This window comes from Zingiber officinale, chromosome 5B (assembly GCF_018446385.1).
Source record: "Zingiber officinale cultivar Zhangliang chromosome 5B, Zo_v1.1, whole genome shotgun sequence".
Taxonomy (NCBI): domain Eukaryota; kingdom Viridiplantae; phylum Streptophyta; class Magnoliopsida; order Zingiberales; family Zingiberaceae; genus Zingiber; species Zingiber officinale.
Genome location: NC_055995.1, coordinates 37,321,399 through 37,393,487, shown reverse-complemented (window position 1 = coordinate 37,393,487; position 72,089 = coordinate 37,321,399). Strand labels below are relative to the sequence as shown.

Below are 72,089 nucleotides of genomic sequence, written 5' to 3'. Positions count from 1 at the left end.
GGACAATATTAATGCGTTGAGACTAGCATATAGGTCAACGGATGACTTGATCTCACAAGTCATGGATATGAGATATCAAGTTGACACATAAGTATATATTAGAGAATATATACTGAATGACCCGTCATGAGAATGTTTTATGCATCGTTATATGAGTGTCATAAACATTCTCATGTGACTATTGGTATGAATAGTCCTTTGACCTGAAGTCACTACGGTTCCCTACATAAGAAGTTGTGTACTTTGGTATCGGCAGACGTCATCTATAATAAGGTGGACAATAAAGTCGATCACTGGGTATGCAATAAATTATGCGAAGGGATATGAGTGATGTAGATGGGATCTATCTCTTCCATATGATGGAAGCGATATCTATGGGCCCCTTGATTAGTAGGACACAAGAAAGCATGGTCATGCGTAAATGAGTCAATATGAGATATTGAGCTTATTTTATTAAGTGTGTCTACTTAGAGATCAAGAAACACAAAGGTTGATAAGAGGATGTCACGGTCTATACCTCATTGATCAACCTAGATATCAAGAATAGAGGGACCAAGTCATACAAGATAATAGCCACGGACAAGTTAGGTCGGATCTTGACCTTCTCGTCACTTGGGTAGCAATGATGTCTTGCTAGATGTCACTCATTGCTTATGTATCTAAATGGTTTTAGATACATTACCAACGTTACGAGAGCCTATTGGGTCACACACAAAGAACACGTTGACTTGGAGATGGATTATGGGGTTAAGTTTAATCCGAATTATACACATTGAGTTAGACTCGAATGAATTCGGATTAGACTTATTGAGTAATGGGTTAGACTCATTGGTTTATTGAGTTAATGGCTTATTGGGTTAATGGTTAATCCAATATTCTAAATCCAACCCATTAAGATTAATGAATATTAATAGATATTAATATATCATTAATCAAAAGGAAGATCAAGAGACAAAAGTATTTCATATTCATTGGATGAATACAAAAGTCATTTGTAAAAGTAACCTTTAGGTGAAGTAACCTTTTTGGTAAAGTAACATTTTTGGTGAAGTAACCTATTTGGTAAAGTAACCCTTTTGTGAAGTCACCTTATATAGATGAAGTGACCTTTTGGGTGAGTGTGCTTTTCTTGGTTTTGCTCTTCTTCCTTTTCTTCTCTTGGCCAAAAACAACCTTGTAGAGTTGCTAGCACAACGAAGGTTGTTTCTTCTCCAAGTTGTGAGTTTGTGAGACGGACGGAGAACGTGTTCGTGTGGATACCGTAGAGGCGTGGACATACTGATCGCGCTGAGATCCGCATTTAAAGAAACATTGCTGTCGGGATTACGAAGGGCATGCAACAAAGGTATAACTTTCTCATGTAGAAGAATTAGTACTTAGTATATGGTTTCCTTTCGCATGGATCTTCTGGAAAGGAACTAGATGTTTTCTGATGTGCTTTGGCGTGTTTAGCGCCCTAGTTCCTAACAGATAGTAGGTTGTTACTATCTTATATCATTGTATTTTGTATGCATTACTTCTTACCGAGGTTTTCAGGAAGAAGAATCTTAGTGGATTGCTCATCGGTGCGGTCAAGGACCGCGGGCCTTTGAGTAGGAGTCGACCTAGACTCCAAACGAAGTAAACAAACTTGTCTATTTACTTTCCGCTGTGCACAACTCTGATTTCAAAGCAAAAGAGAAGTTTTAAAAAAGGCACGATATTCACCCCCCCCCCCTCTATCGCACTCATTCGATCTATCAATTAGTATCAGAGCCTCGTAAGCTCTGAAATAACTTAACCGTTTTTCAAAGCATTTTTTTTGAACTTTTTCTTTTCTTTTAGAATTTTTTTTCTCATATCTATTTTTCAAGTACTACTAATTCCAAGACGAAAGTCTTGGAAATATTTTTTCTTTAATTCTTTTCTTACAAGGATGTCGAACTCGTATCAAGAAGGTTACAGTACTGTCCGGCCTCCACTATTCAAATGAGAAAATTTCAATTATTAGAAGAATAGAATGGAGTGTTACTTGAAATCCGATATCGAGCTATGGTTCACGATCTTGAAAGGCTACACTCCTCCGATGAAAGATGGAATACTATTAGAACCAGAAGAATGGACTCCCCCAATGATCAAGAAGGCACAACTGAACTATAAGGTGATCAATACCATTCAGTGCGGGCTCACAATGGAGGAGTTGAACCGAGTCGGTCCCTACGACAACGCTAAAGAACTGTGGGACTCTCTAGTCAAACTACACGAAGGGACTGATGAATCTAAGGTAAATAAAAGAGATTTACTTTTAAATAACTTGTTTAACATTAAAATGTTTCCCGGAGAGACGGCATCGCAACTACACGCCCGACCGAAGGACATCCTAAATGGCCTACATCTGATCGGACACAACTTGGAAAATCGTGACACAATAAGGTACACGCTGAACGCCTTTCCAAGGAATACTTTGTGAACATCAATTGTAGATGCTTACAAAGTTTCTAAGGATCTTTCAATTCTAAAGTTATATGAATTATTTTATGAATTGGAATTACACGAACAATCTAACGTAAGCCATGTCGAGAAAGGAGTTGCTTTATATTCAGGTCCAAGTAAGGAAATAAAATCAAAAACAAAGATCGAGTCAGAAAGTGTGTCAGACTCTGACTCGACAAATGAAGAAGAACTAGTCAACATGGTCCGGAGACTTCTGGCGAAGAAGAAATTCAGAAGAACTGCCAAAAAGACACCTCTTAACCAGACCCAAAATAAATCTGAAATGATTAGTTACTGATGCAACAAGAAGGGGCATTTCAAAAATGAATGCCCAAATCAGAAGGAAGAAAGACCTAAATCAACAAGACGAAAGAAGGCTCTTCAAGCGACATGGGGCGAGACTTCTTCCGACGAATCCGACACGAAGCAAACAAAGCATTCAAGCCATCTTTCTTTTATGGAAAGAAACAAAGATTCCAACTCCGAGTCTGATGAAGAGTACGAGTCCGAGATAGACATTGATTCTGAGGGAAGCCATGAATCGGAAGATCCAAATATGGTAACGATTTATTCTAAGTCTAACTTGCTGAAAGTAGTTAAATGTTTGTTTAGAAAATTGTCAAAATCTAAAAAATAAAATAACTTGTTACTTAAGGAAATAGACCACCTTAAGCAACAAGTTAACTTGAGTGATTCGACTTACCAAGTTCAAGTCGGAACCTCAACTCAAGTTGAAAAACTTGAAGAAGAGAATTCTAACTTGAAGGGTCAAGTCGAGCGACTCAAGAAAACGTTGGAAAGGTTCGAACTGGGATCTAAGTGTCTAAATATGGAACAACAAATCAGGACTTGGTTACAACCCTAAACAAACAAAAAAAATCATATTTATCATTAATTAGCCAAAATATTAGAAGTCAAGTCCAAGCATGGGTCCAAACAAAACATTTAACGAAACTAATTAAAACAAACATCTACTTGGTCCTTAAGAGTCAAATTCATTACTTAGATAGACATTATCTAAGCTATAACTCAGGGGGAGCAACTAGAAAGACAATTCAACCAACATGATTAACCAAACTCATACACTTAGGATTAAGTTTGCTTTATGCTTAGAACGGTTAGATAAAAAAGGTTTATCAAACCTTACAACATAGCATCGGAATGGATTGGGATAATAGTACGTCAAGGAAACTTTGTCGAAGACATGTCTAGGCTGAATCTTGTGTATTCTACTTGGTGCACTAGACTTAGTGGATTTTGAGTGATTTGACTTACCAAGTTCAAGTCGGAACCTCAACTCAAGTTGAAAAACTTGAGGAAGAGAATTCTAACTTGAAGGGTCAAGTCGAGCGACTCAAGAAAACGTTGGAAAGGTTCGAACTGGGATCCAAGTGTCTAAATATGGAACAACAAATCAGGACTTGGTTACAACCCTAAACAAACAAACAAATCATATTTATCATTAATTAGCCAAAATATTAGAAGTCAAGTTCAAGCATGGGTCCAAACAAAACATTTAACGAAACTAATTAAAACAAACATCTACTTGGTCCCTAAGAGTCAAATTCATTACTTAGATAGACATTATCTAAGCTATAACTCAGGGGGAGCAACTAGAAAGACAACTCAACCAACATGATTAACCAAACTCATACACTTAGGATTAAGTTTGCTTTATGCTTAGAACGGTTAGATAAAAAAGGTTTACCAAACCCTACAACATAGCATTGGAATGGATTGGGATGATAGTACGTCAAGGAAACTTTGTCGAAGACATGTCTAGGCTGAATCTTGTGCATTCTACCTGGTGCACTAGACTTAGTGGATTTGACCGAAGCTATCCCAGTCAAACATGGGCTAGTTAGACCAACATTTAGTATTAAGTTTTTTGAGCGGGAACAGTTTAAAAAGTTTTTAGCAAGTGGCCCACCATTGATACACAAGAAGGCCATAAGCTTCGCCACTGAACTGAAAACATATCCTTAGGAAGCCTGCTTGATTAACCCAAAGTTAAATTTGAATCTAACATGTTCAACAACCTTTTTCAATAATTCAATAATAAGATAATTTAAAATTATTTTAAACTTAACTTAAATTATTTTAAAACTTATTTAAAATTATTTTAAAACTTAACTTAAAATTATTTTAAAACTTAATTAAAATTATTTTAAAACTTAACTTAAATTATTTTAAAACTTAATCAAATTTTTTTAAAACTTAATTAAAATTATTTTAAAACTTAACTTAAATTATTTTAAAACTTATTTAAAATTATTTTAAAACTTAATCAAATTTTTTTTAAAAACTTAATTAAAATTATGTTAAAACTTAACTTAAATTATTTTAAAATTTATTTAAAACTTAACTTAAAATTATTTTAAAACTTAACTTAAATTATTTTAAAACTTAATTAAAATAGCTAATTAAAAATTATTTTAAAACTTAATTAAAACTATTTTTAAAAATTAATTAAAATTATTTTAAAACTCAATCAAATTTTTTTAAAACTTAATCAATTTTTTAAAAAAACTTTAAAACTGAATTAAAACTATTTTAAAAAATTAATTAAAATTATTAATTAAAATTATTTTAAAACTAAATTAAAACTATTTAAAAAAATGATCGGTCGACCGATCATATTTACCGGTCGACCGAACATATTTACCGGTCGACCGAACAGACGTTGTTTTGAACCAGTCAATTTTCTTTTTTAAAACGGATAAACAATAAATTCATCGGTTGATCGATCATCATTTTCGGTCGACCGAATACTATATGATCAACCGTTCACTCTGTGTTGGTGCACGAAAAATCGTGCATCTTTAAGTTATCGGTCGACTGAACCTCTTGGATCGGTCGACCGAACATCCAACACTCGGATTCGGATGACAACAAATTTATTGGATCGGTCGATCGAACCGCTTATCGATCGACCAAACCGCTTATCGGTCGACCGATCGCGGTCTATATTGTTGGATATTGGGGCCTAAATGGACCAATACGATTTTGAGGAGGAAAAATCGGAAGCCATCAATTGTTGAAAGTCGTAATTGACTTCAAAATTGAAATCTACGTTTCGCGTAGATAGATTTAGACTATTAATTTGCTCAAAACCGATTAAGGGTGAATGAGAAATTAATGTTCAAAGTCGGCCCAAAATAACGTTGGTTATTCATTAAGGAAATGCAAGGGAGAATAGTCCCACATCGGAAATTTTCGATGTGCATTCCTTACTTATTAATGATGTTGAGTTATTGGAGTTAACTCAGAAAAGTACCAGGTACTCTCTGCTCAAGGGCGAGCAGGTGCTCGCACCTGTGAGCCCGCCACCCGCCACGTGCGCAATGGGCGCTTTGTAGGCGCACTTTGCACTTTGCACTTCGCGAGGAGCATTGAGGAGCTTAAATTTATGCTCCATGTGACATTGCAGTGCCTACATGGCACTCGGGTGACGTGTTAGGCTAGTACCTGACATGGCAGTGCCTATGTGGCATCCTCGTGGGCAAAGGGAGATGACTGGACAGTTGGTTGGGCGAACGGATGGCAGCCGTTGATCAACGTTGATCAAAGAAGTATGGTGGATCGCTTGTGATGCAATCTAGAGCGTTGGATCACAATGAGTCACGATCTGACGGCTTGGGATGAGACATGATCTGAAGCATCGGATCAATGGATCCAGATCCGATGACTGATAGATCTGAGGGTCACAACTCTTAGATCTGATGGATGAGATTAAAGGGGCTATGTGAAGGGTTATAACTCTTCAGTCCGGACGGCCCAGATTAATCCACCCAAAGGTCACACCCCTCCCTAAAGCCTCTTCCTTCTGTATAAATAGAACCCTCCAGATTGGAATCAAATCACTCAACTTAATCTTCTCTTCCTCAAGTATTCACTCACTCATCTTGTGCATTCAAGAGTCCAAGAAGCCTACGAGAAGGTTCGCTGGTCTCGGAAGTCGGAGTGCTACGATTCCGAGACGATTGTCGTCGTTGTATCTTGGGAACGAATTGCAACAATCCGTTAAGCACCGTAGCGGAGCAATATCGTTTACGGAGATAGTGTCGAACACTAGCCTCGACGATCAGTTTGCATACTCCGGAATTTACCGGAATCAACAGTCGTAAACGATATTCCGTACAAACTGATATGGCTGCCAACGACGTTCCAACCGCCATTCCGACCGCTGTTCCGACGGCCGTTCCGACCGCCGTTCCGACATCCATTCCGCACGGAGAAAAGCCGGAGAAATTCACCGGAGCCGACTTCAAAAGATGGCAGCAGAAGATGCTGTTCTACTTAACAACGCTAAACCTTGTACGGTTTTTGCGTGAAGACCCGCCAGTCGCTACGGACGGTAGCAAGGCTGCTTGCGATACATGGACGCACGGAGATTTTCTGTGTCGCAACTACATTCTCAACGCCTTGGACAACACGTTGTATAACGTGTATTGTTCATTGGAGACAGCGAAATCTTTGTGGGAATCGCTTGAGAAGAAATACAAGACCGAAAATGCCGGACTCAAGAAATTCAGTCGGTTTCTGGATTTCAAGATGGTGGACTCAAAGAGCGTCTCATCTCAAGTCCAAGATATGCAATTAATACTGCATGATCTGGACGCCGAAGGAATGAAGCTGAACGAGTCATTCGCAGTTGCTGCGGTAATTGAGAAGCTCCCTCCGTCATGGAAGGATTTCAAGAATTACCTAAAGCACAAGCAAAAGGAGATAGGGCTGCAAGACCTGATCCTGAGGCTACGAATAGAGGAGGATAATCGAAAGTTATCCGACTGCAGAGGAACCAAGCGGACTATAGACGATATGTCCAACCTGGTCGAGCCGAACGCTAAAAAGCCGAAACAGTTCAAGAAGAAGGCACAAGCAAAGAAGTTCAAGGGATCCTGCTACAACTGTGGAAAGGCAGGACACCTGTCCAAGGACTGCAGACGCCCGAAGAAGCCAACCAAGGGGCCAAAGGATGCTGCGAACCACGTCGCAACCTCTCTTGAGGACTTGGATCTCACTGCGGTTGTATTTGAAGCCAACTTGGTGGATACCAACCCGAAGCAGTGGTTCATTGATACTGGAGCAACTCGTCATATCTGTTCCGATAAGGCGATGTTCTCCAAGTATACTCCGATAAATGGCAGGAAGCTCTATATGGGTAATTCCACGACGTCGCCAATTGTCGGACTCGGAAAAGTTGTTCTGAAGATGACGTCCGGAAAGGAGCTAACACTCATTGATGTACTCCATGTTCCCGACATCAGTAAGAACCTAGTTTCTGGAGCGGCACTAGTTAAGGCCGGATTTAGGCTAGTGTTCCAGTCAGACAACTTTGTACTTACGAAGAATAATATCTTCGTAGGAAAAGGGTACCTAGAAAAGGGTCTATTCAAAATGGTTGTAATGCCTGTACTCCGAAATATTGATGGTAATAAAATAAATGCTTCCAGCTATGTTGTTGAGTGTTTTAATTTGTGGCATGATCGACTCGGACATGTGCATAATAATACTCTTAAACGTCTCGTCAAATTAAATTTATTACCAAACGTCAATGTTGACGGAACACACAAATGTGAAGTGTGCGTGGAAGCAAAAATGACGAAACTACCTTTTCATTCGGTGGAAAGGTCAACGACTCCTCTAGAGTTAATACATAGTGATCTATGCGACTTGAAATTTGTGCAAACTAGAGGAGGTAAAAAGTATTTTATTACTTTTATCGATGATTGCACAAAGTTCTGTTATGTCTTTCTTTTAAGAAGTAAAGACGAAGCCCTAGAGGCATTTAGAACTTATAAAACAGAAGTTGAAAATCAACTTGACAAACGAATTAAAATAATTCGTAGCGATAGAGGTGGAGAATATGGTGCACCGTTTAATGAATTTTGTTCAGAATCTGGCATTATTCATCAAACAACGGCACCTTACTCACCTCAATCGAACGGTGTTGCCGAACGTAAAAATCGGACACTAAAAGAGATGATGAATGCCTTGTTGATAAATTCAGGCTTACCTCAAAACTTGTGGGGGGAAGCAATATTATCGGCAAATCACATTCTCAACAAAATCCCTCATAAGAAAAGTGATAAAACTCCTTATGAACTATGGAAAGGCCGCGAGCCATCGTACAAATACCTGAAAGTGTGGGGGTGCTTGGCAAAGGTCGAAGTACCTAAACCAAAGCAAGTAAAGATCGGACCTAAAACGTTCGATGCGGTATTTGTTGGATATGCCCATAATAGTAGTGCATATCGTTTCCTAGTTCACAAATCAGACATTCCTGATATTCATGTGGGAACAACCATAGAATCTCGGAATGCAATATTCTTTGAAAACGTATTCCCAAATAAGAAGGGAAATGTTGAAAATGATAACAACGGAAGTTCAAACGAGAATGTCGTTACCGAACTTAGCTGTTATAAAAGAACTATTGACGATCAAAACAAAGAGCCACGTCGTAGCAAACGGGCTAGAGTTGAGAAATCGTTCGGGCCAGATTTCATGACTTTCATGTCAGAAATGGAACCAAGAACATTAAGTGAGGCTCTCTCTAGTCCCGATGCTCCAATGTGGAAAGAAGTTGTCAATAGTGAGATTGAGTCTATCATGAATAATCATACTTGGGAATTAGTAGACCTTCCTTCTGGTAATAAACCATTAGGTTGTAAGTGGATACTAAAACGCAAGTATAAAGTTGATGGATCAATTGACAAGTATAAGGCCAGACTTGTAGCCAAAGGGTACAAGCAAGAGGAAGGCCTTAATTACTTCGACACCTACTCACCGGTGACAAGGATTACGTCCATACGAGTGCTAATAGCCATTGCAACACTGTATGACCTTGAAATACATCAAATGGATGTTAAGACTGCGTTCTTAAATGGTGAGTTGGAAGAAGAAATTTATATGGAGCAACCCGAAGGGTTCATAGCTCCAAGAAATGAGAAAAAGGTGTGTCGACTTGTTAAGTCGTTATACGGACTTAAGCAAGCGCCTAAACAATGGCACGAAAAATTTGACAAAGTAATGCTGTCAAACGAATTCAGAATAAATGAATGTGACAAATGCATTTATGTCAAAGACACACCCAAAGGCTATATAATCGTCTGTCTGTACGTAGACGACATGCTAATAATGGGCAGTAATCATGATGTAATCATGACTACAAAGAAAATGTTGACCAAAAATTTCGATATGAAAGATATGGGTCAAGCAGATGTTATATTGGGAATTAAAATTCTCAGGACATCAGAGGGGATAGTTCTAACACAATCCCATTATGTAGAATCAGTATTGAAAAGATTCAATGCGTACGATCTTTCTACTGTAAAAACACCTATGGATCTAAGTCAACACTTAGCGAAAACCATGGTGAGACCATATCGCAGTTGGAATACTCTCGGATAATAGGCAGTTTGATGTATCTTACAAACTGCACACGTCCGGATATTGCCTGTACGGTCAACAAGCTGAGTCGTTTCACCAGTAATCCAAACGACGCCCATTGGAAGGCATTGATGCGAGTTCTTAGATATTTGAAATATACTATGAACTATGGATTACATTATGGAAAATATCCCGCTGTGTTGGAGGGATATTGTGATGCTAATTGGATATCAGATACAAAAGACTCCAAATCCACTAGTGGATATGTATTCACGATCGGTGGGGGAGCAGTATCTTGGAAATCCACTAAGCAGACGTGCATTGCTCGGTCAACTATGGAATCCGAGTTTATAGCACTAGACAAAGCAGCTGAGGAAGCTGAATGACTGCGGAACTTCTTGGAAGATATTCCGAGCTGGGAAAAACCTGTACCTGCCGTACTGATCCATTGTGATAGTCAATCGGCGATTGGAAGGGCACAGAGTAGTATGTGTATAATGGGAAGTCAAGACATATACGTCGTAGACATAATACCATTAGGCAGTTGATCTCGAATGGAGTGATTACAATCGACTATGTTAAGTCCAAAGATAATTTGGCAGATCCTCTTACGAAAGGGTTGAGTCGAGATCAAGTATACTGCTCATCAAGAGGAATGGGATTAAAAAATCTACAACTGAAAACGACTGAAGTGGAAAACCCAACCTTGTTGACTGGAGATCCCAAGATCTTGGTTCAATGGGACAACAAAGTTTCAGAAGTTGTGGTTCAGCACAGGAGATAGTTTATCTCTATCCCAATCCTAGGATGAATTTGTGCTGTCCTACCTCATGTAGTGAGGTTAAGCTTATGCTTTTAGTGACTTCTATACCTTATAAGGTGGAGTATGGTAGGATACTCTTGATAGAAGTGTCACCTATGTGAGTGTGAAGACAGGCCACTTCAATGAAACACTCATGAATCCAAGATGGTGTCCATGGCCAAAACGGAACCAACCATGAGAACCTAAAGTAGGTGAGATAGGTCTCTGTGTGGGTGTTATTGTCTTAGTATACACAAACAGCTGAGCAGTTCAAGACATCACGTTCACTGCGCAGCCTAGTATACTCGATAGCATTCCACTACGGAAGGTTCAAAGCCACAAGCTACCTCTCCCGATGCAGTGACTTATCGATTGGACTCTTGTAAAGTGTCAGCATGCATACACGCATTACATTAATTTCCATTCATGTGGGGGATTGTTGGATATTGGGGCCTAAATGGACCAATACAATTTTGAGGAGGAAAAATCGGAAGCCATCAATTGTTGAAAGTCGTAATTGACTTCAAAATTGAAATCTACGTTTCGCGTAGATAGATTTAGACTATTAATTTGCTCAAAACCGATTAAGGGTGAATGAGAAATTAATGTTCAAAGTCGGCCCAAAATAACGTTGGTTATTCATTAAGGAAATGCAAGGGAGAATAGTCCCACATCGAAAATTTCCGATGTGCATTCCTTACTTATTAATGATGTTGAGTTATTGGAGTTAACTCAGAAAAGTACCAGGTACTCTCTGCTCAGGGGCGAGCAGGTGCTCGCACCTGTGAGCCCGCCACCCGCCACGTGCGCAATGGGCGCTTTGGGCGCTTTGTAGGCGCACTTTGCACTTCGCATCGTCGCGAGGAGCTTAAATTTATGCTCCAGGTGACATTGCAGTGCCTACATGGCACTCGGGTGACGTGTCAGGCTAGTACCTGACATGGCAGTGCCTATGTGGCATCCTCGTGGGCAAAGGGAGATGACTGGACAGTTGGTTGGGCGAACGGATGGCAGCCGTTGATCAACGTTGATCAAAGAAGTATGGTGGATCGCTTGTGATGCGATCTAGAGCGTTGGATCACAATGAGTCACGATCTGACGGCTTGGGATGAGACATGATCTGAAGCATCGGATCAATGGATCCAGATCCGATGGCTGATAGATCTGAGGGTCACAACTCTTAGATCTGATGGATGAGATTAAAGGGGCTATGTGAAGGGTTATAACTCTTCAGTCCGGACGGCCCAGATTAATCCACCCAAAGGTCACACCCCTCCCTAAAGCCTCTTCCTTCTGTATAAATAGAACCCTCCAGATTGGAATCAAATCACTCAACTTAATCTTCTCTTCCTCAAGTATTCACTCACTCATCTTGTGCATTCAAGAGTCCAAGAAGCCTACGAGAAGGTTCGCTGGTCTCGGAAGTCGGAGTGCTACGATTCCGAGACGATTGTCGTCGTTGTATCTTGGGAACGAATTGCAACAATCCGTTAAGCACCGTAGCGGAGCAATATCGTTTACGGAGATAGTGTCGAACACTAGCCTCGACGATCAGTTTGCATACTCCGGAATTTACCGGAATCAACATATATAACACCCACAGAACCGAAATCTATCATACACCTCTCCTTTCCTATTTCTCCACATCTATCCGGTGATTTTTCGAGTTTCTGCGTTCACAAGCCATGCCTCGGTATGAATTGGAGTTTAGTTCTTTCTTCTCGTACATTTACTTATTTTTTATCCTCTTTTTAAGTGAAAAGCTGCGTAAACTTGCCCAAAAGGGGGCTAGCTCCTCAAATCCCAGCCATGACCCTAGGTTCTCCATAGAAGACTGCATCAATCTTTTTCCAACAAGACTTTTTTAGTTGTGGGTACTAGATGCCTTGATCTACCATTTTATCAAACTTACTGTCCTGAAATAGTCGATATTATACACCATTACTCATTAGACAGTCTGGTTCTCTGTAGGCATGCATATAATCCCACACTTTACATTGAATTTTATCATAATTTATGTGAGATTGATGCATATCATTTTAAAACTAGAGTTGCTTCGAGGGATATGTTGTTTGATTTTAATATATTTTCTCGCTTCTTACGCATGCGTCCCTCAACTACCCGGATCTTTCCTTATCCATCGTATCCTGACATTTTGCCCGATCCATTTTCCCATCTCACACTAGACCTCATGTATGCTGATTTCTTCCAAGGTCCTCGACCAAGGAAGATGTCTTCCATCCCACTAAGCCCAAATGACAATGCATTATACAAAATGGTCGTCTCATGCATTCATCCTCTTTCATCCAGAGATCAAGCAGTTCTCCGTCAGTTCTCCGTCGATTAATCATTCTGTTCAATTGACCGAACACCAGATCGGAGACGCATATTTAGTGCAACGGGCAAGCGAGCGAAGTTTTTTTTGGGGGGGGGGGGATCGATCGATTGATAAAAATATTTGGTCGACCAAACGATGAATTATCCGAACAGAAGCCGAATCTGGATGCAAAGCCGGGCAAGCTCAAGAGATTCGATCGACCTATCAAAAGGATCAGTCGATTGATAAACTATGGATCACGATAACTGATCCCAAATGGTCAGTTCGACCAAGAGAGCTATAAATAGAGCCGTGAACCTCGAGTTAAAAAAACACTTGTGTACAACACTCATTTCTATTGTTTACTGCTCTCCAGTTTTTTGTACTTTATTGTTATAAGAGGCTACTCTACTAGAAGGAGATTTTTAGTAGAATTTTCAAAGTTTTGGACTAACAACCTCCTGGTTATAATCAAGTAAATCGTTCTTGCCTCTTATTATTATTTTATGTTTTTTATTTCTAATTAATTAATGTGTGTTGTCTTTGCTAAAAAGAAAGCAAAAGATAGTTGATTCTTACTTGCAGGAGGATATTCACCCTCCCTTTAGTCACCCTAACGTGGACCTACACATATTTCCTTAATTTTATTTACTTTCTCTTTAATTGCCTTATCGACTTCAGACAATTGAGGATTTTTTTTTACTATTTTTATATTTTTGATATTTAAGATATTTTAGTCTTACAATTAGGATTTTGGATTTATATAAACATCTTATTTATTTGTTTTGAGACAATTTTAATTAATATTATTTTTTTGCTGCCGTTTCCTCTTTGGAAATGTTGAGTTTTTCTTATTTTTAAATATTTCTATTTGAATCAATAGGTTATAGAAGATTACTTTCGGTACTCATGTGGAAATCAATAGATATAATAGCTTACGCTGTGTCAATCATCCTACCGAATGCCAAAGGTAATACTATTGGTAAGCATCATAAGTCTAAATGACACAATCCTCTTCTTTGAATTGGAGTCCATTTTCGGTGTTCAAGTTTCATTTACAGAATCTTTCCGGAGCTTTGTTTCAACAAAAATGTAATGCATTCCGTGCTAACTCATTTTGACGGTAAACTTCATTGCCTTTTTAAGAGAAGTAGAATTAGATCTTATTTACACTTTCCTCTAGCATTTCAGTCCATCATTGATATGTACTTGTAGTTCATGCTCGCTTGAGGGGAAGTGATTTTCGACTATAGCTCCTAAAAATAAACTTAATAAAAAATATATTAGAATTACATTTGAATGTGTTTTAACCTGGGTTCGAACCACCTTTTCTAGTTTTTTTTTATAAAAAAACTAACTCAAAATCCAACTTTTGAACTTGCAAAGCTCAACTTAGTCCTACACAAACTATTACCCACTAATCACTTATAGTCTTCTTAGCCATGTGAATCTAGTCTTCCTATGTGGCAGCCTCCCTTTGTGGACCAGGTTGATTGAATGCATGTCATATTATATTTTGCACCCTTTTTAAAATTGGGCCTTGAATGAGATTTGGGCCTTCGATTCTATCTAGTTAATGTGCTTCGAGTCCCGGACCATTTCACTTTTGGAGGGAATTAAAGAGAGTGTGGGTGTGCGAAAGAGGCGGTGTTGAGACGGGGAAGCGACATGCCGCCCAAGCCCGACAGCGCTGAAGGTAACGCTCTTCTTCCTTTCGATTTACCTTCTTCAACAGTTTGAATCAGATTGATTTGCCATTATGTGTTATCGTCATCCTTTATAGGTTTTTTTTTGGTGTTTTTTCTTCATTTTTTCGCAGGCATTGTTCTCAGTTTCGTCGATGAGGTAAGAAAAATGTTACCTCATGATCTAGTCGGAGCTATTTTGTTCTCGTTACTCTAGTATTTCTTATCTTTTGCTGATGGGTTTAGTTCGATGGGATGGTTTTATCTGGTTGAAGGGTTTCCTTTCTCTGTTCGCTTTATTTTCGGCCTGCTTCGCCAGTTTTCCTTCAGGCTTATCAATTGTTATTTTCTTCTAATCCACTTTATCTCTGAATTGCCACTGTAAAGTTTCGATGAGTAATTCACTCTATTTTGGCTGGAGCTTCTATTTGATGAGCATTATATGTTCTGTTGTTTTTGCAAGTCAATAGGTGTGACTATGTGTGGCTTATTATTTGATGTTCTCTATACCTATTTGAAATTTCATTCATTTTTGTGAAATTTTATGCTTTCTAACCTTCTGAAATGGTCCATTAATGTTGACACACCAAGCCGTAATTTGAGGGGCTTGGGACACTACTGCTCTTCATCATTTCACTCTATCCTTGTTTTACCTCACAAAATTCATTCTCGTTGGGCATTTATCTATTGCCTTTCTTTTCTAGAATCATGCAGGTGTCAATCAGACCAACCACCAAACAACAACATGCTATATAAAAGTTCTTGTGAAGTGTTTGTTTGTGTTGAAAAAGTGTGTTGTGAATTGACCTATAGTAGTGAACTATGGCATGGCGAAACCAATGATGATGAATTGGATTCAACATTTGTGACCAGGTCAATTCTGAGACACCATCTCCCTCCTTACTTCCTCATTTGGCTTCATCAAGTTTAAGGAAGATTTTTTAAATGGAGAACAATTGGAAAAGAAAGAAACCAGTGAGGATAAGAGAAAAATTGAGGATGATAAATTGTCATGAGAAGTTAAGAGAAGATGGCTGTAGTTGGACGGGGATGAATCATGGTGTTTGTGGTGGCTTCAAGATCAGGAAGCTACATGATTCCTTATGTCATGACGTACAGAATGTGGAAAATAGTTTCTTCCACCCTTGCCACAACATTGTTGCCAACACAGTGAGATTCCTATAACTTGTCATGAGTTGAGTTTTCTTTGGTGGGAGAGAGACGGGGAAAAACTAGAAATTTTAGAATTAGGAATTTTAATCTATCAAGCTTTAAATTTTATCGGTTTTCAAAAGTTGATAAATTTTATTTTGGTTAAGTGATAGCAAACTAGATAATTATTGTTATTTTTTTGCAATATATGTTTAGATTGGGGATAGGTTATTTATTTACCAAGTTTGTAGGAAATAGAGAATTTGTTTTCAAATTAGGTTAGGGTTAGACCATTAAAAGAAGTTGCAGTCTTTCTTGTTATTTTGTCTTTCAAATTCATTTTATAATCATCATCATCATTATCAAATTGTGTTTTCCAACTATTTGATGTCTATTAAGTATTTTTTTCCCTTCATTGAATCTCATGACATCTATCACCAAGAAAAGTTAAGAAAGTTATGAAAGGTAAGTTAGATGTCAAGTTACTAAACAATAATAACAATCAAACTTATCCCATTAGGTGAGTCGGCTATATGGATCCTCCTATACCATTAGTCTCCATCCTCTACTATATCATTATTTATATTTAAATAAAATTTATATTATTTTATTGTTGCTAACCAAGTCTTCTTTGGTCTTCCTCATTTAATGTGCGTATTTATCATAGTTTCACATCGTCTAACTGAAGCATTAATTGATCGTCTAAATACATGTCTATACTATTTTAAATGTCTCTTGAAGTTTTTTCTCAATAGATGCAACCTCGACCCCACCTAGTGAGATAAGACTTGGTTATTGCTATTGTATATGTTCATCTTCGTATGTCCGTACATCACTCTCATCTTCTGTTCCTGTGCTCGAGTTATAACCTAACATTCAGTTCCATATAACATAGTATATCTAACCGTCGTTTAAAACTTTCCTTTAAATTTTATTCGTATTTTACGATCATAAAGAATACCTAATATCCTCCTTTATTTCCACCATGTTGCTTATATTCTATGTACGACATTTCTTTCAACTTTTCCTATCCTTTTATAAAAATGATACTAAATACTTAAGCCCTTAGCTATAAGTAGCTTGTTATCTCCTATTTTAACAATTGCCTTACCATGTCTAATATTGCTAAATGTAGATTTCATGTATTCTGTTTTTATTTTAATAAGTCTAAAACCAATGTTCTAAATGGCAGTTGAGGTAGCCGCTTAGGCGGGAGGTGGGTCTCAACCACACTGCATTTGCGAAAGGTGGTGGTTTAGGTGGTGACACAAACGAAAAACCTAACTCTTAGTTTCATGTTTCGGCTTCAAACACGTCGTCGGGCCCGGACGACTTGTCTGTGTAGGATCGAAAAGAGCTAGGGGGGGGGGGGTGAATAACGCTCGTGACTTTCATTTTCGTTTTGAAATAATCGATCAAAGATACACAGCGGAATAATAAAAATCAAACACAAACACCAAGATTTTACTTGGTTCGGAGCCTGTAGCGACTCCTATTCCAAGGCCAGCACGTAAGAGTGTTTTTGATGGGCAATCACTATAGCTTCGGAAATTTACAAATCAAAGTACACTTTAAATGCAATAAATAAAAGTATATTGACAAATAAGAAAAGAGAATTTAAAGCTTCCGGTTGTCGGAGTCGAGTTACGGCTTTGTCGGATCGTCCTTTGAGCAGTGCGCAGTAGAAAGATTACTGAAATCAAGTCTTGTTTAGCCTCTGCTCGAGACTGCCTTAAGTAGCCCATTGAGGGCGTCTCCAACCTCCATAGGAGGCGTCTCCAGGACTTTTATTCGAATTCATAGCGTCGATAAACTCCGCAGCTCCCGCTACTTATCCACCCGAAGGCGCCTTTAAGCTCCACGGAGGGCACCCTCCATCCAGCGTCCAAGGTGCCTCCAGCAGCCTTGGAGGGCGCCTTTTGCCCTGCTATGCGGAGTCTTCGACTAATGCACCCGAGGCGCTTCTAAACTCCATGGAGGGCGCCTCGGGGATTGTTTATTCGAGGTTTTAAGCCCTTTTCACTCATTGCAAGATGCGTTAGTCCAAAATACCAAATATATCCTGCAGAATAAAGTTAGCACAATAAAATATGAAATAGTAAGTTATTTTGACAGTCTTTGGACTTTTCGGTTCTGACTTTGGATTTCACCTCCGGAAATCCTAGGTCGAATCGACGCCTGCTGTTCTCTCACCGGGGAACGTGCCCTCATTTACTCCTCTCAGGAGAGTTTACCTGTTGCTAGACCGGTTCTCTAGACCGACTGGACTTTTACTTAGCGCCCGAAGCTTCCGGTCTTCATGTTGGACGCCCGCTCCACGACCCGTCCAGATTTCCACCCGGTCCGCGACCACCAGGATTTCAACCTAGAGTCCTCGACTCTAGGATTTTGCTCGAAGCGCTCGACCCGCCAAGACTTTCCGCCTAGGGTTACCACTCCTAGGAGCTAGGGTTACCACCCCCTAGGGTTTTCCACCTGCTTAACCGCAGTTAGGGCTTTTGCCTAAGAACACTTAGGACTGTCCTGCAATCTCATTCAAACTTGTCAGACAACAAATAACCTTAACTTTGAACCTTTTTACATAATCAAAATACAGGTTCGATCGTCTGGTGCTTTTCGCACCAATAGTCCGGGCTTGTCGTCAGGCTTGGGCAATGCTTCTGGGCCCGTCGCCAGGCTCGGGCGACGCTTCCGGGTTAGACGATGAGTCCGAATGCGTTGCTCGAGTTTGGCGATGTGTTGCCTTGGTTTGGCGACACGTTGCATTGAAGCCGAATGCTTTTTTTTTGTTTGAGCTTAGAATTTAATCGAAACTTTAGATTAATAATTTTAATCAACTCTCATTTATGATTGAGATAATTTAAATAGGCTTAATTAAAGCCTAATAGAATTATCCTATTAATTTGATATATATTTAAAAAAATATTATATATATATATATTTTAAAAATATTTAGATTAACTTTTTTTTAGTTAATATATTTTATATTTAGTTTTTAATATGGTTATTAGTTTTTATTAATATTATGTATAAAATAGTAAAAAAATTCAATTGTCTAGGTGTTCGAGGGAGTAGGCGATCACTACCATTCCCCACTGCCTACCGCCATTTACAACACTATCTAAAATCTTTCATTTATAATGTTTGCTACCAAGATTTGAGCGTAATATATACTCCTTCATATGTCTTATCTATCAAAATAATATTATTTGTAGACAATATGTACTATGACATCATGTCTTAGATGTGTCCCGTGAGTTCATCCATCATTAGTGTAATAAGATAGAGATTTAGAATTGATTCTTGATGTAATCTTATTTGTATAGAAAACACTTCTATTAATCCGTCTAGAACCTTGACTCTTGTCATTATATCCTCACATATGTCCTTAATTATTTCAATATACGTTACGCTAATACCTTTCTTTTCTAGAATTTTTCGCATAATTTCCCTCATGATTTTGTCATAAGTTTTTTTAGGTCGATGAATGCTATGTGTAAGTCTTATTTCTTTTTTTTAGAAAATTGTCAATTAGTTGTTTGAGAAGATATACAACTTTTATTGTCGATCTTCTAGGCATGGATTTAATTTGATTTTCTATCACTGTGGTCTCCTTAGTTTTTTTTATCATTTTTTTCTAAAATTTAATGGTATGATTCATTAGCTTAATACTCTTATAATTCATACAATTTTGCATATCTCCTTTGTTTGTACATCAATAGAGTATTTACTCTCTACCGATGAAATATCTTTTTCATTTTCAATATTAGATTGAATAATTTGCGTATCCTCTACTAATTAAATGTTTTTTCATTTTCAATATTAGATCGAATAACTTCGTAATTTATGTAATACTCTGCTTCCCTAGTCACTTTCAATACCTTTATTGGAGACGAGTACTTTCATACCTCTATCGGAATATTATCTAATCCAACCACTTTTTTATTTTGCATCTCATTTGAAGTCTGTTTTCCTTTTGAATTTCTGTACTCCTCTAACCTATTTAAATAACTTAAGTTAAATTGATCATCTAAACTTTTATTAAAATGTTAATGAAAATACCTCTTTTATTTCCTCATCATTATATTCATCTTTAATACATCTTATTTGGGTAAGAACTTGTGTCTTCCTCCCTCTCGCTTTAATTATTTTATAGATGTCTTTTTCTTTTTTTTTTTGTATCTAGGTGTTGATATAAGCATTTCAAAGTTATATTCTTGGCTTCACTCATCGCTTTTTTGGCCTCTTTCTTAGTTATTGCACATTTTTTAAAGTTTTCTTGGCCGCTTTAAGTTACAAGTGTATAATAACTTATAGTCTGTTTTTTTTCCTTTACTTTCTCTTGTATTTTCTCGTTCCATCACTGAGATTTTTTACTTGGTGGTCCATATTCTTTTGACTCTCCAAGTATACTCTTGGTTACAATTTTCAAATTTAAGTTCTTTTGATACAAAATATTAATTTTTCTTCTAATCATTATATCTACTATCTTCATTGAGCGAACATTCTTATGTTCTATGTTCTAAATCTAAGACTATTAAAGATGCAAATTACTAAAAAGGATAAATAAATTATCAAATACTAATATTGGTTTGTTTGTCCATTCACCACCTTGATCCTTCAATATCGAGCTGTACCTGGGGACACGTGGTGCTTCTTGGGCAACCTTGTTACTTCGCAAAGTTTACCCTACATACATTGACCACCATCTAAAACAAGGTCCCATATTGATCCTTATTCTCACACTTGGATCACACCACCATCTACGCCATCTGTCGTAGATTTGGCAATAGTTGGGTTTGAAGGTTAATATCCTTATATTAGTCACTACTCTTCATATTGCAATTTACTAGAATTTTTGTAAAATTTGATATGAAATCCAGCACCCCATCTCCACTTTTTACTTTTCCTCAGCAAAATTCCCCACTAGCTCTTTTCCTCTTTCCTAAAAATTTTCTTTTTCTATAAATTTAGGTGCCTTTAAATATAGAAGAGGATATAGTAAGAGATTGAGTCCAACGACGTAGGAGAATTCATATAGCCGACCCCACTTAGTGGGTTAAAGGCTTAGTAGTAGTTGTTGTTGTTGTATAAATAAAGGTGCATGGGGTTCAAAAAATTACTTTTTCTTTAATGCTCCCTAACCTCTCCAAACCACTCTGCTCCTAGTTCAGTTTACTCTGATTGTCATAGGTGTCGCTTCTTACTCTTCGTGTTTTGAGTTTTAATTTTTGTTTTTCTAATCATATTGCAGTTGTTCTTTCCTCTTGACCACTACGTACCTTAAGATTCCCTTTTTCTGTAGTTTAATCAAGGCTTTTCACAGATCAGTCAAGTTGCCCTCTTATCACCTACCTAGCTCAAATTAAAGTCATGTTGACCCACTTTGGTAGAACTGTAGGATTTGCAGCTCCCTTTGATTAAACTGTGGACTACCAAGACAGACTCCTTGAATCTTGAGAGGTGAACATAACTAGTATAAGGACTATCTCAAAACCTTCCACTGTTAACGAGGTCAAACTTGCTAAAAGATTCTCTCTAAAATTACTTTATCCTAGAGTAGTTTCCTAATAGATTCTTTCAATCAAGACAGAGCTTACAGTCTTCCCCTAACTGTCTTACTTTCTTCCGAGAGTTTCTTGATGCGGTACTTCTTTCCCCTCCTTGCATTAGGAATGCCATCCTGTGGCGTTACTTGCTAAATGCTATATATTCTGTGGAGACAATATCACAAGGTGACATTTCTTGCTAAATGGAATTTCTTCTATGAGGACAATATTTTCACTTGTTCTGTCCCATGGATTTTCAATTTTGGTAGGGACCTAAGATTCATACTCTCACCACGCTCTGTCTTAATAGCTCATTCTTTTACCAGTTAAGATTGTTTCCCCATTTATCTTTTACAGTTTAATAGCTTATCCTCTTTCATGTTTGGTAGGTACCTAAGAACGCTCTTTGACTTTCCCATTACAACTTAATAGCTCATCCCCCCCTTTTTTTTAAAATTTGGTAGGGACATATGAGAGACTCTCCATTTGCCATTTTAATCTAGTCAATGCATAAAATCAGATCGTTTGAACTCAGTACCATATTTTCATCTCAACTAGATTGGTCAACTTGTTTGCTCAAGTCATTTGATAGCTTATTATCACATGCTTCAAGGATTTCTTTTATGATACATAAAGATGAATACTTCAAATGGTAAACAGCCTTAATTCAAAGCTTCTCTTGATTAGATGACTGAGTCCAAATGTCTATCCAAACCTAAAATAATATTCTAAAATTTACAAAATTTAAGCATACAACTTTATCAGTTTTGTTATATTCCAGGTCCGTGATAATTTTTTCCCTCCAGTGCTTAGCCTGTATGTTTTTGGATACACCTCAATAATGACCATATATAAGCAGTCCCAATTGGATGCTATCTTCTCTTGTTTCATTAATTAATTGACGTCTTCATTTCTTAGTGCCAATCACGATTAATCACAGTCAACATGCACTAGAAGTAATTCTCAAGGCTTTATGACTCATACAATTCACTATTCAAAAGTAAATGCCTCATATAACATTTTGATTATTCTCAGCCTAGTTTTGATTAATTTGCCCCTGGGTTTGTTTCCAGATTGACTCTCACAAAACTAGGTTTAGTTTGCGGATTCCATTTCTTTTTGATCAAAGTTTGCAGTCTTGAAAGAAGTCTGTAGAATGGTCCTATTTGACTATAGGATGGAAGCACCTCCCCCTTGTTAGTTCTAAAGCCCACAAGTCTATTCTTTATAACCTCCAACATAATTCGGTGGTTGCTTTTGTTTGCACATGTTCTATGAATGAATAAAACTATGCCATATTCCATAGAATTCTTGAACTTGAACTTATTGGATTTTTCATCATTAATCATGACAATTATCCTAGGAAACTCATTTAGAGTGTTAGTGTTTCTTCATAAGAAATTGTTTCTTGAGATTGTTTTAATTGATTAAGCTTTAACCCACTTTGAGAAGTGGTCCATTCGTATAATTAGAAATATATATTTTTTTAATTATTTCCCATTCTTAAATGAACTTAAAATATCAACACCTCATTAATAGAAGGACCATACATAGTCTAGTACGCTTAAATCAATGTTGTTCATGTGGAACCCTAGCAAACCACAATTTCGTACTTCACCAAATCAACATCTTCAACCCTATAATAAGAGATCCAATTGATTTGGGTACTAAATCTTTGACTCTAATGTGTTTTTCATATATCCTTCTTGGAATTAAAACCTACACCTTCAGGGTGCAAACATTGTAGCTACATAAATGAAATTGCCTTCTTACATAGTAACCTCATTTATCAAAGTATATTTGTTCACCCTAGCTTGAAGTGCTATAAACTTTTATAGCATAACCTACCCTTCTCTTTGAGAGTGCATTGTTTCAAAGATAAGCTATGATCTCATCAACCAAACATTGTCATCCTTCTACTTTGCCTATAAAATGTTATGCATTAGGCGTGTTCACTTATTCTAATTTGGTCTCTTGTCTTACTTCCTTAGAAACTATGATTGTGAAATTGGAAAGTGAATTATCCTTAGCATATAGTTTCCTTCACTTCAAATCCTCTCTTGTTTCACCACAAGCTAAGGATATTAAACACCCAAATGGCTTGCTAATGTTTTTTCGGTCAAAATGAGTCTTATTAATCAATGTTTGGTATTCAACAATGTTGTTAGTCACAAAGAATTAGGTGTTTGATTTGTGGATAATTTTCCGTTTTTTCTATTTTAATTTTTTAAAAAATAAAAGTTGAGCATATAGCAGAATAAAATAAAAATTAAGCTTTATCCCATTAGGTGGGATCGGCTCTCAGACCGGAACGTGCCGATACGGTTTCAGTATTTTTTTTATTTATATATAGTAATTATAAGATAAATATGTTTATGGTGTGTATAAAAATAAGTTGTATATTGATTTTGTATAAATTCTCAATTATTGAACAACTTGATATTGTTAGAAAAAATAATTAAATATAATTTTTTTTAAATAAAATTGATCTATCAATAATTTAATTAAAATTGATCTATCTATAATAATAAGTATATAAATTAATAGAAAGATATATAATAATTATATAAATTAACTATTTATTCATTTAATTAATTATTAATTAAATAATATATATTTAAAATATTAAAAAATATCAAGTAAAAAAATATAAAATAATAAAAAATTATCAAAATATAAATCTAAGTTATTATCATTTTTTAAAATTTTTTATAGAATTTTTAAATGAAATTTAATATAATACAAAATAATAAAAAATAGAATATAAATAGAATTATTAAATTTTTTAAATGAAATTAAAAAATAAATTTTTAGAATATTAATTAATAAAATTTATTTTAATTTTAAATATATATTTTTATATATTTTATTAGGATAATTTAATTAGGGTTTATAAAAATCTGTTCAAAATATCACACTTACCACGAGGCGCGACGGATCGTGGGGGAGGACGAGGACGCGTCCGGTGGAGCCGAAGCATCGCCGAACGCGTCCTGTAGTACCGGAGGCGTTGTTGGACGTTTTCGCGGGTGCCGGAGGCGTTCCGCGACGCCTTCGACGTTGTAGGTGTTGTCTCGCGCCGAAGGCGTCGTGGACGCTTCCGACGCCTCCGGAAGCGTCCCAACTCTTTCGGCGCCGTCGGAGGTGTCTCGCAGCTCCGACGCTGCCTACGACGGCGTTGAGACTGGGACGCCTTTGGTGCCGATTTCGATCGCCGCTGGTGTTGGTTAGTCCTAAGAAAATCGTACCGATTCCACTGTACAAAAATTTTTTGTACAAGTGTCGAACCTTTTCTTAAATAACCTATTGTGTTCTTTAGAAGTTAAATTAGGAATCGCAGACGAAACTTAACATCATTGATTCCAAATTTAACTTATCTGTTCTTAATGGTTTAGATTTGAATCGCAAGCGGAACTTAACACTATTGATTCAAATCTACCAAAGTTATTAATTCCATAAATATTAATTTCGAAAATTGACTTCCAGAACTGCATGGCGAGGCACATGACCTTCTTGGATATGGGAGCAACTACCACCGTCTAGGCAAAGCCTTTTAAGGAAAGCTAATATTTATTTCCTTAAATAACTCTAGGTTAACCAAAAAGAACAATCGAATCACAAATTCGAAAAAGAAGAAAACACAAACTCGAAAAAACTATTTCGAAAACTCTAGAATTATATGCCTCTTGTGTTTGGTATTTCCATAAATAACTATACAAAGAAAACTAGTATGATGCGGAAAACAATTACTAGTTATACCTTTCTTTGTAAGCAAAATAACTTCTTGATCTTCTACCGTATTCCTCTTCTTATCTCGGACGTTGTGTGAGCAACGATCTTCCGAGACGAGAACCACCAAGCTCCTTCTTCTCCAAGCTAGATTCGGCCACCAAGAATTCTCCATTAGAAGTAGAGGTCCGGCCACCACCACCAAGCTCCAAGGGATGCAAGAAACAAAACCTCCTTTCTCTCCTTCTTCTCCTAGCTTGAACCGGCCACCATCAAGAGCTCCAAGAGGGGATAAAACCGGCCACTAGAGAAGAAGAGAAGAGGAGAGGGAGAACCTCTAAGGGCCGGCCACACCAAGGAGAAAAAGAGAGGAAGAAAAGAATAAAGTTCTTCACCATGAAGGCACCTCTACCCCCTCTTTTATATTCCTTGTTCTTGGCAAATAAGGAAATTTTAATAAAAACTTCCTTAATTCCTTTGCCATAAAAAAGAAAAAATTATTTAATTTAAAATAATTTTTTTTTCTTAATATCAATGGCCGACCACTTATTTCCCCAAAACAAGGAGAGTTTTAATTAAAACAAAAATTAAAACTTCCTAATTTGTTTTCGGAAATTTTAAAAAAAATTTCTCCAATAATTTTTTCCTTCATGGTGGGTTATAAAAAGGAAATTTTATAAATTAAAATCTTTCTTTTAAACATGTGGATAATTTCCAAAAGGAAAGTTATCTCTAAAAATTAAAATCTCTTTTCAATCTACTAATAAGGAAAGATATCAAATCTTTTCTTAATCTTTTGTAGAAAAGAATATTTAATTTTTAAAACTCTCTTTTAAATTATGATCATGGTTAAAAAGGAAAGTTTTCTCAAAATTAAAATCTCCTTTCAATCTACAAATAAGGAAAGATTTCAAATCTTTTCTTAATCTTTTGTAGAAAGCTATAAAAGGAAAAATTAAATTTTAAACTCTCTTTTAAAACCATGATATCCACATAAGAAATAATTTTAATAAAAATCCTTTTAAATATTCTAGTGGTCGACCACCTAAGCTTGGGACCCAAGCTTTGGCCGGCCACCAACTTGGCTCATCCACTTGGTCTTGGCCGACCCTAGCTTGGGTTCCAAGCTAGCTTGGCCGGCCCCATTAGGATGGATAAGAAGGTGGGTATGTGGTGTGTATAAATCTCTATATACAAGAGGTTACGATAGGGACCGAGAGGAGAATTGATTTTGGTCTCCCGATGAAATTAAGCTTCCCGTGTTCGCTCCGAATACACAACTTAACTTCATCAATAATAATTCATACCACTAAAGAATTATTATTGAACTATCGCACCAATCCCAAATTATATTTTTGGGCTCCTTCTTATTATGAGTGTTTTAGTCTCCTTGTGTTTAAGATGTCGAATGTCCACTAATTAAGTGAGTTACTGACAACTCATTTAATTAATATCTTAGTCCAAGAGTAGTACCACTCAACCTTATCATCATGTCGGACTAAGTCCACTTGCAGAGTTTAACATGACAATCTTTATGAGTTCCTCTTGGGGACATTATCAACCTAGATTATTAGGACACAATTTCCTTCTATAATCAACAAGTCACATTATAAGTAACATCATTTCCCAACTTATCGGGCATTTTGATTTATCGAGCTAAATCTCACCCTTTGATAAGTCAAAGAAATAAATATTAAATATATGTGCTTGTTATTATATTAGGATTAAGAGCACACACTTCCATAATAACTAAGGTCTAGTTCTTTTATTAAATCAGTATAAAAAGAACTTACCTTAAATGGTCCTACTCAATATACTTAGAGTGTACTAGTGTAATCTATTAGTCAAGATAAACTAATACCTAATTACACTATAATTATTCCAATGGTTTGTTCCTTTCCATCTTAATCGTGAGCTACTGTTTATAATTTATAATGAACCTATAACATGATCTTCTGTGTGTGACACCACACACTATGTTATCTACAATATAAATTAATTGAATATCTACATTTGGTATATATAAATGTAGACACTTGACCAATTGATTCTTATAAATGTTTATACAAAAGCTAGGCTTTTAGTATACACTCCAACAATCTTCCACTTATACTAAAAGACTAAGCTGCCATATCTGCTGCCATATATCTGATTCTCAACCCTTCAACATGCCCATCAAAAGCTCTTGCCTTAAGGGCCTTAGTGAAAAGATCTATAGGTCATCATCTGATGCAATCTAGGCGGCAACAACTTCTCCTCGTTTATACGATTTCGTATCGTGGTACTTGACTCTATCAGGTTTACTCGCTTTATAAACCCATGGTTTCTTCGAGTTCATATCAGACCACTATTATTACAATAAATTGTAATAATCTTTGGATAAACCAGAAATCATATCTAAGTCCTTCTTGAGGTTACTGAGTCATTCAGTTTCTATGACTGCCTCAGAGGCTGCCACTTACTCAGCTTCTATGGTTGAGTCCGAAAAAGCACTTTTGCTTATCATTCTTCCATAGTTATGACTTTACCTCCTAAAGTAAACACAAAACCCCGAGGTTGACTTACTATTGTCTCTTTCCGATTGAATGTTAAAATCCATGTAACCCACAGAGACCAAATTATCTGCCTTGTAAGCTAGCATATAATCTCTAGTGTCTCTAAGGTACTTTAATATATGCTTTACCGTAGACCGCAATCCAATGTCCTTGTCTGTGGTTACTAGATATTCGCTAACTATGTCTTCGACAAAACAGATTTCTGATCTCGTGCATAGCATACATTAGGCTTCCGATAGCCTAAGCATAAGGAACTGCCTTCATTTCTTCTATCTACTTTGATGTCTTCAGAGGCATCTCTTTAGATAAAGCTACTCCATGCCTAAAAGGTAAGAAACCTTTTCTTGGAGTTCTGCATGCTAAAACGAGCAAGGATTCTTTAATATATGAAGCTTGGGATAAGTAAAATATATTCTTTTCTTGCGATCCCTTTGATCCCAAGAATATATGCATTCTCCTAAGTCCTTCATATCGAATTGTTTGGACAACTATACCCTTACTTCTGACAACACTTTGATATTGTTTCCAACTACTAAAAATGTTATCTACGTATAGTACAAGAAATATCACCACGTTTCTATCACATTTCTTGTATACACAAAACTCATTCGGTTATAAAATAAATCCATAGGTTTGGATTACTTTATTAAACCGGATGTTCCAAAACCTTGAAGCTTTACTTCAGTCCATAGACTGATTGAGCTTATACACAAGATGCTCTTTGCAATGAACTATTCTGGTTGCTTTACATGGATGTTTTCTTCAAGACTTCCATTAAGGAAAGCTGTCTTGACATCCACTTGCTAAATCTCATAGTCCATATGAGAAGTAATAGATAAAAGAATCCGGATAGACTTAAGCATGACTACCAGCGAAAAAGTTTCCTTTTTTAACAAGCCTTGCTTTGAAAGTTTCCACCTTCCTGTCTATCTCTCTTTTCCTATTGTAGACCTATTTACACCAAATAGCTTTTACACCATTTGGTGGTTCTATAAGCTCTGATTTTATTGTAATACATATTCTAATTCAGATTCTTCGCAAAGACGCCGATTTTATCTTGGAGTGCTCATTATACGTCCGAGATCAAGTTCACGTCCTCCGTGGATCGAGTCCAAAGACTCCCAAAACATGAATCTTTTAGTCGCCTAACAACCCTTCCACTACGATGAGGTACTTTCTGCAATCAGGTATCATTCAGGATACGTGTTGCAGTTTCTTGTGATATTTCATCTTGTACAATTGGTACTAGGTTAGATGTGTCCTTTAATTTCCTTAAGAACAATTTTTACTCATGGGGCTTGTGGTTTATAGTATAGTCCTTTTCTAAAATCGAGCATTGGTGCCAACAATGACCTTCCGATTTTAAGGACTACAAACCTCTTTTCATTTTTTTAGGATAACTCACAAACAAGTGAACTCATGTCCAATTTTTCAGTGTCTCTCACGTGCTAGACCACCCAAATCCGAATATGCTTCAGACTAGGCTTACGCCTATTCTGCAATTCTGTGGGAGTAGAGAGTTCTGACTTAGAAGGTACTATGTTCACTTCCGTTTTCAGTGTATATCCTTAAAATGAATTTGATAATTTTCTAAATAACTCATCATCGATCTAATTATTCCATAAGAGCTTTATACCTTCTTTCTACTACACCATTCTGTTGGGAAGTACCAAGTGCAGTTAGTTGGGATTGAATCCCGATTTTTGATAAGTGACTCCTAAACTCTTCTAAGAGGTACTTGTTACTACGATTTCACCAGTAGATTCGACACTTTTACTGACGCATTCCACGCCGCCCTAATATTCTTCGAACTAATCAAAGCACTTGACTGTGGCAGTCAAGTAACGTATCCTTATCTCGAATACCGCTCATAAAGGAGACGAATATTCAAACAACCTCTCACCGGATAACAAAGGTCTACACAAATCAAAACGAACCAATTCCAATATATCTTGGCTCTATACCCCTTTAAAAGCTTCGTTATTTTTCTTCCAAGTAAGACTCAGATTGAAAGATTTACTCACCAACGAACTCAAGAGTTCATCGTTATTATCCTTGAATCCTACCAGTTAATATAACCTAGCCTCGATGCCAAAATATGATCGTCATTTCGGTTACTTTCTTAAAGTTAGAAAATGTGTTAATTTCCATTTATCGCATCGTGGAGTTATCGATTATAAATTGTCAACCAACGCACTGCAATGTATAACTTCCCTATTTTTTCGATAACAAGTTCATATCAAAAGAGAGAATATCTATTATTTAATAATTTAGAAACCGAAATCGGGTTCTTTCTAAATTTAAGACGAAAGACAATTTTTAATAATCCATATTTTATTCCTATCAAAGGATAAACATCTCCCATCGCAATGACCGCTACTTTTACAAAGATGCCCATGTGGACGGTGATTTATATAGTCCGAATTTTCTCGAACCTCTGAATTAATCAGACATAATCGGTTCCTCGATTCACACACTGCAATCGGTAGATAACACCACTAAATATGTTTCAACAACTAATAAAATACACCGTTATTGTTCTCAATTTTGTGAGGACAGTCTACCTTAATGTCCAAGTTTTCCAATCATTACAATTGGGACTACTAAGTCTATTTTATAATATAACAACTAGGGGATTGACTAACATTTGAAAACCTAAGAATCACAAAATTATTTGGTCAAGACCAACATTTCAAAATCCCCGTGAATTTTGTATTCCACGTTAGTGTGGACGTATACAAATTCTAAAAAAAGATTTTATCCATTAATTTTATTATCTTGTCAACCTATGACAAATAAAATTAATAGTTGATCTGTCTTTGATCAAATATTTGGTCAAGACTCTAAATTTAAAATAATATTGATTCGTCTAACAATACTATTTAAATTTACCAACACCTCAAAACACCGTGAATTTTGCATGCCACGTTAGTGTGGACGTATACAAAATCATCATTTGTAAGAGGAGGGTTTTACCCATTAACTATCTTGTCAACCTAACTTTATGACAAATAAAATTATCTCAAACACCGTTAAATTTTGTATGTCATGTTAGTGTGGACGTATACAAAATCAATCATTTGTAAGAGGGATTTTAACCCATTAATTTTATTATCTTGTCACCCTAGTTTTATGACAAATTAATAGTTGGTTTCCCTTTGGTCACACAAGTGATAGCAGTGACTCCGTTGGGGAGGATACTATTAAATATGTCTAAGTGTATACCATTACTTGATACTTAGTCCATTAAATAGGATTGCACCCCTTCAATTGGAGAAGATCACACGCTCCTAAATAATTTCCTATAACCATCCATAAAGGAATTTTGATCTAGTGATCTGTAAACAAACTCATCCGTTGTGGAGGGAGTCACTCAGAGCCAACACGCAAGTTTGTTGCATCACTTACAAACCAGTAATGGAGACCATGGAATTTATTTACTAATCTCTCTCCCACTTAGTTATTTAAGGTGAGGAATTTTAACCATACAAGCACACATCACACACATCACAGTAAATAAAAGAATAAATATAGAAATATAATTTTCCAACTATTATGGCTTCTTCCATCACTGTCCTCTGTGTGCTGCCAACCCTAGCTGTTGCCATCTTTAGCCACCGCAATCGGGTCTAGTCGTCGCATCTATCTTGCTTCTTATTCCGCTGCGCCTCTGGTCCTCAAATAGTATCACGCCTCGCAAGGATACAATTCGCGACAAAAATAGAATTTACATACATCGATCCTATATTCCATAAAGGTATATATATTCTAGATCGAACAAAATGTAAAACCTAATAACTAATACAAATTTTAATTTTACAATCACGCACACAATTAAATGCCTCGACGTGTCCAAGGGTCTAATTTACACTAATAAAATATGCCATAATAATGGAGTCAGAACCACAAAGTTAAGACATCCTACTATTATCCCGACTAAATTACGTATTACAAGATAACCTATTCAAAACCAAACACACAGAGGCAAACCCTAGTTCTGATACAAATTGTTGGTTACCCTAAGAAAATCAGATGTTCCACTGTACAAAATTTTTTTGTACAAGTGTCGAACCTTTCCTTAAACAACCTATCGTGTTCTTTAGAAGTTAAATTAGGAATCGCAGACGGAACTTAACATCATTGATTCCAAATTTAACTTATCTGTTCTTAATGGTTTAGATTTTGAATCGCAAGCGGAACTTAACACTATTGATTCAAATCTACCTAAGTTATTAATTCTATAAATATTAATTTCCAAAATTGGCTTTCAGGACTGCATGGCGAGGCACATGGCCTTCTTGGATATGGGAGCAACCACCACCTCCTAGGCAAAATCTTTTAAGGAAAGCTAATATTTATTTCCTTAAATAACTCTAGATTAATCAAAAAAAACAATCGAATCACAAATTCGAAAAAGAAGCCTCTTGTGTTTGGTATTTCCATAAATAACTATACAAAGAAAACTAGTATGATGCAAAAAACAATTACTAGTTATACCTTTCTTTGTAAGCAAAATAACCTCTTGATCTTCTACCGTATTCCTCTTCTTATCTCGGACGTTGTGTGGGCAACGATCTTCCGAGACGAGAACCACCAAGCTCCTTCTTCTCCAAGCTAGATTCGACCACCAAGAATTCTCCATTAGAAGTAGAGGTCCGGCCACCACCACCAAGCTCCAAGGGATGCAAGAAACAAAACCTCCTTTCTCTCCTTCTTCTCCTAGCTTGAACCGACCACCATCAAGAGCTCCAAGAGGGGATAAAACCGACCACTAGAGAAGAAGAGAAGGGAGAGGGAGAAGCTCTAAGGGTCGGCCACACCAAGGAGAAAAAGAGAGGAAGAAAAGAATAGAGTTCTTCACCATGAAGGCACCTCTACCCCCTCTTTTATATTCCTTGGTCTTGGCAAATAAGGAAATTTTAATAAAAACTTCCTTAATTCCTTTGCCATAAAAAAGAAAAAATTATTTAATTAAAAATAATTTTTTTTTCTTAATATCAATGGCCGACCACTTATTTCCCCAAAACAAGGAGAGTTTTAATTAAAACAAAAATTAAAACTTCCTAATTTGTTTCCGGAAATTTAAAAAAAAATTTCTCCAATAATTTTTTCCTTCATGGTGGGTTACAAAAAGGAAATTTTATAAATTAAAATCTTTCTTTTAAACATGTGGATAATTTCCAAAAGGAAAGTTATCTCTAAAATTTAAAATATCTTTTTAATCTACTAATAAGGAAAGATATCAAATCTTTTCTTAATCTTTTATAGAAAAGAATATTTAATTTTTAAAACTCTCTTTTAAATTATGATCATGGTTAAAAAGGAAAGTTTTCTCAAAATTAAAATCTTCTTTTAATCTACAAATAAGGAAAGATTTCAAATCTTTTCTTAATCTTTTGTAGAAAGCTATAAAAGGAAAAATTTAAATTTTAAACTCTCTTTTAAAACCATGATATCCACATAAGAAATAATTTTAATAAAAATCCTTTTAAATATTCTAGTGGTCGACCACCTAAGCTTGGGACCCAAGCTTTGGCCGGCCACCAACTTGGCTCATCCACTTGGTCTTGGCCGACCCTAGCTCGGGTTCCAAGCTAGCTCGGCCGACCCCTATAGGATGGATAAGTGTGTATAAATCTCTATATACAAGAGGTTACGATAGGGACCGAGAGGAGAATTGATTTTGGTCTCCCGATGAAATTAAGCTTCCCGTGTTCGCTCCGAATACACAACTTAACTTCATCAATAATAATTCATACCACTAAAGAATTATTATTGAACTATCGCACCAATCCCAAATTACATTTTTGGGCTCCTTCTTATTATGAGTGTGTTAGTCTCCCTGTGTTTAAGATGTCGAATGTCCACTAATTAAGTGAGTTACTGACAACTCATTTAATTATTATCTTAGTCCAAGAGTAGTACCACTCAACCTTATCGTCATGTCGGACTAAGTCCACTTGCAGAGTTTAACATGACAATCTTTATGAGTTCCTCTTGGGGACATTATCAACCTAGATTATTAGGACACAATTTCCTTCTATAATCAACAAGTCACATTATAAGTAACATCATTTCCCAACTTATCGGGCATTTTGATTTATCGAGCTAAATCTCACCCTTTGATAAGTCAAAGAAATAAATATTAAATATATGTGCTTGTTATTATATTAGGATTAAGAGCACACACTTCCATAATAACTAAGGTCTAGTTCTTTTATTAAATCAGTATAAAAAGAACTTACCTTAAATGGTCTTACTCAATACACTTAGAGTGTACTAGTGTAATCTATTAGTCAAGATAAACTAATACCTAATTACACTACGACTATTCCAATGGTTTGGTCCTTTCCATCTTAGTCGTGAGCTATGTTTATAATTTATAAAGAACCGATAATACGATCTTCTGTGTGTGACACCACACACTATGTTATCTACAATATAAATTAATTGAACATCTACATTTGGTATACATAAATATAGACACTTGACCAATGTGATTCTTATAAATGTTTATACAAGAGCTAGGCTTTTAGTATACACTCCAACAGCTGGAACGGTAAAGTCGTCCGTGCCGGGTGACACAAAACACCATTTCATTCTCTAGGGTCGGCTATATAGATCCTTCTACGCTATTGAGCTCTATCCCCCTACCGTATCATCATCTATACTTCAATAAATTTTATCTTGTTTTATGGTTGTTAACCAAATCTTTTTTTGGTCTTCCTCTTCCTTATTTGATTTGCGTATTTATCATAGTTTCACATCGTCGAACTAGAACATTTATTGGCCGTCTAAGTACATGTTCGTACCATCTTAAACGTGTCTTTTAGAGTTTTATTTTTTTAAAAAATTGAGCATAAAAATAAAAATATTTGTCCTTGCATTTTTTACACTATTATATGGAATTTAATTTATTTATTTCATAGAAAATGTAAGATATTTTGTAAGAATGAGATTTCTTTTAATGAAAAGTGTTAAAAAATAAAATAGAAAAATAGTGATTGTTTTTGTATAGTGAACCCTCAAAGGTTTATCTAGACCAAATTTAACCTACTATGCCAATTGGTCTATATGCAACATTAACTTTATAGTGGTTTGAATTTCTCTATATTAGGCAAAGTAGTTTCCACAATAAAATTATTAGGGGCTTGGACTTTTGATAGTTGACTTCCTTTGATGTACCAAGCCAACTCATTGAATTCAGATTTTTTATCACAATATTTTGCCTATTACATTAGGTTTATTCAATTTGTCTTAGGACAATTCAACCATATGCAAATTATATAACATTGAAAGTAAGCTAGTAATTTGTGTGTTTCTAGGGTAAGTGAGTACAATGGTTTCTATACAGACACCATTGCCCTTTACTTTTCATTGCAAGACTCATATAGTAATGTGATGTTGTATGTAGTTCTTGCCAACAAAACAACACTCATCACATGATTAGACTACCAAATATAGTAACTACTCTCATTCTTTTGGTCATACTAGCCAGGGAGGCCAGTTTAGATGTCATTTTAGCTCTTAAATGACTTGTTTCGAAGATGCTCATTTAAATTCTTCTCTTGCTTTAGAGAATATATTGCATCTCTCTATTAGCCTAAAAAGAATATGCTCAAGAGCCCAAAGAGAGTTATCAAGTCTTTTTTTGTCTTTCTCTTCCTTGTTTTATATGCGTGTTTGTCATAGTTTTACATCATTTAACTGAGCATTTATTGGTCGTCTAAGTACATGCTCATATCATCTTATCTCTTGGAGTTTTCTCTCAATAAATGTAACTTTAACTTTCTCTCTAATGCTCTTATTTCTTATTTTGTTTACCCTCGTATGTCTATACATCCACCTTAACATCTTCATCTTTGCAACTTTCATCTTCTGCTCATGTGCTCGAGTCAGAATCCAACATTCAACTTCATATAACATAGCAGGTCTATCTATGGTTTTGTAGAACTTTCTTTTAATTTTTAGAGGAAATACTCGATGCACTCCTCTATTTCAACTATCCTACTTGTATTTATATAAGACCTCTCTCAATCTCTCCATCGTTTTGCAAAAATGATCCTAAATATTTAAACCTCTATGTTCCGAACAACTTGTCATTTCCTATCTTAACAATTGTCTCATTATGTCTAATATTGTTAAACTTAAATTCCATATATTCTGTTTTTATTCTACCAAGCCTAAAACATTTCTCTTCTAGTGTTTTTCGTCAAGATTTTAGTTTAGTATTTACTCTGTCACGTGTTTCATTTACCAAAACAATATCATTTGCAAATAATATGCACCATGGTACTGTTTTGAATATGTGCAGTGAGTTCGTCATAATTAGTGTAAAAAGATAGTGACTTAGAGTTTATTCTTGATGTAATCCTATCTTTATTGGAAATGCTTTAGTTACTCCGCTTGAAATCTGTACTCTAGTTGTTACAACCTCATACATATTCTTAATTAGTTCAAGATATGTTACGCTAACACCTTTCTTTTCTAGAATTCTCTATATTTCTCTTGGAACTCTATCATAAGTTTTTTTAAGTTAATAAATACCATGTGTAGATTATTGGTGCAGGGTGCACCGGAATCGAACATGAGTTTTGATGTTGTCAAAGGTTCAAGTTAAGTCTTGTTGTGATTTAACAAGTTAACTAAGTGTGCAGGATGTTTACTTGATCGGGAAAGTCTTAGGGGGCATTTGGTTCTTTCCTACGAATAGGAATCGGAATGGGAATCATTATATTATGGAATGAGAATGGGTATAAGCATGGATATCACTCTTAAAAGTAATGTTTGGTTAGTTGCATATTTTCTATCTGAATAAATCAAAATTTTCTTTTTTACCCTTAAAGAAAAATAAGAGAAAAAAATTAGATGTGAGAGAAAGATGAAAGTGAGAGAAAAATATGATGAAAGAGAATAATGAGAGAGAAAGTATGAGATGAGAGAAAGTGTGATGAGAAATAATGAAGAGAGAGAAAGTGTGATTAGAGAAAATGAGAAAAGAGAGTGTGATAGGAGAGAATATGATGAGAGAAGATGAGAGAGAAAATATGATGGGAGAGGATGAAGAGAGAGAAAATGTAATGAGAAAAAAATGAGAAGAGAGAGTGTGATGAGAGAGATGAGAGAGAAAGTGTGATGAGAAAAAAAGAGAACAGTGAGTGTGATGGGAGAAATTGAGGAGAGAGAAAGTATGATGAGAAAAAAAGAGAATAGTGAGTGTGATGGGAGAGATTGAGGAGAGAGAAAGTATGATGAGAGAGAAAGTGTGTTGAGGAAAAAAAGGAGGGAGTGTGACAAAAGAGATTGAGGAGAGAAAAAGTGCGATGAGAGCGAAAGTGTGATGAGAAAAAAAGAGAAAAGGGAGTGTGATGGGAGAGATTAAGGAGAGAGAAAGTATGATAACAGAGAAAGTATGATGAGAAAAAAGGAGTGCATAGGCAGTGACACCCAAACAACAATCTCATGATCCAACTTGGAGGCACACACGTTGATTAGAAAATCGATTCCATTGACAATGTTTGCATTGTGATATGATTGGACGCGGCGATGGAGTCACATGGCTAAAACAACATTTTATTGGTGGATTTTCGGATGTTTCTAATTGTCCAAAAGTTTTCCAAAAATTCGTCGTGCAATGAAAGAGGAACTTGATGGCAAAAAAATATTAAAGTATAAACAACAACAACGTGAACTTATTGATAGCCGAAGCTCTAAAGAACCAATCTATGATGAATTTGAAGGTCGTGGTGAAATTTCAAATGAAGAAGACTTTTTAGCAGCTCTCAGCATCTCTCGAACTCAATATGACTATGAGCAAAATATGCGACATAGAAGTGGCTCTGGTGCCAATGGAAGTGGCTCAACTACTGCATTAACATTAGGAATGAATGCAAGTGTTCGTATTCCTTCAACCCAAGGTAGTATTGGTCGTTTTTTTCCTTCTATGGGATGAAGACGTGCAATCGATATTGCTGATATTGATCCACTAGCATTCCCAGACCAAGCTAGCAAACAGACTAGGATTGATGATGCATATTCAAAAGAGAAGAAGAAATCAATAGTAAAAGTATTGCTAAATTTTTTTATTTTAATCATATTCCCCCTAATGCAACAAACAACACATACTACCGTAGGATGGTGTCCAACATCTAAAAATTTGGTCATGGTATTCAACCTCTGACTGCATATGAAATTGTCGGTTCATATTTAGATGAACAAGTGGAGGAGATCAAGACTTCAATCCTATCATGCAAGAAGCAATAGAGCTTATATAGGGTTACGTTGATGTATGATGGTTGGACAGGACCTACACGGATGAGCATTATCAACTTTCTACTATACTGCAATAGAAAGGTGATATTTCATAAATCTATTGATGCAATTATAGACTATCATGATACACTCTACATATATGTTTGATGGATAGTGATGGATAGTGTAGTTCAAGAGATAGGTGCAGAACATATAGTGCATGTAATTACAGATAATGATGCCAACTTTAAAGGGCTGGAGAGTTATTGGAGCAACAGTATCGAATATTATTTTGGACACCATGCGCAACACACTGTATCGATTTGATGATGGCAGATATCGATAAGCGTGATATAGTGAAAAAGATAGTGAAAAAAGTTCAATCTTTAACAAAATTCCTCTATAACCATCATTCGGTTCATGGATTAATGAGAAAATTTATTAATGGGGAGATTCTGCGACCAGGAGCGACTAGGTTTGCCACTCACTTTCTCCTGTTAAAATCGTTGAATCAGAAAAAAGTCGAATTAAAGGTCATGTTCTCTTATGAGGATTGAGAGGCCTCTCGATTTTCTAACACAACCAAAGGTAAGGAGGTGCAAAAAATTATTATATCTGTCAGATTTTGGGATTATATCGCAGAGATTCTTATAGCAGTAGAACCATTGTACGTCGTTAAAGTTGATATGGACAAGAAACCACAAATGGACAACGTTTATCGCCTAATTCATGAAGCAAAAGAAGAAATTAAGAGGCGTCTACAATCACTAACTAAGTATCAACATTACATTGATATAATAATCACTATAAGATGAGACAATCAAATGGGAAAATATATTCATTTGGTCGGTACATATTTTTTAATGATAAAGAATCTTTAATATTATTATTAATAATTATATATGTTTAATTATCGTAGGTTATTATCTCAATCCGACATATCAATACCGTTATAATCTTGACACAAATGGTGATTTATTAGTGGCTCTCAGACATGTAATATCAAGACTGTATACAAATAGAGAATAATCAATTGTTGAGACTATTAATGAAAGTCGATTATTTCGAGAGGCATGTGGTTCTTTTAGCGATCCTATTGCAGTGTCATGCAGATATAAAATGGATGCAGGTAAGTATAGTAAAAATTATTACTAATTATTGTCAATAAATATAAATACTATTTTAATTTTGTTCTTATTTATCTTACAGCTGAGTGGTGATTACAATATGGAGGATCAGCTCCAATGAAAAAGATTGCAGTACGAATTCTCTCACAAACAACGTCTTCAAGTGGTTGTGAAAGAAATTGGTTAACTTTCTCCCTCATTCATATAAAAGTACGAAATCATCTTTCTTATCGTCGTTTGGAGAAGATGGTCTACGTTCATTATAATATGCGTCTTCAACTAAGAGCAATAATAGAAGAGAATGAAGAACAAGAGTCTGGTGATGTAGACCCATTTGATATTGGATTTGTCCAAATTGAAAATGATCCAATGATGAATTGGTGGAGCGCTGTTGAGGCTGAGAATCCATTACTTGATGAAGCAGGAGACCCACCACGACCATCTCAATTTCTTACTCAACAAATTGAAAAAATACAAGCTAGAGGAGATATCTGTGAGGAAGAAGATAATGATGAAGTATTTGATCAAGAATTTTGATTTTCTGGATCTCGATCTAGACATTCTCAAACATCCCAACCCCAAACCCAGCTAAAGTCCATAGATAAAGGCAAAAGCAAAGGCAAAGCTCCTACAACTTTTACTAAAAAGAAAGAAAAAGGTAAACCTCCTGCTTTTACGGGAAAGGGTCAATTAAGCATTAGAGAAAATTCACTCGATACAATTGATGAGCAAGAACATGATGACAGTGATGAAACTTCATCGCCTTCTGACACTGTAGTCCGATAAGAAGTTTGAAATGAGGATAGTGATGTTGATAGCAGTGCTAGTACTCATGGAAGTGATGACAGTGGTGATGCATCTAGTGGTAAAAATTATGTTCCCCCTACTCTAGCACCGGAGGCATGGACATGTGAGATAGATTACACAAATGCAACTCAAGATTATAATCATGGAGCTAGAAGTAACGCTATTCAATATTAGCGTCGATATAAGGGTGACAAACAAAGAAAAACTCATAATTATCAAGATATGCGGGAGAGTTTAGCTGAGATTGATTCTGGTCGAAGTTCATCATACTCGCAACATTCTTATTATAACTCTGATGCATCATATGGTGATCCATCATACCAGAGCTCAGGGACATATGCTTATCCTTATCCTTATCCTTATCCTGTGCTCGTTCCGATTTCAGTGGTGCCAGTTCAAATCCAACATCCAGTGATGAATCGAGACACGCTGATGGACATGTGGAGAAATCAATATCAATATTGCATGTCATGGGATGATTATTTAATCTGGGCGTTAGAGAATTATAGAGTTGACCTAAGTAGAATGTTACAAGAACCAATGCTTCTATCTGATTCACGCCACTTCTTTTGGTATTAGTAAGGTAACATATTGTAATGTATCAATTTAATTCAAGTTATTGATAGATCAATTTTTTAAAATAAAATTATATTTAATTATTTTTCTAATAATATTAAGTTGTGTAATAATTGAGAATTTATATAAAATCAACATATAATTTATTTTTAAATTATAAACAATAAACATATTTATCTAATAATTACTATATATAAATAAAAAATATCGAAATAGTATCGGCACGGTACGATACGATACCAAAACCGTATTGTTCCGGTTTGGGATCGAAATCTCGGCACGGTTCGAGATTTTAAACCTTGATCATGCCAACCTTAGGAATTGTTATAAATCTGAATTATAATTTATTTTCTTAAACTCACCTAGGGCATACGTGCAGCGGCAATAACGCGATCACGCCACTCAGCAGCAGCGGATTGCAGGGGTCCGACGACTCCTTCGGTGCCGCCTGCGATGCAAATGAGACGGGAGACTGACGAATAGCTGCTGGCCTCGCCGCTGCTGGCCTCGCCGCTGCTGGCCTCGCCGCTGCTCGCCTCGCCGCTGCTCGCCTCGCCGCTGCTCGCCTCGCCGCTGCTCGCCTCGCCGCTGCTCGCCTCGCCGCTGCTTGCCTCGCTGCGCCACGCCTCGCCTCGCCTCGCTGCCTCACTGCTGCTGCTAATCGATACGTTTTATAGGGTTTTTTCGCGCGACAGAAGGAATCGAATTGATTCCTTCTGTCGCGTGATTTATCGATCGTGAGTGTCGCGCATCAACGCGCGTATCACGCGCCAAAGGCATAGCGCCACGCCCGCGCATATCACACGCCGAAATCACTGCGTGTCGGGTGCCGGTTTCAACCGGCGCGACGGAACGGTAAAAACTGTCCGTGTCGCCCGACACAAAACGACATTCTTTTCCTTGACCCAATCTGAATATTTCGGATCTTTAAGGTTAGGAGGGCTGGACAGAATATGTTCCTTCTTCTTGTGATACCTAGGAATAGTTTAAACGAACGTGACCACAAGAGATACTTGGTCCCATTCATTTTAATAGTGGTAGCTAAATTGGGTTTATAATTTAAAGACTTCATCACAGGAGGAATTCAGGGATAGAAACCTGCGTAGTAGTAGATTAGAACAATTCCGGTTGATCCCCTTCTCCGGTGATCCAACATCACTTTAGATCCAACAAAAAAATTAGGTCAGAAAGATTAGCCTTGCTCACATACCATGCAGAAGAGGAAAAAATATATCTCCAATAATATTTTTTTTATCAAATACACAAGTATTTATATACATAAGACTCTATATAATTATGTCTATCAATTGCAATTACAATCAATCACAATCGCTATAATTAAGCTACCGTATTAGCACTCTAAATTGAGGGTGCTAGTAAAGATCAATATTGGACCACATATGGAAGGTGGTTAGTCTATGTTTTTGAAAACAAGAGAGGTAAACTAACATGTTCACCATAAGGAACAAAAACTCGCTTAACGAAGTTCAAGGTTAACATAAGCACTGAACACAAACCAAACAAGTTCCCACAAATCAATAAAGAAAACTCTCTCATGGTAAACAAGAGCAAACAAAAACTGATGCAGAGCTAACCACCAACATCTGTGAAGTCAGCTGTGAAGTTACACAAGGCTTTACCCTTTGGACAACGTCTTCAATGATGAACAAAATCTGTCTACCACAATAGCGATTGTTCTGCATCTAGTTTCCTGTTCTTGAAAACGGCATCACATTCAACTTCTCAAATAGTCAACCACCACCATTGAATAAGAGAGGCATAATAGCTACGCAATGAAAAATAGGTAGTCCTAGGATTCGAGAACTCTGGAGCACATCTCACTTCTCTATCAATGGAAATTTGCTTTTGGGCAACACCTCTCTAATGTTGAGCTTGCCAAGGACCATAAGCCATGCCAAAATTTAAACCTTGGACCAAGGACCATCTCACTAATGATTCTTGTTTGAAGTGCTTATTAGAAAAAATTAACATGTTATAAGTCAAAGCCACCAAAAACTCCCCACTAGGTTTTCACCTCCAATGACACTGATTAATTCTTGAAAAACCAGCTATATTTTGATTTTTTTTTCTCCAATTCCAAAATACAACTCAACTAAATGATAGAAATAATGCCCTCCAAGTGGTAGTGAGAAGGGTATGTCCACCGTATGGAGCCACATGATTCAGATAATTCCAGATATTTGGAGCAAAGTTTGGCCATCTGGCCAACTAATGCATCACAAATTTAACTTGCCGTGTTTCCCCACCTCTGATTGGATGCTAAGAAAACAAATGTTTCTTAGCGTCAGAAGGCCCCTCCATAAATAAGAGCATCTACTGTCAGCACAAGTGGATGATCAAGAGTGAAACTTGAGATAAGAGATCCAAAGAAGTTTTGCCTTAGCAAACAAGGTCTAGGGCCTGAGAAGATTTGCCAAAGGATAGCTGAAATATTTGATTCAAAGGGCTAAGTATAACTGAAATGCTGAGCAAGTTGCTTCATCAGGGATTCTAAGACTAGGATGGGAGTCTAAAGCTTTAGAGGCCCCCTCTATCTTCAAAATGAGAGTGATATAGAATCTATTCAAGTTGGTCACCGAGGAAGGACCACAGCAGAAACGTTGGATATGCCCATTGCATTCTCACTTAGTCTCCCAAGAAGCTAATAAAAACTCAGCCATAAATCCATCGGGCCTGGGACTATTATTGCTTTTTAAGTTCCAAATTGCTTGCCCAACTTCTGGTTCGAAAAATGGAGAAGTGAACCATGCAAACAGATCCAAATTCGAAGGAGATTAGAGATCCTTGCTAAGAGAAAGCAAATGCTGATGAGAACAACCTGTGATGGAAGAGAAATGAGAAGATAAAACCTCCAAGATAGATGCCTCGATTCTAAGGGTTTCACCATTGTCCTCTAAGTAAGTCTTCTTTGTCGGGGATAGAGTAGAAGCATTTGATGTTCTCCCCATCTTGATCCAACAGATCTTGGCTCACTGTTGCCAATACTTGACCTGCCATTGGAGATTGATGTCTAATTCATCCTTGAATGATTTGTTTGCTTTCTCAATCGCATCAGTGGTTTTGCCTTGCTCTTCGTTTTTTTGAATCTTTTCAAGTTCACTAACAAGAAAATTCTCCTTGCTGGAAACCTGTCTCTTCAGCATGCTAGCCCATTTCTTCAAACAGTACCTAAGAGCCCTACATTTGGATGACCAAGTAGAGGAAGGGGATTTGGCGCTTGAACTGGGGAATAGATCTGAGACTAAGTACTGAGAAATTCTCAGATCTGAAAATTTTTAGCTGCATATGGAGCCTCAATCCATCTTGAAAAGTAGAGGTGAGTGGTCTAAAAGACTTGAAGGCAGTTGAAGAAGACTGCCCAGACTCAGTAGGCCTGCTTGCACATTCATGCATTGAGATGGAACTTGTTCTCTAAACTTGGGAGGAGTATTGTAGGTTGGATTGAGATCTATTCTTTGTTGTTGTGCTAAGATGGTGGCATTGATGGTTCTGTTGGACTGTTCCAAGGTCTTTCTTGCCCAGAATAGAGCTAAATGTCAGCTTTATGAAGTGGATGAAGAAGATTCTCACATCTATTTTTCTTGTTCCATTCACGCATCATCACACAACCAAGACAGATGCCTAAAATTATAGTCATGAGTGGAAAATTATCTGTAATCAATTCATCTGAGTCGTACCTTTGCTTGATTCACCTCAAGAGTTTAGGTTTTGCTTGAGTCATACCTTTGCCTAAAATTATAGTTTAGGTTTTGCTTACTCACTAAAGTTATGGTGTTAGCAAGTTATCTGAGTGATGGAAAAAACATATTTTGGTTAGTCAATGTAGCATTTTATTCAGTAGACATTATTTTTTTTTTGAGTTGTGATACTCATCTAGAATTTTCATCTAGAAAATTCATCTAGATAGACACATAAATGATGGGACCCACCATTTCACTTTTTATGGGCCCATCATTTATGTGTCTATCTAGATGAATTTTCTAGATGAAAATTCTAGATGAATATCATTTCTCTTTTTTTTTTAATGGCGGTCTCATGCCTAACTAAATTCCTAGAGCATGGAACATTTGAATTGATCCAATTTATACCTACAACAATAACAACAACAACCAATCCCGTGTCCCACTAAATGGGGTTGGCTAATGGATCCTCCTACGCCATTAGGCTTGATCTCTATTATATTTCTCTATATTTAAATGAATTTTATCATGTTTTATTGTTGCTAATTAAATTTTCTTCTCTTCTTCTCTTCTATTAATTTGTGTATTTTTTTTAGTTGACACTAGCTATTAATTTGTGTATTTGTTAGTCTCATATTGTTTAATTGAAGTAGTAGGGAGAATGATCTAATTATATCATATTTTTTAAAAAAAAAAATATGCCCAGTCAAGCGGTTAATGCTAATTATCTTATCAATTTAACCCTTTCAGCACTGCAATTTAATTCTCGCAGCACTTACCCCTGCATACACTTGATCATTCCAAAATAAAGCATACTGAAGTTTTTTATTTTTGGAAAAAGGATGAGATCCTTACCGATTCTGTTGTATCTACTCCAGATACCTCTTGTTTTGATTTCCATTTTCTTTTATCTCCTCTGAAGTTGAGATCAAATCTTGTAATTTTTTGCTGATTATAATTACTTATCTTTGTTTTCTTCATGCAGACAATGATTGTCAGTTGCAAATTTCTAAAATTTTATTTTCCCCCCTCAGCAAAATAGGCCATTGAACTCTCAGAATGTTGCTGACGCTCTGCAGAAATACAATCTTAAGAAAACTGCAGTCCAGAAGGCACTGGACACGCTATCAGATAATGGACAAATTTCATTTAAAGAGTATGGAAAACAGAAAATCTACCTTGCTCGTCAGGATAAATTCAAGATACCAAACAAGGAAGAGCTTGATCAAATGAAGGAGGACATTAGGAACTTGCAGGATGCACTTGGAATTCAAAAGAAAGCTATAACAGAAGTCGAGGCTGGTATGCTTGAATTTCCTTCCGACATAATAAAACACGTGGGGTGTTGAATATTATATTTTTGTTATTTTTACTATAGTAATATGCAAGCACTTATTTTGGTTTGCAAATATATATAGAAAAAGTTTTCATCAAAAAGATAATGGTTGGTTGGGTCAAATGACATGCTTATGGTTAAATATTAAATTTTGTGTCTTGTAGAAATTAAAGCTCTCCAGTCTAATTTGACATTGGAAGAAATACGAACAAAGGAGGCTGAGCTGCTAAGTGAGGTAAATTTTCTCTTGCATTCTTGCTCCACTTCTGTGAAAAATTCACATATGCTGGATCAAGTGCATTTTCAGGTTGATGAAATGGGAAGCAAGCTAAGTAAGCTGCTTAGTGGCGTTGTTCTGGTAAAACCAGAAGACAAAAAGTTGATTGAGGGCACCTATATTGAAAAGATCAATCATTGGAAAAGACGTAAGAGGATGTTTAAAGAGTTGTGGGACGCTATTACTGAGAACTCGCCAAAGGATTTGAAAGAATTTAAGGTCCTTTAGTTTGGGTGAATACCTTTCCTTATTGCTTAATTATGATCTACCTTTTGAATTAAACATTTATATTTATGGCAGGAGGAACTTGGGCTAGAGTATGATGAAGATATTGGAGTGAGTTTTCAAATGTACGGCGAGTTGGATAATCATAGTAAGAAAAGGAAAATAGCACGTTGAAACTACCTCAATGTCTTGTTTGACAATGCTATGTTATTCATACGAAAACATGAATAGGTTCGCAGGTTTGGCACTTTAAAATCCTAATCCAAAAAAATCTATGGAGCAAAATTATATATTTTTGTTTGTTGGTCTTCTATGTTTGTGGATCTTCATAGCACCTTAAACTGCACAAAACTTTCTTGCATGTATGCATCCTACATTGATAACTGATATTGATTGTCTCACCTTTTGCTAGATTTATTTTAGAGCCTCTGTATCTGGCCATCCAGTCGCATGTTACACAATAAAGATGAAGCGATTTCCTTGTGCATTGACAAAGGCATAGAATTCTCTTGTTGCATTCACCAGCACTAGGGTAATACGGGGTAGGGGAATTAACTCCATTAGGAGCTGGACCATCATTCGACTTGCTTTAAGCATGGCACACAATTGCACGATATACTGAGGTCCGAGATAATGGAGTTGATTTTTCTAAAGTAACGGATGCCATTGGAAAATCCCTATATCTCCACGTGCACAAGAGTAATAATTCCTAGAACTTGAGCCATTGAAGTTCTTTCTCTTCTTTGCTTCCAGCGACCATATTAGCATGTTTGCAATTCTTGGATGCACTTTGGCACCCCTTGTGTTGATCTAGCTTTGCTTGGCTCAGCTAGGGGGGTCGAGCTGAGCTTTAATTGTTTTCCAATTTTTTATTTATCTCATCAAGTTTATTTATTAAAATTTTTAACAAGATTATTTTTCTCTCTATATATTTATATTTTCAATTCAAATACGATCTAATAAATGGGATATGTTTTTTTTTTTATTTTTAATATGATAAATAATGTAAACCATAGAATTTATAAGATATCCATTATAACTCTTATGTATGTGTTTAAAATTAATAAAATAAAATTATAATTGGACTTTATATAAGTTAATAAGTACTTTTTTGTTATAAATTGTTAACCAGTGTTGGATACGAGTACTAATACGATGAATTTACTAATGTATAATTTATTATTATTATTATTATTTTTTTTAAATATTAAATGAACAAATGAGTTTTTATCGAGTTAATATTGAGTTTATTTATGAACATTTGTTCTTTTATAGTTCTAATGGTTTCTTTGTATAGGTTAATTCAACTATTATTGTATTTTGACCACAATAACCCTATTTTCTACTGAGGAATCCATAGATGGTTCTCCCAGCTACTCATGGGAGAGTTACCAAATGGTGAGAAGCAACTATTGTTGTATAGCTATTGTTCCACAGAGTGATCCATAGATGGTTCTCCTAGCTACTCATGGGACAAATTTATGTTTTGAAGTCCTGATAACCTGACTTTGATAACAATAGTGTAGTTAATGATACCAATAGTCATAGGACTCTTAGCGGAGTTTATTATGTGTTTGTGTTCATGCTAGGAATGACTCCCACATTACCTTATTTATGATGGCTTGAATTTTTCACAAGATTTGAACTAGATTGCACTAGAAGCTTTTGGTGAGATACTCAGAAAAAAAAAAATACAATTGTAAATTGCAAGTTTATGATATTGCTCAAAGAGCCATTCGAGGAGAGTGAGGAGTAAAAACTCACCAGGATAGAAGCAGCCAACCATTCAAGGCACTTTGATCATCCAAAGCCAATTGAGTACTAAGGACTGTCCGTGAGAATAATGATGGGTAACTTTCCACCAACTCCCTTAATGCTTTGAGACTTAAGATTTTCCTATAGAAAAATGCTCTACCTAAATATCTTCTATTAGACCAATTGTTGATCTAAGCCAAAATGATTAAATATTGCTAATATCATCGGGGCATTGAGCATGTTAGGGAATATTCTTAGGAACTAAATTATTAATTGGAGAGCTAATTCGAAAAAGGAAATTGAAGATGCATATCACCACGATGGGCAAAGAATCATCCTTCCCAAGCAAAAGGAACTCAAATTAAGGGTAAAGTGGCGACTTGAGCCATGAGGTAAAGGCTTTGTGCTTCTTGAGGAAGGCATTGTGCTTCTTCATTTGATAGAGTTTAGTTCATGTGTTCTGCATTCTTAAAGATGGACAATATCTAGGCAAAAGACTAGATTCACGAAGAGCAAAATTTAAACCATCCAATTCATTGAGCTTAATGTGGCCCCTTGCATACGGCCACTTTAGGACAATATGAGCTAAATTTGAGATGGTAGATATATTCTTTTCTGTAGAATGATCCTCAAATGACCAACAGTCACTAGTTATTAGAGACGGTCCTGAGTCAAATTTCAAGTGGTAAATCTACCCTTTGCCTATAACATGATTTTCAGTTGAATAACACATTACAAGCAATAGCGAAAATGCCCATCTTTTACCTACTTATGAAGTGCTCATGCTCAACCCAGGTGGGAATTGTTTGAGCTCACCAGTTTCGGTCATTGTCACACCTCGGAGGTATACCTGTTCGACAAATAGATAACATCTCCCTCCTTATGACAACATATAAAACTTGGATACATTGTCACAAGGTTGTACGAGTATAATAACTAGAGCTCACACGGCTGAAAATAAATACAACAGAAGACATATGATAACTACATAAATCATAAAACGACTGACTGACTATGTGTCGGCATGACTTAACACAACAAATACCACAGTCGAATAAAAGTACATCACTAGATTGAAATCCTTAAACAAAATCAAGTGTAAATACCAAATAATAAGATATAACGTGGAAAACACGATCTCGAGTGTGAGGTGGGATTGACAACCAAGACTTCTGAGCGACACAATATATTCTCTATTTGCTAACTTGAAATTCAAAGAAAAGCAAAAGGTAGTGAGTATAACAACTCAGTGGATATAAAAAAATAGTGCATGATACTATATATAAGGAGATCAAAGGAAACAGTCTCAGGAGAAATACTTACTACAAAAATAAAGGAAACAGTATAATCGTCTGCTAATAAAACATTACAATAAAATAACCCTCTACTGACCTACTCAACCAGGTATAACTAATAAGTCAGGAGCACATATAGTACATCCAAAATCCTGCACGAACAAATACACAACTAGCAAATAACAATCATATAACAAGTGCTGACTACGCACAATAATATGCTACTATGAATGAGTTTCGTGGACAATCAAGGTATATAAATAGTCACTGTCCGTGGGAGAAACGCTCTACCATGGATAGTCCCATGGGTATATAGGATGAGGTAGCTATCAAGCTCCTCAGTCACTAACTGCGAGAGAATGTTCTATCACGGATGATCCCATGGACAGTTAGAGTATGTAAATAGTTACTGTCTGCTGGAGAATGCTCTACCTTGGATGGTCTCATGGGCAGATAGAATATATAAGCGACACCTATCTGCGGGAGAACACTCTATCATGAATGGTCCCATGGGTAGACAGGGTATATACGTAGTTATCTAGCTATGGACTAAGGGCGAACACGCTACCATGAATGTCTCGTGGGCAGTCATATATATCATGATCACTAACGACTCTCTCAACTACGAATGGAAGACAATGGTCGACAAAATATGTTAACGGTTGCTGATGACTCTCTTAACCACGAATGGGAGACAATGGTCGATAGGATATGCCAATAGTCACTGACGACTCTCTAACCATAAATGAGAGACAATGATCGACAAGATATATATATACGATATAATGATACATAGAAAATCAATAATCACATCCAATATAATACTCGATAATTGCACCTCGGTTTAACCTCACTATCGTATAGGCATGAGCCCAAATGACAAACCAAGGTCTAGTAGGATACTCAATATTTTGCACTACTATATGATCTTACTAATGTATATGTCTAAGCCTAAATAACAAATAAAGGTCTAGTAGGATACTTGATATCTTACACTATAGTATGATCTGACAAATAATAAGCACAAGCTCAAATCATCAACCAAGGATCTAATAGAATACTCAACATCGTATACTATGGTATGGTAATATCATACATATATACAAATCAAGCATGAAGAGTCATGAGACTACATAAATATAAAATGAATTATCCCCAAGTTCAAGTAACATAAATATCAAGCTCAAGAAACAATATGAATAAAGTCAAGATAATAAGATTGCAAATCAAACCATAATTCATGCACTAAGATCAAAGATCTAAAGAAGACAAGCAGGAACTGTAAAGTCCAATGTTTTTTTTAAAAAAAAATCCAAGGGGGAACATGGAAATAGACTCTTTATTTTACTTAAGAGGGGCTAAATTGCTAATAACCAATTAATGGACACATAGGCTTATCCCAATTGGTAAGGAATGAGCCTAGCCCTAGGGATTGGTTCTTATAAGGGGTGGGCGGCGAGGAAAAAAAAAAGTAAGAGAAGGGAGGGGTTTCGGCGGAAGAAAAGGAAGAGGAGGGAGGTTTCGACGGAAGGAAAGAAAAGGGGGCGCCTCACCATTGTTCGTCATCTCCACCTGCGCCAACACCAGGCCTCCGAACACAAGGCACCTCTTAGAACCCTTTTCTTCCACTCAATTAAGTCTATTTCCTTTTTGTTTTATCCTGTTTTCGCAGTAGTTTTTCGGTACTGCTTTCAACTCTTTTGAACCCATATACACAACGAGTTTTGAGGGATCTCTAGGCTATCCACAACAGGTATGGATGAGTGCTTTATTTGGTTGGACAGCAGAGGTTTTTGATGGTTGTGTCGGTGTTATATGCAAGGGTTTGATCGATTGTAGCTTGCTATGAGTTTGGGCGTTGAAGATGATCTTTGGAGTTGTTTTGCTTCCTTGCAATAGATCGGATTCGGCGAAGTGGATTCCAGCAGTAGGTCAACTGAATCGATTATTATTTTTCTCTCCTTGCTTTGCTCTTTTAGGGAAATTTTTAATATAGATTGGCTTGGGAGTGTGAGGTTTGGTTTATGGGGTTCTGGATTTCCTCAAGCTAGTTGCGACGTGGTGGACAAATTCTGGGTGTCGTGTATTGGACTGGGTTGGATGTTATAGTGTTGAGATGTTTTCTGCTTACGGTGGCAGAGTTGGATGGTGGGTATCAGTGTTGTGTTCTGGGATGGTAGTGGGTTCGGTTATTGGTCAGAATGGGTGGAGAGTAATAGATTTGGGTTGTTCTATGGTGAAGTTTTTGTTTCCTTGAGCAGTGTGGAGGGAAAGGGAGTAGGTGTTGTGTTAAGTGATTATTTTTCCTTTTGTTTTCTTCTAGAATTTTTGCATGTCCATGGTATAATTTAATCCTTGTTCTACTCATTACTAAAACTGCATGACCATAGTATTAAGTGAACCTTGCTTGTTTCTTCCATATTCGTAGGACTGTTAAGTGATTCTAGCTTTTTAATTTAGGTAGGTATTAACACTGCATGACCAAGGTATTATCTAATCCCTGTGTTGCTTTTTACTAGAATTGCATGACCATAGAGTTAAGTGAATCTTGCCTTGTTTCCTTCCACATTAGTAAGTCTATTAAGTGATCCTAGCTTCTTAATATAGGCATGAGAGTAATAATGCATGACTATAACGTCAAGAGTGCATGTGCCACCCTCTTGGAGTGTTAAGATGTATCCTTGGCCACATGAATTCCTTAAGTTGCATGAACTACATACCATAGACCCAAATAAAGTATTGGTAGCGGGGCAGGTTGCTTCACCTAATAGATTCAACCATGGAAATTGATAAGGGTGTAGGGAAATCTGGTATTGATGGAGCTATGAGAGTGGGACTGAATCCAGTTTTAGATGACTTTCAAAATAGAATACTTGCTATACCTTGGTTCATATTTCGTTAGTGTTTGTCACTCCTTACTGTCTTGTAACGTTCAAGTTGTTCATGAATTGTGTGGAGTTTAAGTAATCCTTCTTATGGAGATAGGCTTAACTATTATGGAGGTAAGTTGTGAAGTCTGGTATTGATTAAACTATGGCCACATGTAGTTACTGTATGTTTTCTTAAGTAGTTTATTGTAATGAATAGTAAACTTGCTTATGTAATAATGAAAAAAAATCACTATGATGATGAAGATTAATGAGAATTTTCGGAAGGGCCAAGGCCCCAGAGGGATCCTATTTATGGGACAAGGCCCCAGAGGGACCCTAATATCGGATTTCCATATTTGGTCATGGCCCAGTGACGAGAGTTGCTGACGCCCCGCCACCTGGTACCATGGTTAAATAGATTGATCAATTGAACAAGGATAAAGGATGACTAATGCATCTCCACCTAAGAATGATATACGATAAATACTAAAGGAAAATGCCTATAATGTAATGTGCGAAGGATACTCATAATAATGTTATTAATACTCATAGTATAATGTTTTATGGAAAAATGCTTATATGCTTGTTTGCTTGTATGTTAGACAACAATACCAAATAAAGGTAGATTTAATGATGCATGTGACTAGATAAGAAGATTTTGCTGCTATGGTTTGGAGGTGCTGAGTTAAACTCACTAGGTTTTGGGTTTGTGGCAGGTGTAGAAATGGACGACGTTGGAAGCTTGGACCCTTGACCGGACTGGGCTGGACAGTACACTCCCGAGGACCCTCTGATTCCGCATAAAGAATAAATAAACAACATTTATAATTTAGAGAGAATAAAATAGTTTTCAATCTAGATTCTTAGGATGTATGACTGGTTTATCAATAAGAAACAGTTTTCTTATTTATTGGAATGTTATATGATGCATGAAAAAAAAACTTAGGGTCTTTACAGGAACTACCTACCTCAATTATAGATCGTTCTAACTGTCTTCGAATCAGCAACTCCGCATCGAACTCGAATCTATAAGGTACAAAGATTATCTAAGATTTTAATAATCCTCGTAATAAAATCAAATCAATAATTTATCGCCTTCATTCTAATTAACAATCTTCTTAACTTTCTTAAATGAGTTTGTGTTCCTGATTTACCCTGATGGCCGGTGGGAAATTTCCGTGGGATCGGATCGGTCACCCCAGGCTCGACGTTACTCAACCTGGTTAATTATTATTTTTTAAATGAGTTTGTGTTATATTCTCAATTGATTTATAATCAATTAGTTAATTGATCTTTGAATTAATTAAACTATTAACTAGTTCATTTACCATTCCAATTAAATGAATCTGTTATCACTTTAAATCCCACACTTTTCAATCTATAGCTATTTAATTAAGCAATCAATTAATAAACTATTAGTACTTAATTAATTGCTGTCATTAATCAATTTGTTAACAAAGTTAATCAAATTAACAAATATGCTGTTAATCATAACTTGAAGTCTTAATTTACTCAAATCATTTTTAACTTATTCATGATTCAATTAATTATACGACTAATCTTCAACTAATCGATCTTTAATCAATATTCAAATAATCTTTTTAAAATTAACTAGATCATAGCTGAACAACTTAATAGCAATTCTAGTTCACTAATTGTTATAATCCATCATGCTATAGCTATGCAATTAATAAAGTAATTAACCTAATTAGCCAACCTATCCATCAAAGATCGATGATTTTGATTAATTAACTGTGTTACCCCTATAGTAGTTGGCTTCCTCTTCCTCAGTGGCGGCGCTCGGCAGCCAAGAGTGACAGCTATTATGTTGTCGTAAGTGCACGATTACGTCGTCAGTAATATAAAAGATTGTCGAACGCACAGAGACTGGTTATAAGTACTAGTGATTTCTCACGAAGAATTAGCTAAACAATTGATGATTGAAAGTCACATGCTAAGTAAAGAGAAATGAGATTGAGAAAAGGAAAGAAAGAGAATTGATTTGGAAGATATTCTAGGGGTTTTGTTTTATTATGATGTTTATCAATGTATCATGGTTCACCAATTGCTCATCTTCAATTCTCATGCATTTATAGGAAGCCAGATTCATTACCGACTCTTCCCTGCAGTGGTCAAGCCAGAATACTATTTGGATCAATATCCCATGCTATTAAATAAAAATGATTTCTATGAAGTCCGGTAATAGGTTACCCCTGTCACTAGGGCCCTCGGTCATAAATCACAAGAACGCACTTATACTCAATAACCATAGAGATAGAGATAACAATCACATCCAATTCTCTACTTCTTTATGGGGAATTGCTTCTCCTTTCAAGGTAATACTCTAGACGTTCGAAAACGGGTTACTCCTATCACTAGGGCCCCTCGGTCATACAATATAGGGCATTCCCTATATGAGATTAATAATTCTACACAAACATTCAATCAAACATGAGAATTAAACTCAAACACAATACATGCATATAAGATCAAATAGATACAAGGCATCGTAATGTCATATAGATAGGAAATTGACATATCCATGAGTTCTTACATCAATCCACATCATAATTACTTCCTTAATCTTAGAACAATAGATATACTTCATAGCACAAAGGGAAGAATCTAAAGACATAAGAATTGAAAGCATCAAAACCCAACTAGAAGAGGAAGGGAGAAGAAGCTTATCTAATTGCATTGAGTGATCTTCGAATCCAATCCTTTGCTTCCAGAGTCAATGAGATGATGAAAATGGCCTTGGATCGTCAAATGGAGAGCAGAGAAAATGTAGATCGGCACCAAGTTGGATCTTGCAAAGGGAGCACCTTCCTTTCCTTGTAAAGAGGAAGAAATCTCCTTAAATAGTGTTGGGCATGGGCTTGGCACGACCCATGCCACGGACGTGTGGCATCCACACTACCAACCTCTGCTTGTTCTATGGTCAAGTGACACAGCTGTGTGGATTCACACAGCCGTGTTCTGCTTAGTCTTTGGACGAAGCACATGGCCGTGTGGGTTTCACACGGCCAAGGTCTACTCCTCCTCTGGAGGGCCACATGGTCGTGTGGCTTCACACGACCGTGACCATCTCCTCCTCTACTTCTTGGCACGACCGTGTGGAATCACGCGGCCAGAGTCTTCTCCACCTCAAATAAGTGGCACGACCGTGTGAACTTCACACGGCCAAGCTCTTTGTCTTTGCTTGTTCTTCGAATCGTCTACGAGCGCAGTTTTCATCCCAAAAATGGTTCTTGTCAATAGAAAAAAAATACACAAAGAGTAGATCTCCGACAAAGAAGAGTAATTATTCTGAACATATGATAAGAGGTGTAGAAATGCACAGATCAAGTGCAAATAAAGTATGTGAATATGCGTCAAAGTTGTTAGAGTGTATACTAAAAGCCTAGCTTTTGGTATAAACATTTATCTAGAAATAAGAATCACATTGGTCAAATGTAGTTGTTCAATTAATTTATATTGTAGATAACATGGTGTGTGGTGTCACACACAGAGGATCATGTTATCAGTACCTTATAAATTATAAACAGTAGCTCACGACCATAATGGAAAGGAACAAACCATTGGAAGGTCGTAGTGTAATTAGGTATTAGTTTATCTTAACTATATAATTACACTAGTACACTTAGAGTGTATTGAGTAGGACCATTAGAGGTCGTTTCTTTTATACTGACTTTATAAAGAAACAAAGACCTCAGTTATTATGGAAGTGTGTGCTCTTAATCCTAATATAATAACAAGCACATATATTTGATATTTATTTCTTTAATTTATCAATGGGTGAGATTTAGTTCGATGAATCAATAAGCCCGATAAGTTGGGAAATGATATCACTTATAGTGTGTGTTGTTGACTATAGAAGGAAACTGTGTCCTAGTGATCTAGGTTGAGAATGTCCCCAAGAGGAGCTCATAAGGATTGTCATGTTAAACCCTGCAGGTGGACTTAGTCCGACATGACGATGAAGTTGAGTGGTACTACTCTTGGAGCTAGATATTAATTAAGTGAGTTGTTAGTAACTTACTTAATTAGTGGACATTTGTTATCTTAAACACAGGGAGACTAACACACTCATAATAAGAAGGAGCCCAAAATGTAATTTGGGATTGGTGCGGTAGTTCAATAATAGTTCTTTAGTGGAATGAATTATTATTGATGAAATTTATGTTAGGATCCTTCGTACTCGGCTAGAGAGGGGGGTGTGAATAGCCGCCCCAAATTCTCGCGTTCTTCCTACAGTTAGGGTTAGTCGCAGCGGAAATACAAGGAAGAAACTAAGGAGAAGAAAAACAAACCGATATAACGAGGTTCGGAGATGAACTCCTACTCCTCGGCGTGTCCGTAAGGTGGACGAAGCCTACCAATCCGTCGGTGGATGAGTCCCCGGAGAACCGGCTAAATATGAGCTCCTTATGGGTGGAGAAACCTCGCCACAACTACTTCTTGCAACAGCAAGATAAGGAGTACAAATACAAGAGAAACAAGAAGTAAATACACAGCAAATGTAAACAACCCTTGCCTTCTTGTCGACTGTTGAAGAAGCAACAGCTTCTCAGACGCCAACCACAGCAGCAGCTCAGTCGGAGTCCCAGCCGAAGGAAGAAGCTCACGCGAAGCTTGCGAAGAGGAGCTCAACAAAGCTCAAGCACCAGAACAGCAGCTCTGTAGCAGAAGAGAAGAGAAAAGAAGAAGAAGGAGGAGGCTCGCAGCAGCAGCCCTCCTTTTATAACCTGCGAAGAAAGCGAAGAAAACACAGAAGAAATCTAGCCGTTGCGTCGCAACGGCTAGTGCCTGGATCGGTCTATGGACCGATCAGGCTCCATGTGGATCGGTCCACAGACCGATCCATTCCCTAACTTTGCTTCTGTTCCGTCTCTGATCGGTCCATGGACCGATCAGGGAAGCTCCTGATCGGTCCACAGACCGATCAGGGAACCTCCTGATCGGTCCGTAGACCGATCAGGCTTCTCTTCTCCCGAACTTCTTTACGCCTTTGATCGTTGCCGATCGGTGCCGCGCATCGATCAGAACTAATCGATCGGTCACGCATCGATCAAGAATCGAACAGAGCTTGTTATCGATCGGTCACCGACCGATCGAGCAACAGATCACCGATCGGTGCGGTGACCGATCCGAGCTTGGTTTTGCCCAAACCAAGTTCCAAGACTTCAAACCAATATCCGGTCAACCTTGACCTATTAGTACTTCATCCCAAGCATCCGGTCACTCCTTGACCTGCTTAGAACTCCTCGCCAAGTGTCCGGTCAATCCTTTGACCTACTTGGACTTTCCAACACCAAGTCCGATCATCCCTGATCCATCTGGATTTTCCTTGCTGGCTTCACTCACCAGACTTTCACGGCTTCACTCACCAGATTTCCACACCGCCAACATCACTAGGACTTTCTCCTTGCTTCACTCACCAGACTTTCCCACCGCCGGCTTCACTCACCAGACTTTCCACACCGCCTAACATCCCAGTTAGGACTTTCTCATTCACCTAGCTTCACTCACTAGATTTTCACCGCTTCACTCACGGATTTTCCCGAATGCCCGGCTTCACTCACGTGACTTTCACCTTCACCTAGCTTCACTCACTAGGATTTTCCCGTCAAACCCTGTTTGGACTTTCCCGTGCCAAGTCTCCATACTTGGACTTTTCACGTGCCAAGCTCCCTGCTTGGACTTTTCCGTGCCAAGTCTCCATACTTGGACTTTTCCGTGCCAAGTCTTCATGCTTGGACTTTTCCGTGCCAAGTCTTTATACTTGGACTTTTCCCGAATCAGGTCAACCAGGTCAACCTTGACCTACGGTTGCACCAATAATCTCCCAAACATCTATTCTTGTCCCACATCAAGAATAGAACTCTCTCACGAGTGTCAAACATCAACATGCAACACAACTAGGTCAACCTTGACCTAAGGTTGCACCGACAATCTTCCCAAGTCAAACATCAAAATACAACTCGAGTCACGTCAACTCGAGTCGGGTCAACCAGGTCAACCTTGACCTAAGGTTGCACCAACAATCTCCCCCTTTTTGATGTTTGACAAAATCATAATCAAGTTAGGTTAACCCGATAACCTAACTTAGGTTTTCCAACCATCTTCCAATGTCCAATGTTCTTTCCTTGAACATTCTCTGGACATTCTCCCCTTAGGTTAACCCGATAACCTAACTTGGGTTCTCCAATAATTCTCCCCCTTTTTGACATACATCAAAAAGAATTCCAATGTTCTTCCTCGAACATTCTCTGGACATTCTCCCCCTAGCTTAGGTTAACCCGATAACCTAACTTGGGTTCTCCAATAATTCTCCAATGAGCGCTCTCCCCTTTTTGACACACATCAAAAAGAAAAAGGAGAGTATTAAGGTCAAGAGTTTCTTCCTAATGAAAGTCCCATACCTTTCATTGAAACTCTTAATTTCCCCTTGATACTAAACTCAACAATCAACTTAGTGATAATCCCATATCACTAATCCTTAAAAATCTTTTGGAGTAAAACTCCCCCTAAAAGTCAACTCCCCCTTGACCATTGCACCAATAATGTCTTGGAGAGTTTCAAACCTTTAGAAATCCACAAAACCCAACTTCCAGCTGAAATTTCAGACCAACAGTCGAAATTCAGCTTTTGGCACGCCCTGATCGGTCACCAGACCGATCAGGATCCCATTGGATCGGTCCCCAGACCGATCCACATTCGCTGGGATCGGACTGGATCGTCACTGATCGGTCACCAGACCGATCAGAACTTCCCTGGATCGGTCCGGTGACCGATCCACACTTTGGAATCAGAGATTTCTGATTTCCCTTCCCGGAAATTCAGAAACTCCTAATAAATTCCAGAAAATTCCAAAAATCGTAAAATTTTGAGGATACACTCCTCATACCATATACTATCACGGAAAAATAATTTTCTATGAAAATAGTTTCCATTTTTCAATCTTGATACAAAGTTCAAAAACTTTGAAATAGTTCAAGTTTAACTCAACTTTGTATCACAATGTTCAATGATGAATGCTATCACTAGGAAAGCTTCATCAAGGTTTTTCAAATCAATTTTAAAATGCTTTTAAAATCATTTGAATTTAGGACCATAATCTTAGGGCTAGATGTACATGACTTGTACACAAGCTTTCCTATGATCCTCCGTTTCTTGAATTAGGCTCATCTAGGTACAAAAACTATGCACCTTGATCCTAACTCATGATCCTAATATCTCACACACATCTAAGGTGTATCAAACCACATTCAAGTCAATTTGATGTGAGATATGGGTTAAGGTCAACTTAGGCTAAGTTCTCATGCATTTTCTAAACATCAATTTGATCTCAATATCAAATTATATGTTTGTCCTTAAATCAATTTTATTGATTATAATGCAAGAGATGATGACATGGCATATAATGATATCATAAGTAAAAACATGTGCCAATGTCATGATGTCATGGCATAAAGTTTGAATTTTAACTAAAGCATGACATATAAATAACCTAAGCATTATCATGACATTTCAAATGATCATAAATTAAATATGATGTCATGACATGGCATATGGCAAACAATCATGGTAAGTTAGCACAAATGAAATACCTAGATTACCTATCTAAGTATCCTTAATCACTTAGCTAATTTAACATCTAATCCTAGATTGCCCTTATATCCCTAAGGGAAACCAAAATCCCAATTATGGTATTTCCCTAGGTTTTCCTCAAATTGTGCCACTTAAGATTAAAAATGATATTTCCACCATTAGGCACATTTAGCTCTTCAAGGAGTAACTAGTAATTCTATTTCATTTTCAAAAGTTAACAAAACCTTGAAAATGCTTCTTGAGTGTCAATTTCCTCAAAGTTGGGTTAACTACCCTTCTTATTGGAGTTGACACTCTCTAACCCATCTATGGGGTAGAGAAAATGCTCCTAGGAACCCAATACCTACTTGAGCTCATTGGGTTCACTAAATATTCACTAGGGATAACTTCCCTAGCAACCCTCCTAATGACCCTCTTAGGCTTTAAAGCCTTGGCCATTTGGGACTCATCAAGATCAACTCTAGGGGTGACTCCCCTTGTGACCTTGGCAATGGTCTTCCTAGCCCTAGGTTTTGTTCCATAATCGAATGGAACATTATGATAAGTGGGCTTGACCACTTGGGACTTAAGTTTGTGACCCAAACCCTTTTTGTCCTTGGACATTGGTTTTTGACCCTTAAACCCTAGAGATGACTTCTCCAAGTTCTTAAGAGCATTTTCCAAAGTATCAAGTCTTGACCTCAAGACTTGATTCTCCTTCTCTAGTACCTCAAGTTTTAATTTGTCATTTTCTCTTGAGATATTCCTAGGCATGTGTGTAGTCTTCTTGGGATTTCTACCTAGGTTTTCCTTAATTTTAGAAGCGTTAAACCTAGGGTTGGTATTTCTAGTGTTATCCTTACCTAGGCTAACATGTTTAGCACCTAAGCACATGTGTTGATTTCTAGTGTTAACATGCTCATCATTATTTGCAATAGCAATAAAACTACTAGCATGTTTCTTATTTGAATTGCAATAGTGTGCCTTAAAAGGTACCTTAGGGTTTGCCTTAGCTCCCCCTATCGATGTGCATCCCTTGTCCTTGTGAGGTTGCCTCCTCCTTGGACATTGACTCCGATAATGTCCCCTTCGCTTGCATTGAAAGCACACCACGTGCTTCTTGCCTTTGCGTGTTGGGACTCCGGCTCCCTTGACTTTTGGTGCCGGTGGAGTCTTCCTAACCCTCCTTGGACACTTACTCTTATAGTGCCCATGTTTCCTACACTCAAAACACATTATGTGTAATTTGCTTGAAATCACAGTGTTTGAGTTACCTAGGGTTGTGGATGGAGATGAGCTTTCTTCTTCAACCCTTCCGGAGGTGGAAACTTCCTCTTCTTGCTCCGAACTTGAGCAAGAGGAACTCTCCTCCTCTTCTTCCTTGGATGTTGAGTAGCCCTCAACTCCCAATTCGCTCCCTCCATGATGTGAGCTACTTGGCTCACTAGGCTCCTCTTCATGGCTTGAAGTGGAGCTCTCCTCATGGTACTTGGCCAAGTTATCCCACAATTCCTTGGCATTGTTGTATTTACCTATCTTACACAAAATATTAGTAGGTAATGAAAATTCAATTGTTTTAGTTACCTCATTGTTGATCGTGGATTGGTGGACTTGTTCCTTCGTCCACTTGTTCTTCTCTAGAGGCTCTCCTTCTTTATCCATTGGAGGAGAAAACCCTTCTTGTACACAAAACCAGTTCAACATATTAGTCCTAAGAAAATACATCATCCTTACCTTCCAATATGTGAAGTTGTCGTTGTAGAAGGGTGGAATCGTGATGTCTTCTCCGAATTGATCCATCTCTAGCTTTGCTCCCACGGGTGTTGATCCGACGAAGAGCGAACCTTCGCTCTGATACCACTTGTTAGGATCGTTCGTACTCGGCTAGAGAGGGGGGTGTGAATAGCCGCCCCAAATTCTCGCGTTCTTCCTACAGTTAGGGTTAGTCGCAGCGGAAATACAAGGAAGAAACTAAGGAGAAGAAAAACAAACCGATATAACGAGGTTCGGAGATGAACTCCTACTCCTCGGCGTGTCCGTAAGGTGGACGAAGCCTACCAATCCGTCGGTGGATGAGTCCCCGGAGAACCGGCTAAATATGAGCTCCTTATGGGTGGAGAAACCTCGCCACAACTACTTCTTGCAACAGCAAGATAAGGAGTACAAATACAAGAGAAACAAGAAGTAAATACACAGCAAATGTAAACAACCCTTGCCTTCTTGTCGACTGTTGAAGAAGCAACAGCTTCTCAGACGCCAACCACAGCAGCAGCTCAGTCGGAGTCCCAGCCGAAGGAAGAAGCTCACGCGAAGCTTGCGAAGAGGAGCTCAACAAAGCTCAAGCACCAGAACAGCAGCTCTGTAGCAGAAGAGAAGAGAAAAGAAGAAGAAGGAGGAGGCTCGCAGCAGCAGCCCTCCTTTTATAACCTGCGAAGAAAGCGAAGAAAACACAGAAGAAATCTAGCCGTTGCGTCGCAACGGCTAGTGCCTGGATCGGTCTATGGACCGATCAGGCTCCATGTGGATCGGTCCACAGACCGATCCATTCCCTAACTTTGCTTCTGTTCCGTCTCTGATCGGTCCATGGACCGATCAGGGAAGCTCCTGATCGGTCCACAGACCGATCAGGGAACCTCCTGATCGGTCCGTAGACCGATCAGGCTTCTCTTCTCCCGAACTTCTTTGCGCCTCTGATCGTTGTCTGATCGGTCTGGCAGACCGATCAGGAACTAATCTGATCGGTCACCAGACCGATCAGTAACCGAACAGAGAGCTTCTGTTCGGTATCTGATCGGTCACCAGACCGATCAGAGCAAACAGAGTATCACTGGATCGGTCTGGTGACCGATCCAGAGCTTGGTTTTTGCCCAAACCAAGTTCCAAGACTTCCAAACCAATATCCGGTCAACCTTGACCTATTGGTACTTCATCCCAAGCATCTGGTCACTCCCTTGACCTGCTTAGAACTCCCTGCCAAGTGTCCGGTCAATCCCTTTGACCTACTTGGACTTTCCAACACCAGAAGTCCGATCATCCCTGATCCATCTGGATTTTCCCTTCTGCCACTTCCGTCACTCCCTTCACCACTGGATTTCCACCGCCAAACCTCCATACTTGGACTTTTCCACTGCCAGCTTCACACGGGACTTTTCCACCGCCTGGCTTCACTCACCGGGACTTTCCCACCGCCTAACATCCTCATTAGGACTTTCTCATTCACCTAGCTTCACTCACTAGGATTTTCACCGCTTCACTCACCATGATTTCCCGAATGCCTGGCTTCACTCACCAGACTTTCACCTTCACCTAGCTTCACTCACTAGGATTTTTCCCGTGCCAAACTCCCTGCTTGGACTTTTCCCTGCCAAGTCTCCATACTTGGACTTTTCCACGTGCCAAGCTCCCTGCTTGGACTTTTCCGTGCCAAGTCTCCATACTTGGACTTTTCCAGTGCCAAGCTCCCTGCTTGGACTTTTCCGTGCCAAGTCTTTATACTTGGACTTTTCCCGAATCAGGTCAACCAGGTCAACCTTGACCTACGGTTGCACCAATAATCTCCCAAACATCTATTCTTGTCCCACATCAAGAATAGAACTCTCTCACGAGTGTCAAACATCAACATGCAACACAACTAGGTCAACCTTGACCTAAGGTTGCACCGACAATCTTCCCAAGTCAAACATCAAAATACAACTCGAGTCACGTCAACTCGAGTCGGGTCAACCAGGTCAACCTTGACCTAAGGTTGCACCAACAATTTAGTTGTGTGTTCGGGGCGAACACGGGATGCTTAATTTCATCGGGAGACCAAAACTAATTCCTCCTCTCGGTCCCTATTGTAGCCTCTAGTATATAGAGATTTATACCCACCGCATACCCACCTTCTTACCCATCCCATGGGGCCGGCCAAGCTAGCTTGGAACCCAAGCTAGGGCCGGCCAAGACCAAGTGGATGAGCCATGTAGGTGGCCGGCCAAAGCTTGGGTCCCAAGCTTAGGTGGTCGACCACTAGAATATTTAAAAGGATTTTTATTAAAATTATTTCTTATGTGGATATCATGATTTTAAAAGAGAGTTTAAAAATTAAAAATTTCCTTTTATAGCTTTCTACAAAAGATTAAGAGAAGAGATTAATCTCTTTCCTTATTTGTAGTTTAAAAGGATGGTTTTAATTTTTGGTAAAAACTTTCCTTATTTGTAAATCATCTACATGTTTAAAAGAGAGTTTAAAATTTGAAATATTTCCTTATTTGTTGATTAAAGGAGGATTTTAAATTTTAAGAAAACTTTCCTTTTTAACCATGTTCATGATTTAAAAGAAAGTTTAAAAATTAATAATTCTCTTTTATTAGTTTCTACAAAAGATTGAGAAAAGATTTGATATCTTTCCTTATTTGTAGATTAAAAGAGATTTTAATTTTTAGAGATAACTTTCTTTTTATCCACATGTTTAAAAGAAAGATTTTAATTTATTAAATTTCCTTTTAAACGAATCATGAAGGGATTAAATTATTGGAGAAATTTTATAAATTTCTGGAGACAAATTAGGAAGTTTTAATTAATTAAAACTCTCCTTGTTTGTAGCTTTGGTGTGGCCGGCCAAATAGAATTGAGAAAGAAAATTGTTTTTAATTAAATAATTTTTCCTTTTCAATGGAAAAAGAATTAAGGAAATTTTTATTAAATTTTCCTTATTCGCCAGGATCAAGGATTATAAAAGAGGGGGTAAAGGAGGCTTCAAAGCTAACGACTCTATTATTTCTCTCCCTCTTTTCCTTGGTGTTGTGGCCGGCCAACCTCTCTTCCTCTCTTCCTCTTGGTGGTGGCCGAACCTTCTCTATTTGCTTGGAGCTCTTGTGGTGGCCGGATACTACTTGGAAAAGAAGAAGAAGAAGGAGAGAAAGCTTGTATCCCTTGGAGCTTGGTTGGTGGAAAAAGATCTTCATCTTTTGGAAGCTTTGTGCTTGACCGAAACTTGAAGAAAGGAGAAGAAGGTGCTTTGGTGGATTCTCATCTCGGAAGATCGTTGCCCACACAACGTCCGAGGTTAGAAGAGGAATACGGTAGAAGATCAAGAGGTCTTTCTAAAAGGTATAACTAGTATTTTTTCTTTCCGCATCATACTAGTTATTTTTGGAAATAATACCAAATACAAGAGGCTTACGATTCTAGTATTTCGAATATGTTTTTCGAAGTTGTGTTCTTTTGTTTTATTTTTCCTTGTGATTTGATTGTTCTTTTCGGTTAACCTAAAGTTATTTTAGGAAATTAAATATTAGATTTCTATAAAAGGTTTTGTCTAGTCGGTGGTGGTTGCTCCCATATCCAAGAAGGCCATGTGCCTCGCCACGTCAGTACTGGGAACCAATTATGGAAATTAATATTTAATGGAATTAATAACTTAAGGTGATTTGGGTCGAACGTGTTAAGTTCCGCAGGAGATCCAAGTCAAAACCTAAAAGAACAAATAGATTAAGTTTTGGATCAAACGTGTTAAGTTCCGCAGGCGATCCAAAATTTAATTTAAAAGAACACATGGTAGCTAGGAAAAGGTTCAGAGCTTTGTACAAAATTTTTGTACAGTGGAACCTCTAGGCTTTCCGAGTAGCAACCAACAAAAGTATGCATAAAAGTATATATATAATCTACGTACATTAGCAGCTCATGCGAAGGGAGCGACGACGCTCGACATCTGAGCAGTGGTAAAGGAGACAGGGTAACATCGGAACGAGTTAGCGGCGGTGTAGCATGGCGGTGCGACGACAGTTGGGAGATCGACAGCGGGGAAAAAGTGGGACGCTGCATCTGCGAAGGTGTGTGGTAGCAGCATAATCACTCGACAGCATGGAGTCAGATCCGATTGCAGAAGAACGCCTTGAGCAAGCAAACGAAGAGGCGCGAAAAGGTGGCTTGCTTGAGGTCGACAACCAAGGCAACTGACGGAGAAGGCGGCAGTGGTTGAGTGCGGCATGGTTATGCGATTGAGGTGATTTTGCAACCACACTTTGATGGGAGAGTGGCGCGGCCAATTTCCGACAATGGTGAGGTATTATGGCAGAAAAACACGACACCGATAGTGGGCCATAGGAAACCGACGCGACGGCGGCATCATGTGTGCACGATGAGAGAGGGGGTGATGGCGGCGTCGAAGAGAAGGCACGGGCAAAGTTTTTTTTTAAAATTTTAGGGAAAATATAAATGGATTTTAAGACAAATAATATTTCCTCATTTAAATGGGTATTCTAAATAGACTCTATCTCTTACTCATTTATCCTCATAAATGTAAAAAGGATTATTTAAAATTCAGAAAAATGCTTAAAAATTCTTATAAAATTCTATAAGAATTTTTTTTAATTAATTCTTAAAATTTAATTGTCATATCTCACACTCATACTACTATAACTTGCTAAATATGTCAAAGAACCTACCAAGTTAGCAAATTAAGGAGGCTAAGTAGTATGAACTTAATCTTGGAGATGGAGTTTGAAAATGAATGATTGTAAAAGTCTCTTGCTAGGGAGGAATAACGAACACACATTTTAACTTGATTTTAATGTTTTCCTTAAAATTATGAAAGTTCTTTTTGAAGCTCTCAAATTCCTCATAATGGTACAAGGGATAATTAAATGGTAAGGTGTGAAAAAGAAATTGAGAAGCTAAGCCAAAGAATAAGGATGCAAGTTAGAAAGACAAGCCTCGAATAAGATGTAGAACCAAGTCTTCAAAATTGATTTAGTGTTGAAATATTAGTTCCTATATAATGGGTAGGTCATCACTGCAATGTTTTGACAGTTTGATAGTGTGTTTTAAGTAGATGTTTGCATTGATAAATTACATGGAGTGTGTTGGACTCCTCATTTAATATTTGGAGATTGAGGTGATCAAGTTTGGATGATGAACTTAATAGGTCAAGTGTTGAGCCATGTGGATCTTCGACCTAGATGATTTAATCAAGCTTAGAGATAGATATGAAGATCTTGGTGCTTGGATTGTAATTTTTTTGGTGTCTGGGTACTAATTATTGGTGCAATCAGTCCTTAGTCAAGGTTGATCGTGGTATATATATTTTGATGTTTGAGCAATATATTATTGAAGATATTTGAGAGATTATTGGGAAGATTGTTGGTATAATTGACCCGTGATCAAGGTTGATAAATTTATGGATTGGATGGGTCATGTAGGTTGTGATTGACTAGATACTCGATTGTGGAAGAAGACTAAGTGGATTGAGGTCAATTAGACACTTGGTAATCTATAAACTCTAAGAAGTGTTGGTGATTTGGAAGTCTAGTAGGTGCCAACATTGGTGAAAGTTTAATAGGTGTTGATAATGAAAAGTCCAACAAGGGAGTTGGTAGATGGAGAAGTTTTATAAGTCTTAGTATCAAAAGACGATATAAGTCAAGGCGGACCGAATGGCACATGATTAAAGTCTAAATATGTTAATGAAGATGGAATGTCTAGCAAGTAATAGAAGTTTAGGCAGGTCAATAAGGACGGTATTTCTGACATTTGATGAAAAGTCCAAGTAAAATAAAGAGGATCAAATAATTGACTGTGGAAGTTCTAGTAAGTAAGTGAGGATTAGATACTTGGCAATGGAAGTTCTAACAAATCGATGATGACTAGATATTATACAATTGAAGTTCTAGAGATAAGAAGTCTCTTGGTAGTAGAGTTCTCAGAAGTATTGAGGCTATTTAGCATGGTGAAGTCCTATAGATGTGAAGTCTCTTGGCATGAGAAGTCTTAGTAGATTGAAGTCAACTTGATATTAGGGAAAGATGAAGTCTTGATATGTTGAGATTGACTTGTACTAAACAAACGAGGAAGACTTTGAGATATGTACTTGATCCTGTCTGGAAGCTGAGAAAACAAACCTGCCGGTATGACGTGTCTGGAAGGTTGACCACATCCTCTTGACCCGGTGGTGATCTGTCCGCTGCGTTGACCAAGTCGTCTGAAGTCCTCCTCCGGTCAACTGTACCTGTATCCAGCGACCGGGTTCCCCCGGTCTCCGGTACCTCGGTGCTCGAGGCGAATCCCACAAATGTATGAGTAACCACATAATAGTATAGCAGAATAATTAACTAAATGCAGAAAAGGTACGAGAACGTACCCTGGCCCAGGGGGGCGCCCTCGGATGGATGAGTGAGCTGGTCGTGGTGCTGATCAAGTCGTCGCGGTCGTGACAAGTAGATGGGTGTGAACCCGCTGAGAAGTCAAATCTAATGGTGGCGGCACGGAATCCGATGCAACCTGGATCCGGAATGCGGCAAGTAGGCTGTGACATAACGGCTCGCAAGCCGATACGCGGCACGCAGGCCGGATAACACAGATAGCTCGTAATCATAAGAGAGATGCACAGAGTAAAACCCAACGACTCAATGGCCGGAACAACCTCGGCTCGATGGCCGAACCCAACCTCGGCGCGATGGCCGGAATAACCCAAATAGTATCGAGCTGCGGCTATCTGGAAGGTGACGATATCCACTAAAGACAGCGGCAGTAGATGCGAGAAGGGGAGGCTGCGGCTGTCGGCGGCGGCTATGGCCGCGGGAAAAGGCAGCGATGGCTGCCGGCGGCGGCTATGGCCGCGGGGGATGATGGCGGAGGTGTCGGCGGTTGCTGGAGACGCCGGCGGCAGCTGTGGCGGCTGGAGACGCCGGCTACTGCTGGAGGAGGCGACGCTGGAGGAGGAGGCGGCGCTGGACGCCGTACGCCGTACGCGACGGCGGTGTTCGGTTTCTGCCCTCTCCTAGGCGGCGTCGATGGCGTGAGACCGGAGGAAAGGGGTGGAGGAGAGAAAGAAGGGAGCGTCGGCGGCTTCGTCGGCGCTAGCGGAGAACTTGAGAAGGAGAGAGCCTCTCCCTGGTGGCTGGCGGCGGAAAGGATCACGAAACCCCCCTCTTCCCTTTTTCACGAACCGGCTCCCTCATGCCCCCCTAACCCTCCACCTCCTAAATGACGCATATGCCCCCTCTCTTCTCCCTAATCCCCTCTATGCCCTCTCCTGTGATCCGGATCACAAGCCTTCCCCTCAAGTCCAGTCGAAGGAGGCATGAGTCCGACTGACTGGACAATCTATCGCTGAGACTGCATCATTCTTCATATCGACATCGAATTGTTGAACTCCTCGTATAATGCCTCCCACGCGTTCGCGAATGTCGAAAAATCGATCAAGCGCCGAGCGAGACTGAGTGATATCGAGTAGACGCTCGGGCGACGTGGAGCAAAGCGATCGGCGCGATCGAGCAAATGACCAAGAGATACTGACCAGATGGCTATGAAGATTATGAGCAAGCTACGAGAAATAATACCAAGACAAATGACCTGATGCCGACCGAGCGACACATTGATGCCGAGTAGACCGAGCGGACAAGCGATGCTGAGTGTGCGACCGTGGAGATGCCGAATGTGAAACAAAAACATCTTTGCAAGCGATGACGATGCTGGGCACACAACACTGAAGATGCTGAACGTATGATCGGAATGATGTCAATCGGACGGATAGATGCCGGGCGGACGATGCCGAGCGTGTGACCGGAACGATGGCGATCGATCGAATAAATGTCGGGCGGACGATGCCGCGCGTGTGACCGGAATGATGTCGATCGGTCGAATAGATGTCGGGCGGACGATGCCGCGCGTGCGATCGGGATGATGTCGATCGGACGGATAGATGCCGGGCGGACGATGCCGCGCGATACCGGTCGGACGGCTATGAAAGTGCTGACTGCGCAGCCCATAGGATATCGAACGAACGGTCGTGAAATGTCGACCTGGCAATCGCTTGGTACTGAATAGGACGATGCCGAGTGGATAGAATATCTGAAGCTGGTCCTCGACCAGTGCCGACCGCTCGACCCCGAACGGGGGAGATGAAATAACTGCTGCGCTCAACCCCGAACGGGGGAGATAGAATATCTGATAAACTCGTCCATGTAGCGGTCTTCAAGCCGGGGTTTTATAGTCGCCGGTTCGACTCTCGATATTTAACGTCGACGGTCTTCCGCTCGGCGGGTTTTATAGTCGCCGGCTCGACTCTACGGTTTAACGTCTGGCTAGACGGTCTGCCGTGGGTTTTATAGTCGCCGTTCGACTCTAGGTTAACGTCTGGCTAGACGGTCTTCAAGCCGGGTTTTATAGTCGCCGACTCTACGGCTTAACGTCTGGCTAGACGGTCTTCAAGCCGGGTTTTTTATAGTCGGTTCGACTCTACGGTTTAACGCCTGGGCTAGACGGCCTTCCGTTCAAACCCGACCGATCGGCTCGGGATCTTCACCATCGAGCCCGTGGCTCAGATATAATCCGCCCACCGATCGGCCGGGGTTCGCTATCGAGCTCGCACTCGGATATAATCCGCCGCCGACGGCCGGGGTCTTCGCCATCGAGCCCGCAGCTTGATATAATCCGCCTACCGATCGGCTCGGGTTCGCCATCGAGCCCGCACTGGATATAAACCTCCCACCGATCGACTCGGGGCCTTGAGCCCTCGGATATAAACCTCCGGCGATCGGCCGGGGTTTGCTCGAGCCCCGGCTCGGATATAAACCTCACCGATCGGCTCGGAGGTTTTACCGAGCCCCGGCTCGATATAAACCTCCGATCGGCTGGGGTTGACCGAGCCCCGGCTCGATATAAACCTCCTACCGGGGGCCTTCGGCCGAGCCCCCGGCTCGGATATAAACCTCCCGCCGATCGGCCGGGGCCGAGCCCCGGCTCGATATAAATCTCTACCGATCGACTCGGGGTTTTCCGAGCCCTGGCTCGGATATAAACCTCCGGCCGATCGGCTCGGGGTTTTGCCGAGCCCCCGGCTCGGATATAAACCTCCCTACCGATCGGCTCGGGGGCCTTCCGAGCCCCTGCTCGGATATAAACCTCCGCCCGACGGCCGGGGTTTTCCGAGCCCCTGGCTCGGATATAAACCTCCCGGCCGATCGGCTCGGGGGCCTTCGGCTTCGAGCCCTGGCTCGGATATAAACCTCCCGGCCGATCGGCTCGGGGGCCTTCGGCTTCGAGCCCCTGGCTCGGATATAAACCTCCCGGCCGATCGGCTCGGGGGCCTTCGGCTCTAGTACAGATCATATAACTGACATAACAAATAACAGAAAAACTGACCGTGGTCATGAGGATGGCAGAACTATCCGGCGTCGTTCATATTCACGTTCCAGATCAGGCGCGTTCCCACAGACGGCGCCAATTTGATCCTGTCTGGAAGCTGAGAAAACGAACATGCCGGTATGACGTGTCTGGAAGGTTGACCACATCCTCTTGACCCGGTGGTGATCTGTCCTCTGCGTTGACCAAGTCGTCTGAAGTCCTCCTCCGGTCAACTGTACCTGTATCCAGCGACCGGGTTCCCCCGGTCTCCGGTACCTCGGTGCTCGAGGCGAATCCCACAAATGTATGAGTAACCACATAATAGTATAGCAGAATAATTAACTAAATGCAGAAAAGGTACGAGAACGTACCCTGGCCCAGGGGGGCGCCCTCGGATGGATGAGTGAGCTGGTCGTGGTGCTGATCAAGTCGTCGCGGTCGTGACAAGTAGATGGGCGTGAACCCGCTGAGAAGTCAAATCTAATGGTGGCGGCACGGAATCCGATGCAGCCTGGATCCGGAATGCGGCAAGTAGGCTGTGACATAACGGCTCGCAAGCCGATACGCGGCACGCAGGCCGGATAACACAGATAGCTCGTAATCATAAGAGAGATGCACAGAGTAAAACCCAACGACTCAATGGCCGGAACAACCTCGGCTCGATGGCCGAACCCAACCTCGGCGCGATGGCCGGAATAACCCAAATAGTATCGAGCTGCGGCTATCTGGAAGGTGACGATATCCACTAAAGACAGCGGCAGTAGATGCGAGAAGGGGAGGCTGCGGCTGTCGGCGGCGGCTATGGCCGCGGGGGAAGGCAGCAGTGGCTGCCGGCGGCGGCTGTGGCCGCGGAGGAAAGGCTGTGGTGGCTGCCGGCGACAGCTGTGGCCGCGGGGGATGATGGCGGAGGTGTCGGCGGTTGCTGGAGACGCCGGCGGCAGCTGTGGCGGCTGGAGACGCCGGCTACTGCTGGAGGAGGCGACGCCGGAGGAGGAGGCGGCGCTAGACGCCGTACGCCGTACGCGACGGCGGTGCTCGGTTTCTGCCCTCTCCTAGGCGGCGTCGATGGCGTGAGACCGGAGGAAAGGGGTGGAGGAGAGAAAGAAGGGAGCGCCGGCGGCTTCGTCGGCGCTAGCGGAGAACTTGAGAAGGAGAGAGCCTCTCCCTGGTGGCTGGCGGCGGAAAGGATCACGAAACCCCCCTCTTCCCTTTTTCACGAACCGGCTCCCCCATGCCCCCCTAACCCTCCACCTCCTAAATGACGCATATGCCCCCTCTCTTCTCCCTAATCCCCTCTATGCCCTCTCCTGTGATCCGGATCAGTACTCTTTTGACATGACATGGAATCAGCCTTGGTAAGGTTGTAATCTTAGTGGCAGTGAACTAGTGAGCTCGGAACCATAAAGTTGTGATATGATTGAATTTTGGATTACAACGGTAGACTAATGGAAATGCTCCAGTTGATTGATGAATATGAAATCTTGTTGTAGTTTAGACAAATTCAAAGTTTAAGCATT

At 38.6% G+C, this 72,089-nt stretch overlaps 1 protein-coding gene across 2 annotated transcripts; it reads left to right on the top strand.

The window, feature by feature from the left end:
• Positions 1 to 14,544: 14,544 nt before the first annotated feature.
• LOC121987355 (homologous-pairing protein 2 homolog) lies at positions 14,545 to 46,266 on the top strand. Of its 2 annotated transcripts, none has more exons than XM_042541194.1 (6): positions 14,545 to 14,679; positions 14,803 to 14,828; positions 45,195 to 45,417; positions 45,616 to 45,686; positions 45,759 to 45,947; positions 46,029 to 46,266. In XM_042541194.1, the coding sequence occupies exons 1-6, from the start codon at positions 14,652 to 14,654 to the stop codon at positions 46,125 to 46,127; spliced, it is 636 nt and encodes a 211-aa protein (XP_042397128.1). In that variant the 5' UTR covers positions 14,545 to 14,651; the 3' UTR covers positions 46,128 to 46,266. The 2 variants fall into 2 exon arrangements, with proteins under 2 accessions (XP_042397128.1, XP_042397127.1); XM_042541193.1 differs by having other exon boundaries at positions 14,552 to 14,679; positions 45,150 to 45,417.
• Positions 46,267 to 72,089: the final 25,823 nt, after the last annotated feature.

Coding starts and splice junctions, on each gene's coding strand:
- LOC121987355 (XM_042541193.1), top strand. CDS start 14,652: ATGCCGCCCAAGCCCGACAGCGCTGAAG. Junction 45,687..45,758: donor AGGCTGAGCTGCTAAGTGAG/GTAAATTTTCTC, acceptor GTGCATTTTCAG/GTTGATGAAATGGGAAGCAA. Junction 45,948..46,028: donor AGGATTTGAAAGAATTTAAG/GTCCTTTAGTTT, acceptor TATTTATGGCAG/GAGGAACTTGGGCTAGAGTA.